The sequence below is a fragment of the Diabrotica undecimpunctata genome, chromosome 2, assembly GCF_040954645.1.
Source record: "Diabrotica undecimpunctata isolate CICGRU chromosome 2, icDiaUnde3, whole genome shotgun sequence".
Classification (NCBI taxonomy): Eukaryota; Metazoa; Arthropoda; class Insecta; order Coleoptera; family Chrysomelidae; genus Diabrotica; species Diabrotica undecimpunctata.
The window spans coordinates 173,512,798-173,584,886 of NC_092804.1; the positions used below are offsets into that span (position 1 = coordinate 173,512,798).

Sequence of the window (72,089 nt, forward strand, 5' to 3'; positions counted from 1 at the left end):
TTAACAACAATTAAACATCATTTTTATTTATAGTAGTATTAAAAGTATAATTAGTTAATGAGGCATTTTCAAAATTAAAACCGTGCAAAAATGATCCCGACTCTTGATACGCATTGGTTGATGATACTGATGGTCAAGAACAACTTTCAGCAATCATTTCCGATGTTGGCGAATCATGAAGGTTTAAAATTTTTTAAGCATTATCTTTCTTATTTCTTATTGAATCCTCTATATATCCTTCGGCAAACCGTGCTTGATTTCCAGCACCCATGTCGTTTGAGGCATTCTAGATTTCCGCCTCCATAAATGACAAGTGTTGCTGAAGTTCGTTGTATGGAGTGGCCCGTGTATGCGCTTGCATCGTTTAAATTTAAATAACTAGCTACTTTTTGGGCTACTGTGCTGATCGAATGTATTCCCATGACGCTTCGGTAACACTTTCCATTTTGGTACTTGATAAAAAATCGGTATTCTGTGAAATTTTCAGGCCGCAGTGATGCATACTTTTTATACAGTTTATTGTAGTTTTGATCAATTATCGTAAAATATCTAATTTGTCGTATTTTACTGTCTGGGATTTTGATAATTATTACATTTTTTTTATCCTCAATGTCCACAGTCTTCATTTTTACCATTTCGTCGCATCGACAGGCGCCGGTAACCCCAATTAACAAAACAATCTGAAATATTTTTATAATTTAGTAGAGTATACTACATAGAGTATATACTGCTTTGCAATATAATTTTTTTTACCTTTAATCCTAAATACAACTCATCTGGCGCTTCAAACAAAAATTTATCAAACTCGTCTTTAGTGAAAACTTTAGACTTCTTTGCAGTACATCCTTCGCTTGTTTTTTTCAGAAAGGCACGTAACTTTAAAAATTTGCTTATATCCACATTTTTTCTAATAACTTACTCGGATTTTATCATAGAGTGACCACATTGTAGAAGATTTCCATTTATTTTCCTTTTCCATTATATTAAAATATGCCAGTAAAACGTCTTCGGTAACTTGCCGTACTCCTTTTGTATCGCACCACTCTTGGAAGTGCTTGTACGCTAACCGATACTTTATTCCGGACTTGGAGGGCTCCAAACGTGCTACTGCATCATTAGCCGCGGACTCAATTTCGTTTAGGTTTTCCATTTTCGCACTAAATTTGCGCTTGGGGTTGCAACAACAATAAGCTGTCCTTAATAATTGCAAACAACTGTCAAACAACTGTAACCAGGGAGACGCAAATCCCACCGACGACTTAATTATTTTAATTTCTAACATCTAGACGACTTTGATAGTTGTCACAGTTAATTTCGAGTAAAAATAGCGTATGAATTGTACTATTTATGGTTGAAAATTGCTACGTTTGAAGAAAAAATAGTATACTTTATTCGGCAAAGAAGCGACTTTTCTTGACTTGCCCTCTATTACGCGCCCCACTTCGTTCGGCGCGTAATATCGGGCGCGTCAAGAAAAGTCATGCTTCTCCGCCTCATAAAGTAATATACTATTACTTTTAGTCCATTCGTCAGATAGTTGAACCCTAAAAATCATACGAACAAGCCGAATTTTGCAGAGAATATTAATTTTGGAACCAAAGAAGATGCAAAAAAGTTCACCACTTTTACGCAGAGGGGTAAATACGCAAACAAATCAATTTACCAGGAATCTGTAAAAAATAGAATAGAAAAAAAATGTTTTAAATAAAAAATGAAGCTGAGATAATTTTAAACAAAAATGTTTATAAGTATTTTTGGTGTAGCATGAATCGTTCCCTTAGAAGCAATGCTTGAAGCGGCCGTCGATTTTGCATGACAGTTACACGCGAAATCAATGTTAAATAATCAATAACATTTGTATCAGCGGGACCGTAAAAATTCGATATCCTGCGATCCAAGTGTCATATCGACAAAAATCAAGATGCGTTTTAAAGGCAAAAAGTGCAGCTTTAGTATGCAGTTTTGTAAAAGGGCAGCACAACTTCTAGCGCAAACAGGTCATTTTCCCATATAAATCTCCATAAGAAATCAAAAGGTTCATTCTGCTCGTTTTTGACGCTTTTTGTGGTAGAGGCGCGATGGCTCATCGGATCGTGACGATCGGAAGGGAACGGAAAACACGTTGAGGTAGAAAAAAACATGGCGACGTATTGCCAAAAGGACACTAAGCTTGTAACGTCTAAATGGCTCAACGTACAACAATATGGAAGGTATCGATGGAAAGGGAAGGTGGTAACGAATATGGTAAGACAAAAAACAAACACATAGACAAAAGTGTTAGATGAATTAACGTGGCACGATTTTTGTCATTTTTTACGATTACGAAATGAAAATTTAATTTTTAGCAAAAAGATTAAAAGCCTAGGGGTTTGGTTTGACGAAGATTTAAGGTTAAGGATAAGTATTTGTTTACAAAGAGCTTACGCCGTTTTTAAAATTACTGTATCAGAGCCGTAATTTATTAAGTAGGGTCACAAAGTCATTATTATGTAATGCTCTGGTATTATCAAAATTAAATTATTGTGACGTGCTTTACAATGCCTGTCTCACTGAATTTGATTCATGGAAAATACAGAAATTGCAAAATTCTTGTTTGCGTTTGATTTTTGGCATCAGGAAATTTCAAAGGATAAGTCATGTTTTTACCGTAGTTAAGTGGCTAAATATAAAAAATCGTCGGAAATTTTATGCTTTATGTTTTTACCATAAAATCATTCAAGAGAGTTCCACCATACCTGTACAATCGAATAACCTATAGGACTGACGTTCATAATCTTAATCTTAGACACAAGAATACCCTCACTTTACCTAAACATACGACATGCTTTTTAGACATTTATTTTCGTATTCAATTGCTTGCAATATTAACAGTCCATCCTTCTGTCCTACAATAATAAAAATCTGTCTAGTGTCAAGTTCAAGAGATTAATTTATGAGCAGTTGTTAGCTGAACAGTAATTTAAAAATTTAAGAATTTAAAAAAAATAAATAGTTTATAATTTATAAATGTAATATGTAATATTTTTATGTTTCACTGTAAAATACAATTTCATTATTTAGATATAGTCTATCTATCCTATCTTCGGGGGGTTAGGTGGAAGAGCAGTTGTATGCCGCTGTAACACAGTGGTATACAAACTAAATCTCACCCTACTGATATAATATTTTTATTGTGAAGGAAAATTAGTTTGTTTGTTAATAAAGACATTTATCCAGATTTAGCCATACGGCTCACACTCCCTCTAAGGGGAAAATTCACTCATGCCATTCATTTGATACCTATGGTATCAAAAGGATTGAGCTCTGGTGGGACTCTTTCCGTGTTATCGAGCCCTAGGTGACTTGGTATGCTGGAGTATCTCCCAAAAATTTTTGTACACCTCTGGACGTTGAGAGAAGTACAGATTTCTGCATGGTCTTGTAGAGATGTTCATTCAGACCTAGCTTTCTTATGTTTTCTAGGAGGTTCTTCGGAATAACTCCAGTAGTAGAGAGAATAATAGGTATTGTCTGGGTACTTTCCATTCTCCACTGTCTTCGTATTCGAATTTCCAGATCATTTATTATTATTATTATTAATAGGAGATGAAATTATGATTGCATAGATAATTAGACTCAGGAACGGAAGAGAATAATCGCTCTTGGGTTGGCAACATACAGAAAACCGAGGAAACTTTTACAAGTGAGCTACTAACATAGCTAAAGAGTAACGTATTTGATCAGTGCGTTCTCCCAGTGTTGACATACGCACCAGAAACACGTACCTTCATAAAACCTTTGGCTATCAAACCGAGAGTCACACTGATATGCATGGAGCGATCTATGTTAGGAATAGCTCTGAGGCACAAAATAAAAAATGAAGAGGTCAGAAGAAGAACCAGGGTGACTAACGTCATCGAAACACATAGCTATACAGGCGATGGATAAAGAGGTTATTGAAAGGAAGATCAAGTGCAGATAAGAGAAACATTGGTCAACCACCTACACGATGAGCTGATGATTTAAGAAGGCTAAATAAAAACTAGATGAGAGCGGCGCAAAGATGAGGGGGTGTTGGAAACTCGAGGAAGACGCCTATGTTCAGCAGAGAAATTTTTTGGCTGGATGATAATGAATGATCATAACAACAATTAATTAACTTTTATTATGAAAAATTACTAAAAAATTTATATTTTTTAAATTGTTAATGCAGCAAAACACAATAAATTAATTATCAACCGTGATTTGCAACAATTAATAATTAATTTGAATAATAACATAAACACTTGAATAATTATCTGATCAACACTGTAAATAATATCAACAAATACGGACAAATACAAATATTAATTTCACTGTTTTTATTTCAGAGGACACTACAATAAGGATTAGCTTGATGAACTATTATGCATATCGTAACAAAATGCTGACAACTATTTGCTGTGATTTCGGCGATTGTTTCAGCAATATTGTGTCGATATTTACGTCAAAATCAAAAGGGAGCGAGTAAATTTCATTGGGTTCAACCAAGCGAAAAAGCGTTCGTGGGAGTATAGCTATTTACGCGAAGCGATTAGTATTGAAGGACATGCAGCTAATATTGGTCGATTGACTATACCACAGGTAACCTACGTCATATGCATGAATATGCGCAAGACGCTGTGATATAATAATATGTTCGTCATTGTGGTCGATCAGATCTATTTGTTACCTTTATTTGTAATCTGAAATGAATAGAAATTGTTTAAATGCTGCTTCCGGGACGAATATCAAGTGATCCATACAAAATCAAAAAGTCTGGTCGCTAATAAACTAACTACACTGTAAGAGACAATCTCGACTGTAAGAGAGAATTAGGTAAGCATCACGTTTTTGGAGATGTTCGATGCTAGATGTATTCACACATTTAGTCGAAAGAGTTTAAGGATACCAAATAGATGATATCATATGTATCGAGATTCCTGATTCCTAAACCGATGCAGACCTACATGACGTTGTAATTAACAATATGATGAAACGTGGGGCGCACTTTCACACCCAATCACCGTGTATCGTCGACGACAAGTGTTCCAAACGTTATCAATGAACATGCATAGCGGAAACTCTCACTGGCAACGATGGTTGTCCGCTATATCGGAGGTAATCACGTAAGGATAACAATCGTAATATCACAACGAAAGATAAAAGAAACAATTTTGTCGACAACAGTCGGATTTTTCATATTCTACACTGCTTTCAAAAACATTCAAGACATATTAAAACGTTGAGTAGTATAATTCCGTTAAGTCAATTTAATACATCTGTAAATATAGGATATATATATATACATATATTTATGTATATATACGTACATTTATGTATATACATATAATTATATTATTTTATATATTATAATATTATATATAAGCAGATAGGCTATGTATGTCTGAGCGTAGCCCCTAATTCGCATCCCTTAAAATCGCAACCACCGGTCGTAAATGCCAAACAGCTTAACGTAGGATGACGTGTGACATATCGTTAGAAAAGGGATAAAAAATTCGGTCCAATGAAGTATGTGCCGTGCGCATCGGAGCATGCCAAAAGGACATTAGGTCATATCTTCGTTTCTATTAACTCGATCGTGGTGTATGAGGGCTCTTCTATCACATAAATGTCATGTCATGCGTCGAATGTCACATAAATGTCACATCATTTCACGTTCTACATCTGCTGTCACATAAATGTCACAGCAGTACGTCGAATGTTACGTTCTGTTAAGCACTATACAGAAAACAAGAAGAATTGACAGTTGGTATTGTTTCTGTGTCACCACCGCTTTCATTTGATATCTCAGACGTCAAAAACGAAGCAATGGTAAGAAAGATGCGATATAGTGCCGTTTTAGCAATGCCACTATCTTTGTTTTTGCTCTCATCATACTCTTTACACCCTCTCCATCCAACGAACCCTCATACAATACGATAGAGCCAATAGAACCAAAGATATGACGTAATGCTCTTTTGGTATACTCCGATGCGCATAGCATGCAGCGATGCATTTAACCCCATTTTTCTTCCCCTTTCCAACGATATGTCACACGTCATCCTATGTTAAGCCGTTTTGCATTTGCGACCGGGGGTTGCGATTTTAAGAGATGCGAATTAGGGGTGGCGCTCAGACATACATAGCCTATCTACTTATATTATAATATATAATTATAATATATAATATATTTATATTATAATTATATATTATTAGTAATATAACTATAATTAAACCTAGAGCTAAGATTAATGCTATTACAGGAATTAGTAATAAACTCACCAATCTTCTGGGTTAAAACACGTCAATTATCAATGCTCTGAACTTTCGACATCCTCTTCGATGTCTTCTTTGAGGCTTCCGAGGTCTCAGTCGGTCTCAGCGGAGGTTGGCGTGGGGGCCAGCGTAGTGATTGGCGCGGGGATTGGAGCAAACAATTCTGACAGTAAGATTTTGATTGACGAGTGGAAGGCAACCGTATGCCGTCATCTCTTTTATTCAGACAATTTGGCCTTTTTTCAATTTGTATGGGTTCTCGGATAATTCTTGGTTTATAGAAGCGGATGGAAGCTTTCTGGAGTTTTTAAAATTATTATTGTGACCTGTGTAAAGATGGTGTTGACCTAGAGCTGAAATTGAGTCGGAATTGCGAACAGAAATTAAATGTTCGTAAATCCTATTTTGGATTCTACGATTTGTTTGACCTATATAGGATCGGAGGATGCACAAGGAATTTCATAAACTCCGTGTTGTTCATTTGACATGTTGTCCTTGATTGATCGGACAAGAGATGAAAGTTTTGATTTTAGAATTTTGTCGATTTTGTCAGTAACACCTTTGATGTAAGGAAGAAACGCTTTCGTATGATGAGGGTCTGAGTCTTTGGGTTACGATTGAGTGGGAGATTGATGTCTGTGGATGCTGCTATTGATGTGATTTTCACGGTAACCGTTTTGGATGAGGGCTTGTTTTAAACTAAAAAGAGCTCACCGGGTTTGCTTGCACCATCGCAAAAGCGTATTGATGATCTGGAGACAAGCTTATTAATAACTGAATTAATAATTTGTAAAGGGGGATGATGAGAATTATGATGAGCATACAAGTAACGATTGGTATGGGTGGGTTTTCGATAAATAGAGTGATGAAGAGTGAAACGATATAGAAATTTACTAGAATGTCTGACGGTGATATAGGGTATTGTTTAAGAAATTAGATAAAATGAAAAGAATTTTTGACGAAGGATGAAGCAATTTGGGCGAGAGGTTGTAGAGTTTTGGACAAGTACTTGGCCAATGGTTGTATAGGTCAGTTGTATGCACTGACAATGGGACGTAGAGGAATATCGGGTATGTGAATTTTGGGTAGGCCATATATTCGAGGTGTTCTGAATGACCTTTTACGAGGAATTAGAAATTGTTTTATGCCAACTAGAAGAGAAGTTTTATTGATAAGGGCTTTTGTTGTTTTGTTCATATAGATTGTTGGAATATTAGGAATTGGTCTGTAGTCTGAAGTATTAATGAGATTTAAGAGTTAATTAATGTAAGAAGAAGTGTTTAGGACAACGGTGGCATTGCCTTTACGGCGGGAAAAATGACTAGTCAATAGTATACATTTTGGTAATCGGTAATTTTTTAAATTATATTTTTGCGTAACAATATTAATCATAAACTTATCTTTGGTGTGGTAAATATTTAAAACAACTGAGAAGTGATAAGCTAGAGGATGTGTGTTTCTAAAAACTTTGCTGTTTTCGTTAAAAAAAGACCAAAAGAAGGTACATTGAAATTGCCACATATATGTAGAAACTTCACAATTAAAAGAAATATCTCTTAATCTCATTTTCTTAATATAAATAAAACTTTAACTAAAATTAACTTGTTAAAATTACAGCACCAACTGCTGGAGATCTACAAAAACAAATTTTTCGCTGGAACACTTAGCAATTACATATAATAATGCGATAGGTTTATTACTCAGTTTTTCTCAGCTTTAGCAAAAACTATATTTTTAACATCAGTGTTCTACTTTACTATTTTAATCCAGAGAAGAATTCGCTTGAAATTCTTTTTGAAGGACATTTCTTTTCATTGCTGCCTTCGAATATTAGGTAAAAGAGTTCCCCCGCCTGCTAAAAGTAATTATCTAAAGTGCCTTTTACTGGTTTTTTAATTCGATCTTCAGCTGGGCTTTAACTGTAGTTAAAGTAATATTTTGAAATGTTTAGTAGTATATCTTTTGAGATGCCCTTATAAATATCCTGAAGGAATTTGACCTACTTATATCTAAAATTGCGTGAGTTGGATATTCTCAATATAATACCTGTTTTTAAACTTTGCAAACTTCATCTTTATAGTATTATTTCGTGATTGAAAAAAGGAATTTTTAATCGGTCGACTCGTTCATGTTTTATGCAAAAAATATTTAAAAACGATGAGAATTAAAAACAAAAAAGCTATGAGATAAAAATTCATTCTAACTTATTTCAAAACTTTAAATTTTATATTTTTGCTCAATTCCTTCGTTTAATCAAGAGCCAATGGCGTACACTATACGAAAGTTTTTGAGTTTTTTAATTCAGATGAACCTGCAGCGAAATATTCTGTCTACCGCAAAAAAGAGTGAGCGAGGAAAACTGCATGAAGAAATCGAAAATTTTCAATATTTTTAGCTAAAAATGTTTTTTTGTGTAAATTTAAAATACAATAGATTGTTGGTTTTTAAAATATAATTTTTTTAAAAAGTTGTGTTTTTTGTACAAAACCTATATAACTCCTTAATAACAACAATAATGAAAAGCTTTCCGATTGTCTCCTCAAGACACATCCCTAATATTTCAATGTGTAAAAAGTTGAAGACCTACAGAAAATGCTATGACTTAAATGAGTATTCTATAGACACCTTTTTAACAACAATCCTTGCACAAGCATTCAAGTACTATTTATATAGGTACTTCTTCAAACCATACATAAGTATGGTCCATACCATACAAATCTGATAGAATCCTTTTAGTTACGAAATTTAATTGTTTCAGCACTTTAACTTAACTTATTTGGAGATTTAAAGATAACCAAAAAATTGTACTGGTCAAAACCTGTCATCCTAAGCTAAATAAACTATATTATAAATCTAAACCAATTATGTATGCAACCACATGCAACTAATTCATTATCTAGTACGATACATATTTTTATTGAAGCGAAGCTTCTATACTATTCTCTTTAGTCAATTGCTAAAGCGAGTGTCACGAAACCAGCGCCACGAGAAGGCGTCACGGACAGCGTCACGAAATAACGGTTCTTTATATCGATTCACTACTCTTATAGTGTATTTTTATGTATGAGAGAGTAATAAAACCATAAATTATGTATGCAAAACCCTAAACTGTTGATACGGGTGACTCAATGAAAAACAGATATTTGTCAACAAGTTTACAGAAGTATATAGGAAAACAATTTTAAATTGAGTATGACCACCAGGTATAAAGGTTGGAGCAGAATAGAATACAATAGATGTGAGGGTTACTAATCCCTAAATAAGGTTGCCAGTATCGGAGTGATGGAGGTTAACAGGTACTAATGAATTTGCAAGAAATGTAAGATGTTTATTTTATTGGTTATATATAACCAATAAAAGTTTAATAAGTACCTACCTATTTGCAAAATAAAGTTTAATTCTTTAGATAAAATAAAACGTTTTATTTTATCTGAAATGAGTGCATTCCACGAAGTAAGGGTTTCAACAATCAAACATTTAATTCTTTAATTCCAGGAATCTACGACAGTAATTGACTAGATAATTACCTTCTAAACTTATTCCACAGAAAATGTGATAGTGGGTTTTTCCATTTTGTAGGAAGGTCCAAGTGGCGTATTCAAAATTCTTAACAGTTCACTAAAAGTAGGTACTTCAGTTGCAAGGTGCAGTTTATTGTGTATACTAGTGTTATGGAAAATTTGGAAGTGCCGTGTAAACGCCGAAAAATTGGTCCTCCAACAGTTAATGAAAAAACATTAATATTTAATTGTTTTAAATCATTTACAGACAAACGTTTATGTGAAAGTGTTGATGAGACCGTTGAGTTAGTTAGCAGTACACTTGGTGTTGGGAAATCTACGATTTACAGAGTTATTAAAGAAGAGAAATGTGGTAGTTTTCAAATGCCACGTAATGCTCCAGGGAAACCAAAATTTCAAATAGAATATCATTTTAAAGAAGGACTTCGACGGAAAGTGCATGAATTCTTCTTTAGACAAGAATTTCCAACATTGGATAAAGTTCTTGTCTCAGTTCGAGATGATAAGGATTACCCAGAAATGAGTCGAAGTACGTTATGGAAACTTTTAAAAGAAATAGACTTCCGCTGGAAAAAGAATCCCAGAAAGTCTATTTTATTAGAAAGAAGCGATATTGTCATATGGAGAAGACATTTTCTAAGAACCATAAAGGAAATGAGAAACCAAAAAAGAAAAATATTTTATCTTGATGAAACATGGATCAACGAGGGTCATACACCAAATAAATTTTGGCAGGATGAAACTGTTACAAGTCAAAGGCACGCTTTTGAAAATAACTTATCTACTGGTTTAAACCCACCATCAGGAAAGGAACGCAGGCTGATAATAGTACACATTGGCAGTTCAGACGGTTTTGTTGAAGGTGGTTTATTAACTTTTGAATCAACTTGTACCGGTGACTACCATGAAGACATGAACGCTGATGTCTTTCAAGAATGGTTCGAACAAATGATAGATCTTCTTCCTAAGAACTGTGTAATAGTAATGGATAATGCAAGTTATCACTCCAGACTTATAGAAGGACTGCCCACAACCAAGTGGTTAAAAAAAGACTTGCAGAATTGGCTGAGTTCAAAAAATATTACGTACCATCCCGGATCTATAAGAAAGGAACTTTATTCGTTGTGTGCCCTTCATAAAGAAAAATTTAAAAAATACGAAATTGATGAAATTGCCAAAAATCGTGGAATGACAGTACTTAGATCCCCACCATATCATTGTGAATTAAACCCGATTGAACTGGTATGGGCACAGATAAAGAGTGAAGTTTCAAGAAAAAATACCACTTTTAAAATTCATAATGTTAAACAGTTGTTTTTGGAGGTCGTAAATAATGTAAAACCTGAAAACTGGGAAAAGGCAGTAAATCACACTATTAAAGAAGAGGAAAAAATGTGGAAGCTGGACAATATTACTGATAAAATGATCGAGCCAGTTATTATAAATCTTGGTTCTGAAAGTTCATCTTCTGAATCTGATTTGGATTTGTAACAAGTAGCTGTAAGTTTTATATTAATATTTTTATTCATCTATTTAACATACCTTAGACGGTTTTAAAAACTCTTTTTCTCTTTTGTAATTTTTAAAAATTAAAAAAAATGTGAATTTTTTAAAACCCTTTTTAATGTAGGCCAGTCAGTTCTAATATAGTGTGTGATAAAAGAGGTCACTTTTGTTTACATACACATAACACTTTATAACACTGAAATAATTCATTTATTTTTCACAATTATTCAATGTAATTTTTCAATTAATCTTGAGCACGCCCATGGAGTGGTCGGAGCTACCAGTTAAAATTATGCTAATTACTCTCTCGTTCATAAAAATAAACTATAATTAATGCGTTTTTAGTCATCATATATTTATTCTAAGCAGATTTAATTTAAAAAATGCATGAAAAATAACTAACAAAATACAGACATTAAATAAGAAGTAAAAAAATCAAAGAATATCTGTTAGTATAAGATTCAATTCATTCAATTAATAACAATTTGAAATGATTGGTTTAAATTTTTATGACACTTATCTTTTTAAAATAATTTCATATAAATGCAATTATTATATAATAAAAATCCATAAAAGGATTATCAGAAAAACTTAAAAGTATAGAAAATAAATTTAACATTTCAACAACATTTAAAACAAACACATTGAGATCGATTTTGTCTAAAACTAAACCTAACAATGAACAAGAAAGGATAAAGAATTGTATTTATAAAATACCGTGTGAATGCGATCAGTTTTATTTGGGTGAAACATCAAGGCCATTAAATGTTAGAATAAGTGAACATCAGTCTTAATATTAAAAATAGAGAATTTGATAGATCTCAAATTTGTAAACACGCATGGGATAATGAACATAGGGTTCAATGAAATGATTCAAGTATAGTCCTAAAAGAAACCGATGGTAAAAAGAGAAATTTCAAAAATGCTTAACATGTTGGAATAGTATTATGAGGTTTTTTTCCTGGTTTTTTCCTCATAATTTATTATGGAATCACCAACAAGAGAATTTTGCGGTTATCATGGTATGTGTTTGTCATTTTAAAGACGAGTTACATGCTATGATTTTTTTCTGACGGATATTCTCAACTTAAAGTTGATTTCATGTAATCCAATGAACTAGCTTACAATAAAGTCGTTCCAGGAACGCAACTCGGCAATATTGGCAATATCATTTTAAAGTCGTCTACTTTAAAATGTATATTATATCTCTAAATTGTCAATATAAATGAGCCAAATAAAATTAAGTTATTAGAAGAATTTTTCACCAAGTAACAAAAAACAAAATTTGTTTAATTGAAGGGGTTAGAATACAAAGGGTATAAGTACTAATTCCAATATATTGAGTAAACTGGCTTTAAACTTAATTTGCTACAGTAAAATCTGCAGTTAAAAAAACTTTACAATTTCGATAAAGAAGGCAAATATAAGACAAATGATATATTCTAGCATTAGTAGGCCAAAAATTTAAAGCTTTTTTTCCATAAAAAGCATTATTTCAGCATTAGTAACAGGTGGAAACAAAATATCTATAGGCTATTATAAATTTATTCACATAATAACACATATTTTACTATACATTCTCATAATCAGAGTCAATTATGGGACTATCATCCATATCGTTGTCAGAATCTGATTCATGCGCTACCCTGGAAGTTGAAGCTGTCACATTATTGGACTTTCGAGTTGTAGACTCTCTTGCTTTTGTCTCTTTCTTTTTTTGTTCTTTATGAGGTAGATCCTTGTAAAACTGATGATAGACAGGTGGTATATAGTCTAGTAATGTTTGGAGATCCTTCCACTTTGCTGTGGTAATCGTTAGATCGTCGGTATTTGTGGACAATATATTCTCTAATTTGAGGGAAAGTCGACCTCTTGGTAAAACGGATACCCATTTAGAAAACGGAAAGTCCTCTTAAAGAATATGTTTAAATTGAAATGAAAATATTGCAGCATCTTTAGAGTATTTAAAGTGGTTTATCTCTCTAAAATATAGAGGCTTTTTTTCCACATCTAGTTTTGGATCGTTTATTAGAGTATTTAATTTTAGGAATGTAAAAAACATTTGTTGAGTCATTTCATGCACAACAAAACTTCTTGCAGATGATTTTATAACGCAAGTCCAATGTTGTGGGATAAATACTTGTGGATTTTTTCTTTTGGCTTGTTCAATAAGAGCAAATGCACGATCACATTCCATATACGTGTGTCCAGGTTCTAAAAATTTATGGTGGATTTCCTCTAAGTGAGTAGCTTGTACAAGAAACATGAACAATTTGCTTATGTATTTATTTTTATTTTGCCCTCCACAGAAATCACTGTAGGCAATAAGTTTTGTTACGGTTGGTGGTAGCGACTTGATGAACTGCAGAAGACACGATCCTATTGCCTGTGACCCTCTCACAACAGCAATAATTTCAGACCACGTAAACATATGAGTCTTGTTGTGCAACAAATCGTAAACACAAAAATTATATGTCCACAACTGCCTCAAATAAAACACTTTAGATGTTGTGATCAGCGGAGTGGGTAAAGTTTGTTGCAGATCAAAACATACAACTAAGGTATCTGCTGAAGATATATAGGTATCTATATCTATTTTTTTTTTGTTTCACAGGCTAGCTCAGCTTTACGTTAGAGGACAGATAGTTGAACCTTAGTTTCAGCGACATTTCTTCGATCTGTTGAGTGTTTAATAATATTTTGGTACTTATCACATCTGGAGAAGGTATCAGAATGTGGTCTATGAAATCGTAAATTGAAATGATTATTGAACACATATCTGTAATAAGATAACTTGACTGGGGTCCTATTATCTTCAAGGCAGATCTCTTTGTATAGATTATACATACACTGTACGTTTAACTCTGAAGACAAATACCTTGAAGCGTTGATTGAATAAACGCTTGAAGCGGCATTGTCTTTCCTAGAATAGTGACTTCTGTATCTCGGAAATTTGTTGATGTGATCAGTAATCAATTTTGTGTCGTTTCCACTGATCTTTTATTGCTCGGTCCTTTACCTCTTTTATCTGGTTCAACTATTCCAAGGTCACTGGTTTTTTTGCATACAAATGTAAATCTTTTGTTTGAAATGTCAAACGTTTTTAAAAAATATGGCTTGCGCACACTCGTTTTTGCAACAAAAAATATTTGTGTACTAAAACCCTTGCTTATGTTTCTGTTCATTTTTCTTTTTGCAACACTTACTTTTTTTATACACGACGACAAGAATGATGTCTGATGGTCGTACGATGGCAGTTCATAAAACGCCTTAAATAATTGCTGTCTTTCATTTTGAGATATATTTTCTGTACATTTATAACGACATTGATGTGGATACGCGACTAAAGATTTGGCCTCGTGTAATTTCATTTTACGGCACACATACTCTTTCCCGTGGGTTTACACGTATACATACACTCATTTGTTATAGAGTTGGCTTTATTCCTATAACCACTTTCACTATCAGTACTGCTCCCAGAAGGGTGGTACGAGTCATCTTCATCGGTTTTGTAAGGATCTGGAAACAAAAATAAATAACCTCACAAAATTTAGGAAAAATAAATGTGAATAGTGTAATACTATTGTTTAAAATTAACAAAAAACTTACCTTCGTCGCTCTCCATTGTTGTGATTCGTCAGTAGTAATATTTTTCTATTAGTTGAAACGTTTTAGTTTAGCTTTAGCTAATTAACAAATGAACACAAAAACAATAATTCAAAGTATTGTACTAAAAGTAAGGTATATTAAAGTCACCCAAGGCTGATTAAGTAAGAATACAAAGGGTACAAGTACACTTACATCCGTTGTATTCTAACGATATCTACAATTATATTCACATACTTTTTCTAGTACCCAAAAGGTGACGTTAGGAGTTACAAAATGCACTTGGATCCTATGTATTCCAATAAATAATTGTATCTAGTTTTCAGGAGTACATATATCTCATTTTATAAGACAAAGGTACTTGTACCCTTTGTATTCTAACCCCTTCAATTATTGATGTTTGTATTTTGAGAATAATTTTCGAAGTGGAAATTGAAACGTCAATAAACTTATTTTAACCTTCAATTGTGGCTTATTCCTGAGCGATATTGAAAAAAGTGCAAATTTTCATTTTCGATGAAGATTTCGGAGCAGCGTTTCCAATTAAATTTAATGAATGATTTGCGCATGGTATGAAATGAACAGAAAAAAAGAGTTTTTACGGTCTGATGTAACAGTACAAAAAGCTGTTGGTTCATATGCCAACCGATCTCTCTTATCTTTTAACGAGCTATTAATTGTTCTGAAGAAAGAAGCAATATTTAATTCTCTTCTAATCTGTTTTGACCCCTGGTTGCATCGAATAGAAGATGATTCCAAAGATCCATTTGTTGGTTTTGGTAGATTTTTTATATAATACTCACGAATGTTTTTTTGAATTTTGAATTTCTATTTTCTCCTTTTGTTTCATCTTCACAATCGGAATTGCTTGGTTTTCTTTCCTGGTATTTTTGCAGTATAGTTTCGTTAAAAAATTGTGCAACGATATTTTCATGTGCTTTACCACTTTATCTTGATCTCCTTTTTTCCATTTCTTTGTTCACTCCCACTAACATGTCTTCTTCTTCTTAACATGCCATACACCAAAGTGCGTAGGCAACTATCTCATTACTAGAATTCTGTTCTTGGCGGCGTGACACAGCTCGTCTGTATTGTGTATTCCTGTCCATTCTTTAATATTCCTTAACCAGGATAATTGTTTGCGGCCGGCTCCTCTCCTACCTTCGATCTTCCCTTGTAGGATTAACTGTGGTATTTCATATTTTGCTCCTCTCAATATGTGCCCAAGGTAACCAATCTTGCGTTTTTTAATTAATTCAAAGAGTTCTCTTTCCACGCCGGCTCTCTTAAGGACGTCATCGTTTCGAACTCTATCCACCCAAGGTATGCGCATCATTCTTCTTAATGACCACATTTCAAATGCTTCAAGTTTGTTGATAGATGTTTTTTTCAAAGTCCACGTTTCCATGCCATAAAGCAAGATGGACCATTTGTAGCACTTGACCATTCTGTAGCGTATTTCGAAATTTAGGTTTTGATTATATAGGAGCGGTCTGAATTTCACAAAAGCTTGTCTTGCCATTTGTATTCTGGTTTTTATCTCTTGTTGTGGATCCGATTGGTCATTGATTTTGGTGCCAAGGTATTTAAAAGTTTTTACACGTTTTATGCGATCGTCACCTATGCATATTATCGGGTTTTCTGGAGGGTTTCTGCTAATGACCATATATTTTGTTATCAAAATGTTGATTTTGAGGCCATATTTTTTACCTATGCTATTCACCCTATCAAGTAATAACTGCTGATCTTCCAAATTATCAGTTATAATCACTGTGTCGTCCGCATAGCGTAGGTTGCTAATTGGTATGCCGTTCACCTTAATGCCTAATTCCGTGTCTTCTAATGCTTCCGCAAATATATTTTCAACATATAAATTAAAAAGCATCGGAGAGAGTATGCAGCCTTGGCGGACACCTTTCCGGATTTCAAATTCATCCGTATATTGGTCTTGCTCAATCCTCACCTTTGCCATTTGGTTCCAGTATAGATTCTGAATAATTCTGATCTCCATCTGGTCAATGTTGGTCCTATGTAGTAGTTCCATCATGATATCATGTTTAACATTGTCAAATGCCTTCTCGTAGTCGATGAAGGTGAGGTAGACATCTTTTCGTTGATCTAAACAGTTTTGTATTAAGGTGTTCAAACATAAAATTGCCTCTCTTGTTCCTAGTCCTCCCTTAAAACCGAATTGTGTTGACCCGCTAAGTTCTTCTAGTATCTTGTACATTCTTGAGTGTAATATCCTAAGGAAGAGTTTCAGCAAGTGACTCATTAAACTGATTAAGCGGTGTTCATTGCATTTTGTGGCATTAGCTGTTTTTGGGATCATCACAAAGGATGACTGCACCCATTCTCGCGGAATGTAACCAGTATCATAAATTCTATTGAACAGCTTTACCAAGATTTCGATATTCTCCTCGTCTAGTAGTTTTATTGCTTCTATATTAATTTCATCTGGACCTGTTGCTTTATGCATCTTTGTGGTTCTAACTGCATATTCTATTTCACTTCGCATTATTGATGGCCCTGATAAATTTTTCGGAAGGAAGTTTGCGCGTTGGTTGTGTTGGTCTTTCCTCATTAAAAAGTCTTTCTGCGTATTCTTTCCACGCCATTGCTATCTCCTCTTCTGACTCTATGTATTCGTTTCTGTCGTTGCGTATTCTTGTTCTGTGGTGGCTTTTGTGTATATTCGATATTTCTTTGATCTTCTTATGTAGTCCAAAACTATCTCCTTTTTCCTGCAATTGTTCTATTTCGTTGCACCTTTCCACCATCCAACGTTCTTTTGCTTTCTTAATTTTCTGGCGAATTTCTTTGTGTATCTTTTTGTATTTGTCTTGATTACGTTGTTGTTTATGTTGCCTTCGCTTTTCCATTAGATCCATAATTTCGTCCGTCATCCATTCGTTCTGCTTTCTCTTTCTGATCTGTGTTTTAACTTCCCTGTTTACTGCCAGAATCGTTCCTTTAATATCATTGACAATCTCTTCGATATCATCATTTTGTTCTATTATTCGCATTCTTTCATTAATTTGATTTGCATAACTCTTCTTCAGATTTTCGTCTCTCATCAGTTCTCTTGTATTTATAGGCGTGCTGGTGTTTGTATTTGTTCTCTTAATTTTTGCTAGTTTTAACCTCACATCTGCTATTAGCGGATTATGATTGGATGCAATATCAGCACCTGGATATGCTGCGATTCTTTTGATAGCGTTACGAAATCTTCTGTTTATTAAAACGTAGTCAATTTGGTTTCTAATTATTCGATTTGGACGGTCTCATGGTGATTTCCAAGTATATAACTTACGAGGTGGGAGCTGAAACCATGTGTTCATGACGACAAAACCGTTCTCCTGGCAGAATTCACACAGCAGGTCGCCTCTTTCATTTCTAACTCCAAGGCCGTACTCTCCAATTATGTCTTCATATCTTCCTTTACCCACCTTGGCGTTAAAGTCGCCCATAATTATGTTTATGATGATCTATTTTAATGACTCCGTACTAAAAAGAAAGACGAAAATGATCTTCTGATTACATTCAATTTAATTTCATAAATTTTATTTTTACTTAATATCAAAATCACAATTTGTAGAAAATAAAAAAACGTTATAGAAAACTCACAAAATACGTATTCTAAAATACATGCAATCCTACCATCTCCACCCAAAAATTACGTGCCTAGGTTGCATAGGCCTAAGTCCGCCCCTGTACACACATTGAAAAAGTCATGAAATATTTTTGTAAGCTATTTTCTTGTGGCATCTAAATGCAATTACCATTTAAAATAAGTTTATTTTTTTATTTCCACTTAGGAAATAGTTCTCATATTAAAAAACATTAAACAAATTTTGTTTTTTTTTGTTACTTGGTGAAAAATTCTTCTACTAATTTAATTTTATCTAACTCATTTATATTGAAAATTCAGAAATATGCCATTATTATGCAAGTAGACGACTTTAAAATGATAATGCCAATATTGCTGAGTTGCGTTCCTGGGACGACTTTATTGCAAGACAATTCAAATCCATTTGTATTCACGTTTTTGTATAATTCGGACCACCCATTTAATAAATAGTTGGGCGATTCCATACTTTTAGTCCAATCTATATAAACAAAATACTAAAGTACCCCCAAAATTATTTTTTAACAGGGATTTATTACTTAAAAAAAATCTTATCATTACTCGATCTCCCCTCTGTGTTGCTGGATTTCGTTTTAAAAAGAATAGATCGCTAATATGTCTTCAAAAAAATGAATATACTATTTTAATAAAAAAAAAACAAAAAGTTTTAAATTAAACATTATATTTTTATTTTTACATCTTTGTTTTAAAAAAATGAAAAATGTCTAAAAAGAACTATCGCTGTTACACAAAAATTTATATCGTATATGTACAGTTTCAGCAACGAAAAATTAAAACTTTGAAACGTATTTTTTTCAAAAGCTTTTACTCATATTTGTGTGCCTACAATTTTGTTTACAAAATAGTCCCAATTTGTGCATTTAAAAATAACTTTCAAAATTTGGTATTTTATTACAATAACATAAAATTTTATCTGACAACTCGCAATATCTTTCCACTAAATAAACCGACATTTTAAATCTAATATTATCTAAAATTTTATAGTTTCTACATTGTATTCACTTTTATGGTTAAAATCGAAGTACGATAAAGATAAAGAACGTAAAATATTTAAGACTAATCGTTTATCGGCTGTATGCAGCTTAGAAAAATACTTCAAAACCACGAGTAAGACAGTGATTTAGTAGACAAATGATTCCAGAACAAAAATTCTCCAATATTAGGGGTAACATATCCTCACCTTTCTTATTTATCATTTAAAAATTTCGTAGAATACTACAGTTTTCTAATCTAGTTTCGATATCTATTATTCCAAAATCAGCGTTTGCTTTTCTCTATCCAAACGACGAGGGATTTTTATGGATGTTTTAAATATTCCAGTCAAAAGTCATGTTTTAATCATCATCATCATCATCATTCTGCCTTTACACAATGCGTGGGTCCTAGCCTCCTCAAGAATTTCTCTCCAGTCGTCCCTATCCATCGCCTTCCTCCGCCAATCACGTATTCTCATATTTCTCATATCTTCATCGATGTTATCAAGGAATCTTGTTTTGGGTCTTTTTCTTCTTCTATGACTAATGAGTATATCAAGGAGCGTTTTTCTAGCTGGGTAATTTTGTTCTATCCGCATTATATGCCCTATCCACCTCAGACGTCCTATCTTAATATGTTTTACAATATCTGGTTTCTGGTATATTCTATAAAGTTCGAAGTTTTATCGTCTTCTTCACACTTCATTATCATTCACTACCCCATAGATTCGTCTTAGTATTCGAAACATCCTCACATATTTTCATTACTTTTTGTTAAGTCCAGTTCGCTGAACCATATGTTAGGACTGGGCGTATTATTGTTTTGTAAAGTTTTATTTTTGTATTTCTCGATATAATTGTGGATTTAAGGAGGAGATTGAGCCCAAAATAGCATCCGTCGGCCGGTAAAATTCTGTGGTTTATCTCTTCTTCTTTTTCTACGGCACTACAGCCCAAATTGAGCCTTGGCCTCCTTTATTTTTTGCCTTTACCCTTGCTTGCCTGTAGCTGATCTTCTCCATACACGGACTCCTAAAATGGCTTGTCCATCGCTGTTTACTGTGTCTTCCCAGCGCTTTCTTGGCTTTCCTACCGGTCTCTTTTCCTGCATTCTAGCATTCAGTGCTCTTTTTGGTAGCCTATCCTCTCCCATTCTTATCACATGTCTGGTCCATTGCAATCTTTATATTCTAATGAACTCTGACAGTTGTGCTTTATTATAAAGTTGATAAAGCTCGTTGTTGTATTGACTTCTGAAGATTCCGTTTTCCCTTACAGGTCCTAGTATTCTCCTCAGTACTTTCCTTTCGAATGTATTGAGTTTGCTGTTGGATGTTTCTTTCAGGATCCATGCTTCACTGTCACAGCATGCTATTAAGGTCGAATTAAGGTTTTTTAGATTATCATCTTTGTATTTCGGTGGACATTTTTAGATTGAAATATATGGGAGAGGGCAAAATAAGCTTTGTTTGCCTGCGTTATTCTCTTCCGTATTTCTCCATCTTCTGATCCGTTGGCATATATTGCTATTGATGTTCTAATCACAATATCCAGTTGACCTGTTCGGTTGGTCAGTAGATTTCCTCGTCAAGTTTGCATTTGCCTAACCGCATACTCCAGTGCCAGGTTAAACAAAGTTGGGTCCAGCCCATCTCCCTGCTTTAATCCCTGCGAAATTTTGAAAAAGTCTGTCCGGTGGTTTTGTTTTCGCACACATGCCTGAGTTTTATCCATCGCGACTTTAATGAGTCTAATTAGCTTGTGTGGTATTGCCAATTCAGCCAATGAGTTTGTTCCTTTTGACTAAGTCGTATGGCATGGTTTATCTCTGGTTTAGTATTATTTTCAGTATTAAGGAGCGCTTTTAGGTATACTGCATATGCCTCTATACATAGAGGCATATGCTAAACAGTACGATAGCTTTAACATGCATATGAAAATAAAGGAAATGACAAATACACTGAGAAAAAAGAAAGATGCCCTTCTGAAAGACGCAAATGGAAAAATCATTATAGAAATTAAAGAGAAATTAAAAAAAATGGAAGACATACATAACAGATCTGTTTGAGGATAATCGGCAAGAACCGGAAGAAATCGACAGCGAAACGGGGCCAGAGATCATAATAGAGGAAATCGAACAAGCAATACGAAACGCAAAAAACGGAATAACTGTAGGTCCAGACGAAATCCCTGCGGAACTACTGAAATGTCTAGACGATGAAACTCTACCTGTACTTCTGGACCTATTTAATGAAGTATATATAACTGGAAAAATCCCACAGGAATGGTTGGTGTCCACCTTTGTAGCAATACCAAAAACAGTATATGCCAAAGATTGTTCAGACTGTAGGACAATATCACTAATAAGCCATACCCACAAAATATTTCTAAAGGTGATTCATGGAAGATTATATAGAAAACTAGAAGATGATATGGATGATACTCAGTTTGGGTTCCGCAAGGGATTGGGAACGAGAGAGGCATTGTTTGCTTTTAATGTCCTCTCTCAAAGATGCTTAGATATGAACCTGGATATTTATTCCTGTTTCATCGACTTCGAGAAGGCATTCGACAGGGTCCAACATGAAAAACTAATAGAAATACTGAGAAACAAAGATATAGACAGACGAGACTTACGAATCATTATCAATCTGTATTGGAATCAAAAGGCCAATATAAAGATAGAAGAACAAAAGTCCGAAAATATAGATATAAAGAGAGGAGTAAGACAGGGCTGTGTTCTGTCACCATTACTGTTTAACGTGTACAGTGAAGCCATATTCCAGAAAGCGATAGCGGATCTGGGTGATGGAATCTCTGTAAACGGAAGAATAGTAAATAACATAAGATTCGCTGATGACACCGTTATAATGGCAGACACCCTGGAATCGCTACAAGAATTGGTAAATAGAATTAACGATTATTGCATTAGATACGGACTAAAAATAAATAAGAGAAAAACTAAATTCATGATTGTCTCAAAAACGCAACATGGAAATGAAAGATTAATGATAGAGCAAACCCAAATAGAAAAAGTAGAGACATATAAATATCTGGGAACCTGGGTTGATGACAAAAATGACCAAAGCAGAGAAATCAAAGTCCGAATTGAAACTGCAAGGCAAGCATTTGTGAAAATGAAGACAATGCTTACCAACAGAGACCTTCAGTTGCATCTCAGATTGAGGGCTCTAAGATGTTATATATTTTCTATCTTACTATACGGAATGGAAGCTTGGACATTGAAGAAACAACACATAAGGAAAATAGAAGCGTTCGAAATGTGGTGTTACAGAAGAATATTAAAAATTCAGTGGGTTCAAAGGATTACCAATGCTGAGGTACTACGACGTCTAAATAAGGAGTTAGAAATTATGAACAGCATAAAAAGAAGAAAACTAGAATATTTGGGTCACATAACCAGAGGAGAAAAATATGAGCTGCTGAGAATTATTATGCAAGGAAGGATCCAAGGAAGAAAAAGCATAGGAGGAAGACGCATCTCCTGGCTGAAAAACCTTAGAGAATGGTTTAACTGTAGTTCACTACAACTTTTCAGAGCAGCAGCTAACAAAGTGACCATAGCCGTTATGATATCCAACCTCCGATAGGAGATGGAACTTTAAGAAGAAAGAAGCTTATTTTCATATACTTTTTTTGTTGATGTTATTATTAGTGTATTATTTAACCTATTTTTGTAGCTGATTGTTATTGCTACATACGCCTCTTGTACGGCGTTTTCCGTTCTCCCAACAATATTGATATCAGCATAGCAAGGATTTGCACTGATTAATTATATAATAAACCAATGGTTGTGATATATGACATACGCATTAAGTTGTCCAGAGCCAGAATAAACAGTATACAAAAGAGAGGGTCTCAATGGTGCAGCCCGTTATTTGTTTTTAAAGGTCCAGATAGTTTCCTCTGAATTCATACTCTACATTCAACTTTTTTAAGAGTTAGTTTTTTAAATTTTCCAACTAATTTGGTATTCCTAGCTCTTTCATTGCTTTGAACATTTCTCTTCTATTTACAGAGTCGTATGCTGCTTTGTAGTCTACAAATATGTAATGAGTCTCAATGTCATATTCCAGTGTTTTTTCTAAAAATTTTGTCAAAGTTGCAGTCTGATGAATTGTCGATTTACCACCTCTGAAACCAGCCTGGTATTTTCCTACTATCCGTTATGCATATGGTGCCATACGGTGACATAGTACTGTGGAAAATATTTTTATATGCTGCATTTAAAAGCGTCTTTGTGGTTAGAGTATTCAAAGATATTTCCTTTTTTGTGTATGGAGCAAAGTATTCCAATATTCCAATCATTTTGGAGGGATTTTAGTGTCCAAATTGCTTTTCATGTCATGTTTTCTGTATTTTTAAAATTGAAATAAAATTTCAATTTTATTATTTATTTGTTATTTATATTTTAAACAAAAATAAAAAAATATTTGAATAATTTAGTATATTTGCTTCTATCGACGCCTGCTAACGTATTAACAAAACATTTACGTTGTTTACTTCTGTCAGACCTGTTAAATTCTGACAAAATATTAAATTAATAATAATAATATATAAATAAATATCATTTGATATATTGTTATATTGTTATATATAATACTTTATCAATACTTTATATAAAAATAGTTATTAAATAACTTTATTAATTATGACAAACTAATTGACGAATTTGCAGAATTAAAAGTAAAAAATAGTTATTTAACCAACAAGTGTATTAATAAGGGCGATTAACAATTGAGATATTTTAACGCGTGTGCGAAGCGAGCGCGTTAATGTTCGAGATTGTTAATCTCCATTTTAATTCACGAGTTCGTTACAAAACTTTTCCGTGGACCGTACTTTTCAGTAATAAAGATATCTTAGTTTAAATATTTATTTACTTAACAATAAACAACAATTTTTCAGCTTTCATTGACTTTATTCAAAGTTTCCTAGGTGGTAGTTTTATTATAGTAAACATTAATATTCGAAATGGTGCAATTACTGAAATTAAACGAAGATATTGATAAATGATTATCTGCTGTATAGAATTTTGACAAATTTATATTTAAGTCTTCTTGGATATCTGTAAATTCTGTGATAGAAGAAGTTAAATTCTGGTGAAGTTAAATTAAACTCTTCGTCAATATCCATCCTTTGATTTTTCAAATACACAGAATTTTAAACAATAAAGTAAATAATGACATACAATGACAGATAGTACTAACAGCGGCTACTTCATTTTAAATTATTTTTTTAGTGGGAATATAAATAGGTATATGTTAGGTTGCCTACACCACAGGTCACTGCCAATCACAGAGCGTTTAATTAATTTATACAAGCAATGTATGTTGTGTTGCCTATAATAAAATCGTTCATTAATAGAAAATCATTCATTAATAGGGGTCATTAATCAATGATTTTGAGGGGTTTAAAATTGATCATAAATGGACGGTCGACGGAAAAGGTAATTTAATTGATTAAGTTTAAATATTATTATTTGTTTTAATAGACTATGTTTATTAAATTTTTGTATATGTATATTACTTTTTTCCTTTTTTTATGCAATCCGATAATTAAATAAAACTTCATACTATATGCTTTGAAATCGAACTAAACACAAAGTATGTGTCATGACTGAAAGATAGGCCTGGAATTACAATGTTGCCTTGGGGCCGCTTTAGCCTTAATCCGCCACTGTGTGTGTATCATGTTATTCTTTATGATTGGTAAAAAACAATTTTAAAATTGTTATTTCTATAGTTAATGCTGTATTTCTAATATAACTTGTATGTGTTGTTATCACTGGCTGTAAATGTGTCAAGGATTCGAGTTATTACTGCACCTAATACGGCATAAAAAATGCAGGATGTTGCTACACTTTGTTGCCAATACTCGACAGCAAAGAGTCCTTTATTGGTAAATATTTATGTAGAAACATGGACGCATAAAGGGCTTAATTAAAAGTTTGGCACTGATAAAAAGCGCTTTCAAACAAATTTTTGAAATTTTGTGACCACTCTCCCGTTTATAAAAAGGATATCGACAGACTGTCCAATGATTTAACCAGCAGCATATCAATTACACATCAGCAGCATACATTTTTAGTTAAAAATTAGTTTTATATTACTCAAAGCGACTTCTGTATGTAATGTAAAAAAAGAGATAGACTCAATTATTTGTCCCCAAAACATATAACTCTAACTCTAACTCTACTAAAAATTATGAACTTTGGGGTTTAACAATTAATTCATCAAAAAAGAGTATACAGTAGTGGAAGGTGAACGTAGCCACTTGTATTGAGCAAGGTAATTTAGCACAGTTAAATTTTGTGAAGCAAGTGTTAGGGGTAAAATGACAAGATTAAAATTTAATACAAGGTCTGATGCTAAAAGATTATTAGAAATAATTCATACAGATGTGATAGGACGAATTACTCCACTAAGTCATGATGGAGGAAAATATTTTGTAACTTTTATTGATGATTTTTCAAGTTTTTGTATTGTTTATATTATTAAAGGTACAAATGAGGTTGTAAAATGGTTTAGAGAGTATATGAAGATGGTACAATCAAAATTAAATAAAAGAATTGTGACTGTAAGATGTGATAATGTGGGAGAATATATTCCAAAAGAAATTAGACAGTTATGCAGAGAGAATGGAACATGGATAGATTATACCACACCATATACTCCAGAACATAATTGGAAAAGCAGAACGATTCAATAGGAGCTTAATTGACAAAGCAAGAGTAATGATAGAAAAAGCTAAAATGTCAAAAACATTCTGGAATGAATCAATAAGGGTTGCAGCGTATATTTTAAACCGAAATCCAAACAATTATTTATATAATGTGACACCTGCTGAAGTATCGAATGATAAGAAACCTGATATTAAAAATATGAAAATGTTTGGATGCACTGCATATGTACATGTACCTAAACAATTCAGAGAAAAGTTTGATGCTATATCAGAAAAAATGATTATGATAGGATAAACAAAAACAGGGTAAAGATTGTGGAATGTAAATGAACAAAAAGTAGTAACTGCAAGAGATGTGCTTTTTAATGAAAACGATTTTTGTCATAAGAAAAACAAGGCTCAAATACGAATTACTGAAGAGCGAAATTATGAAGTTGAAGAAGACTGTAGAAGTATAAAAGAAGATAATCTTCTTCTTCTACTTCTTCTAATGGCGCTACAACCCTTTGTGAGTCTTGGCCTGCTTAACAATGTTCTTCCATTCAGCCCTGTCGGATACTTTCCTGCGCCACTGCCTGATGTTCATGGTTTTAAGATCCCTCTCTACGTCGTCTATCCATCTTTTACGGGGCCTTCCTCTTGTTCTGTTTCCTTGGAGCTTCTCCAAAAGAAGATAATAGTGATGATGAAATAGAAGAATATGAGAGTACAAGTAAACAAAACAGAGGAAACGTTATTTTAACTGAAGGGCACAAAAGACAGGTAAAAATACCTGAGAAATACAGTGACTATGAGTTACTATGGTTTTTGATGCCATGTCTTTTATAGAAAGGGTTCCAGAGACAGTAGAAGAGTTAGAAGGTAGAGAAGAAAAGAATTTATGGATAAGAGCAATGGAGAGGAAAATAGAATCAATTAACAAAAATAATACATGGACAGAAGTGGAGAAAATACCAGAAAAGATAGAGATTTTGAATACAAAGTGGGTATTTGCAAGTAAACCATTGGAAGCCAAGGAAGAAGACAGGTATATGGCAAAACTAGTTGTCAGAGGTTTTGCACAAAGGGGAAGTTTTGATTATGAAGATTTGTACTCACCAGTGGCAAAAATAATTTCAATTAAAACACTTTTGACAGTTGGAAATCAATGTAAATGCTACTTAAAGAGTTAGATGTAAAAACAGCGTTCCTTAATGGAGAGCTAAAAGAAAATGTATATATTTATCCACCAGACAGAACAAATTGTAAACCAAATAAAGTATTCTTGTTCTTATAGTATTGGGTTTTGTATTACTATACAGAGTATTTACCAAGTTATGACCATTTTTATTTCGAAATCCCTATGAAATTAACACCATGTATATAAAGAAATAATGCATAAACAATTATTTATTTTATATAATAAAGTAAATAATATATTGCAGTTTTTAAATTAAGTTTAATTGCAAGCATTGACAAAAATTTGTATACAGGGTGAACTATAAAACAAAATTACGTTTTTCTCATTTTTTTTCTTTAATATTTCATTTATGATACTCTTGCATTTTTATATAGCATTTTTTATAACTGAACTCATTACTTTCCGAGATATTTTTAGTATTCTTTAAATTTCGGAAATACATACATTCAATTTTTGTAAGTAAAAATAAGTATTGAGTATTGAGTAATAATTTAACAAAATTATTTTTATTCAATAAGTAACTAACAAAAAATATAAACCATAGCATCTAAGCCTCCATCAACGCCAGATGATATAGAATAAGAGAAGCGTTTAATAAAAACGACGTACAAATGTTAAGAAATGTGGCTCGGTCTTTTGAATATCGGTTACAAACTTGTATAGACGTTGAACATTTACTTTAGACTTATTTCCTTAATATCACATTAATTGATACATTCATTACATATTATTATGGTTTACATTTTTTTGTTAGTTACTTACTGAATAAATTTTTTTTAAATAAATATAAGGTTGAATGCTCGAATAAATGAACTTTGATCAAATAAAAGGCATATATCGAGCACAGTTTAATTTAATCTTGCCCAAGTACTTTCTATCCCTAGATCATCTTCAGGGGCATTTCGTCAATTGCGGCCTATCCGACAAGAACAAAATGTCATACACATATAATTGTACATCACACTACACTACAAAAGGACAAACAAACACTTTAAAATTATTGAAGGAAAGCTACAGTGCGTGCAGAAGCCGGAGACAGAATGAACTCTCAGACATCAGGCTCATAGTTTAGATTCTTCTGCCTGCTATAACAGAGTTTTATTACTAATAACTCCTCTCATGTGCAGTATTGCTCGGCTGTACGTCGATGAAGTTATTTGACATTGCTTAAAAATGTCAGCAATTTATTGCTCAACACGTATCCGTATATCGGACCTTAAATAGGTTAAACATGTCTGGAAGATTTAAGGGAGGAAATTTATTGTCTGGTGTGTTTGATAAAGAACTTAATTACGGGTAAAATGGATTTCTTAAGTTGATATTTATTTATTTAGAAGAACCAATTTGGAGAAAATATACTAAACTGATGATCGCACGCATTCCAAATACGTTTAAGGTATCTTAATGTTGCTTAACGGCTATTTATACAGAAAATGTTAGCGTCTTCTAGAAAGAATAATTCGTTAACATTAAAAAAAAACCTACAAAATATTCTAGACCTCATAAATTTTTAACCGGTTAATTAAAGAAACCATGTGTCTAGACACTTTTTTCATTTTATGATATTTTATATGTTTTTATAAAATATTATAAAATAACTTTTAACAAACAAATCAAATGAACTAAAACTGTAGAGGTAAAGTCGTATAAAACATTTTGAATTTACAAAAAAAAAAAAGGGTCAATCATCGAGATAAAAAATATCCTATCTCCTAAGTTGGACCAACAAATACACTGTCACAAAGTTTTATTTGCAATCAGTTTAGTGGTTTTTAAATATTAGCTTGGACAAACATCGTGACACGAGAAACTTATTTGATACAAACCTTTATTTTAGGGTGAAGCTAACAATTAACTATTGTGTCTTACATACATATCTAATCGTTCTGGAATTTCATCGAAACCGGCACTGCTTCTAGACCTAACCAGAAGTTTCGTGGGTGCTGTTACTTCTGACACATACCTGTTCTTCTATTATGTTATGTGGCAGTCTTGAACATTCAGTCATCTCGGCTAGACTTTGTGGCGTCATGCAGGACCGGCGGCATGATAGCATACTTATATTTTTCTTTTTCGCTTAAGTTCTACGTACTTCAATTGGTCAGATATTGGTCTAAATGATACATTCTCCTTAAGACTAATTTGCAGCAGGAATCTTGTTCCTAGCATCCTGTATGATCGTCCAATAATAAAGAATGGTTTAGTTTGTACTCTGTACGTTTGGACTCCAAATGCTTATATTATCCATAAAATTAATTATAATTTATTATTACTACACCTGTTTCTGCAGAGTGCCTTTCTCAGGTGATCTATCTTTGGTATGAGTTTACACTTTAGAGTCTTCAACTGAATAAGTTGAGAAAGGGAGCACTGTTTGTCTTAAGTTGGTTATTCAGAATTATGTCTGTATTTTTTAATTTGTTATTTTACATAGATTCTAATAAAAATAACCTAAGGCCTTCATTGTGAATGTGAAGAACTAGAAATTGGTCATTAAAAGAATGATTATGGTCTAAAAGGTGAAGATCGTACTTAGGATCGGTTTTTCTATATTTGTAAATAATTTTATGCTCTGTTATCTATTTGTTAAGAGTTCTACCAGTTTGACTGATGTAAGTTTTTGGGCAGTTGCCACATTTAAGTTTATATACACGACTGTGCAAGTGCTTTTTCTTTTGACCCTCGTTGTTCTTAATATATTTGTTATAAGTTGTTGTTTGTTTTCGAGGGTGGTGGTATTACTTTCTTTTTTATGTGTTTGGCTATTTTTGTTGTTATCAGAATAGATGGACGACGTAACTAATAACTAAAGGCAATGAAATAAAGTAGGGGGATTTCTATATAATCTAATCGTGGACAAAGTCATAAAGAGCATCCACAAAAGAAGAGGATACAGAATTGGGAACAATGAAATTAAAATTCTCTGTTACATAGATGCAATATTGATAGCCCAAAATTAAGATAGCCTTTAAAATCAAGTTTATTACAAGAGCAAAAGAATTTAACCTAAAGATTTTAAATCAGAAAGTTAGAACAAGCAAGTTTTCTTGCTCGTCTTGATCCTTGTATTAATTTCTCTTTCACTTTCACCAAATACGCGCTATTTCCTAATATTCTTAAATATTTACATACTACAATATAAACACATTTTGATTACGTGTTGAAAATCTATAGTACTTTGTTTACAAATATAATCAGATCGAAAAAAGTCAATGACTTCATATTGTTAGTGGGATCTGTATTAGTAAGATAAAGTCGAACATACTGAAATTTTTCCGGTTGAATTAAACATCTTGAAAAAGACAACTGACAGATTTACCGAACGGCTTCGAGCAAAATTAATGGCAACAGCAAGTGACGCTGATAGATTACAACGCGGTAGAGCGTTTGAGATATACTACACCTAACTTCACATTGAAATTCTTTAAGGAAAACTGTTGGTAGAAAATATCCAACTTAAAATAATGATAGGAGTGCTTTGTTATCCTACACTCGCAGTTTGTGAAATACGGAACACAAAAGTAATGAATGGAATGAAGACATACATAAAACTATTTTCGTGTTGTATTAAATTTGCGTTAGGATATTAAATACTGATTATAATTATATCATTATCATGAACTTTTCATGCCTAACGTATTGATCTTTTTAAATTTTATGGCTGGCAATGTGGCTTGTTTTTTTCTTGTTCTTTCTTATCCTTTCATTGTTTTGTCATGTTTTGATTTCTGGTTTACTAATACCATTCTTCATCTGTTTTTCCTATCTTCATGTCGTGCAATGGAATAAAACTATCTGTGACAAGGCTAATGAATAGTGTTATTAAGGCAACGATCATCAAGGAAAAGTACAAAGAAGATGTCGCGTGTACCGAGGATTTCAACTTTCCATGATTTTAATCATCTGCAATTTGTCGTATGTTTGGATTTTGCAATGATGATAAACAAATCACATTGAAAGTTTGCGGAAGCAATAAATTGATATAACTTCCATATGATGAAAAGGGTGCCAAGGTCAGTTCGTCATACTGATATGTAGGAGATAAGTCAATACTCAGAATCTTAAGCAGTTTTTATTGGTGTTAAATAGCCACCGGTTTCTATATGCCCTATCATCAAGCTCCAGTATATAACTATTTTTTATTTACCAAATTTGTATTATTTGTATTTACCACAACTACAAGCTGAAAACAACATAAAAACCCCAATGAACAACTCAATCAAAAACGAGAATAAAATTAAAAATTAAAATATGCTCACAACTATAACAATAATTAAGTTAGAGAATAGACAAAATACATGATGTTAATTAAGTGAGAACTGTAGCATTAATTAAATGAGAGAATTGACAAAATCTTCTGAGAACTCAGTGGCATTGATTTTAACCACTCTACTGGGAACTACACAAGCGATCCAGTCATTAATTAATTAATTAATATAGGTTTTTAAATTTAAAATAAAATTATTATATAACATAGTTACCACTTACATATCAGTTAAAAGAAAGGTTCTTCTTACATATCTAATTCTGTAGATCACCATCACCAACAAGGGACCCATTTACTTAAATATGGGAAACCTACTTGTCTTTCTTTTTTTAATCCTGCTACCCCTTCCCCCCCTCACACAGAGGGAGTGTAGTGATCATCTTGATGTCGTGTATTGTCTCCGTCTCCAAATATCTCTGTCTCTGGTCATTTCTTTTAACGCATGCATGGATCCATCTTGTTGGAGATCTTCCTCGTGATATACGGCCTTCTACCTTTCCTAGGGAATACTTTTTTGCACTTCTTAGAGAAGATCGTCCTTCTTTCTTAGTTTTATCCTCGTTGTCTCTTTCTGTTTGTTATGCTCTTTAAGTTTGAGCTTTACTTTAGCCCTGAGAAGAGTTTGATCTGATGCACATATCGTCCCTGAGTATGATCTTACTGTTTGGATTGATGATCACCAACGAGACGATGTAGTCAATTTGATTTATAGACCTATCTCCAGGACTTAACCAAGTATAAAGAAAGTCGGCGTACATGGCGTTTAAATCGAGTTTCCTCTTTTGTTTCTTTGACCTATGTCAAACTTTTCCAGTACATTCCTTAGGTAGTCATTATGTGTCATGTAGCCGAAATTTGCGTTAAAGTCACAGAATATTAAGGTTAACTATTTATATGGAACGTTGGTAATTGTTGTTTTCGATCTTTCATAGAATTCTTTGACTGTTATATCGTCTACTGTACTGGTTGGCGCATAAAATTGTATGATATTGAGTTTATGTGGTTTGCCTTCCAGTTTAAGGAAACTTTTCTTATTGCTCACAGCTTTAAAATCGACGACGGACTTTTTTAATCTTGGTGAGACCAAAATGGCAACACCTGTATAGTTGTGGAATTCACTGCCAGAGAAGTAAACATAATTGCCAATATTTTTTCTAAAATCATCCTCTTCTAACCAATGCTTTTCAGCTAATCTACAGATTTCAATGTTATACCTTGTCATCTCTCTTTCAATAAGTTTTAACTTTTGTGGGATAGTAGTTGAATTTCCACACGATGCCTGATTACTAAAATTCGCGTGGCCAGTAGCCAATTTCGCACTCCTTGACCCTGACTCAAGGTAGCGCCAATCGTCACCCGGACTGCGCGACAACATCCGACGCATTCTCTTAGACATCACATAACTTTCTTGAGAATGATAATGCAATAAATAGCCCTGCCCTACTGCATCGCAGTATCACAACCATTCTGCTGATATAGCTTTGCTTGTGAAAATCCAATGATAAGCCGTTTCAGGAATATTTCTTATGTGTATTATCTTGGTACTGCCGGTCGCTGCTGCCCTCCGTCAGAAATATTTAACGGCCTTCCGGTCGAGGTGTGAAAAGGCAAGAATATATGGGGGTAAATGGATACAGAATTGGGATCTGTTTTCTCCTAGGAGGAGCTTGGAAGAGAAACGGTAGCTGACGTAGAGACAGGGTTGCCAAGCCCTAAAGTAGTTTGTCCTTTACTGAGAACTGTTAAACAGTTATGTGTATGTAGCTATAAGTTTTTCTCCACTTTTATTTAGATATGGTTGTAATACATATATCCTCATTTTTTTTCTTTCTCTATTTTCTTTTATAGTGTATCTATTTGCATTTTCATTGGTTGTATGATCATATTAGATTTTCCCTTTCTTCTTTTTAATGTACGCAGGCATTATATACCATCTGCTCATTTCGGCTTCTAGCTTGATTCTCAATAAAGAGCACTGATTTTCTTGGGTAAGTTATACCTTACTTCGTGCGGTCGGTTGGGAAAACAAATTGTTTTTTTTTTCTATATTTCCGCACAGCTGGACTGGAACTGCTCTGAGAGTGGCTGGACTGTTTAAAAATTAAACTGTTTAACTATCCATTTGTGAATAAAAAATTTTTATAGCTCATCATAATAGAATTGAGATTTTACAAATAAAAACTTCCAAACTGTTATCAAAATGGGTTTATCACCGTAGTTATGGTTTTATTTATTTGTTATCGACACGATATTTACTCATCGAAAGTCAAATGAATACTTTGAGGAGTGAAATTATAGGTAAATACTTTTATTCCTTTACTAAACCACGTATTTATCAAATAATTCTCATTTGTATAAACAAGATCGCACCTGTTATATGACCACTAATGGAAACAACTACCTGGGGAGTGTATTTTTCATAAATTACACAAATATAGAGCTTTATTTCACACGCCGAGTGTTCTAACAAATTATCTTGGCTTTATAAAGTTTCAACGGTAATATGTGCTCGTGATAAATCCTCCGTTTTATTTTCCGCATTAACATATTTCACGGATTACCTTTGTCTCAACTAGGATTTTGCGAAATTAACTGGTTTTTAAGCTTCCTCGTTTCATGCTAATGAAGAAGCAACAGTTGGTCTACAGTCCAGTAGAAGTTTTATTCAGATTTATTTAGAGTAGAAGAAGTAGTTGAATTACAGTTTGATATTTTGTAAAATATTTAAATAAGAGAATTTTAATAATGTAGTTATTAGCAAGATTCTCTTAACACTGTTCAAATTTTTAGAGAGGAAACGAGAAAATCTTTGAAAATAGAAAAGTCACTTTGAGTTTTGAGTTTTGGATTTTCAATGGTAATACCACTAGTGATTCAATTTTCGCGATAAGTCTGTCGATTTACTTCTAAACGAAACTGAGTTGCTTGAAAACACCACGAGTCCGTAGGACGAGTGGTGTTTTCTTTAAGAAACTCAGTTGAGTTTAGAAATAAAAGACAGACTTATAAGCTAAATTAAATCACGAGTGGTATTTTATTAGACTATTTCATGAACAAAGTGATAGGTCAAAAATTCAATAGAATGAGAGGAAGGAATTTAGTTAGTCTTTCGTTGTTATTTTCGGCATCTAATTTGTAGTTGCGATCCACACAGAACATCATAAATTGTCTCCATATATAAGATTTAGATTTTCTTGTGTTACTCGGTATATTTTCTTCAATGTTTTGGTTTATAACTTCGTTTGAAGTACCACCGAAACGACTCATTTTGACGTATACAGCTACAATATTTTTTTGGCAAACGTCAAACTTTACTTTGCGATCGGTATCCATGGTTACGTCGTTGAAAACACGAAGCTGATAGACCAATCTGAATTGAAAGACAGTTGGTGTTTTCGCGATAACACAAGCTGTCTTTGGTTTGTGATTGGTCAGATTATGTGAAAATTTTAAGATGAGTGAAATAGTCACAATTATCTGGCGATATTTACTTACTTTTTAAATTGGAAAAAGAAGATAATTTTTTAATATTAAAAAAATCTATTACATTCATGGGGATAATTTTTTTACACATTTTTAGGAAGGTTTAAAGATATACAAAAAATTGTTTCGGTACTTTTAATTGTTTGTCACCACTGCAGAGGGTGTTTTCAAAAAGATTTATTTTAATTTTGGAGTCACTCTTCTTCCTTCCTGTAACAATGTTTTTTTTTAATTTCAACAAGATTCGATTAGTGAAACATAAAACCAATAAATTAGCCTTTAATAACATAATTTTTTATATTTGTATTTGGTCTTTATACGCGATTTTATAAAAAGTTCGAAGAAACGCCTGTTTTAGGGGTGAATTTACAATTTACAATCATTACATATGTAATGCTATAGGTAAGAGAGAGCAGAAAGAGAAAAAGAATTAGTTATATAGGTATATGGTGCATCGTTTGCTGTATATAAACATTTGACCTGTAATAGGAGTATAGTAAATGAAGGATTGTATCAATATTTTAATGAAAATATATATTTTTATTTTTATATATGTATAAAAGGGATTGAATGCAAAAAAAAATTACACATACTCTGCAGTAAAATTCATTGTTTATTTTGTTAATAATATAAAAACTACAATACAATAAATACACTGCAACACAATTCAATATAATAATACAAGATAAATTAAAATGTAATATTCATAAGTATTTAAAACTGCCAATATACATAACTTACTTTACGAAGATAAAAATAAAAAACCAACAACTCGGATTTTGTCGTTAATTTTCATTTTATTTTAAAATTTATGTTTTTTGCGTATATTACATATATTTAATAAGATTAATGTGAGGTTTTTAAATTTTTCAAAAATAAAAAATTCTTAATTGGGATTCGAACTGACAACCACCAGCGTATGAACCAAACACGTATAGGATTTGCCAATTAGACATGAAACTAACGGATTTCAAAATTAACAGTTCTCGGTAAAACAGTGATTATTTTGAAATACAAAAGCCTAAAATAATTATAAACGTTTAATTTTAAATAATACAAAACATATCACATAAATAATAATATTAATACATATTATATTATATATAATATTACATATATTTATATATATACAATATTATATATAATATATAAAATATTAAATATATATAAAAAAAGGAACATTTTTATTCTCGAGAGAGGAAGAGAGAGAAAATATATCTTCTGTCTCTCTCTTACTCATTATCTTACATACGTAATGGTTTCACAGATTCACTCTCATGCAAATTTCCAACGCCGACCGTGCGTATAGAAGTATAACTTCAAAAATTATTTTTAATACGGATAAGTTCTGCAACTTTTGGGATGAACACTGTATATTTTGTGTAAATATTATTTATCTCAGCACCCTTGAATATTCAGAATATCCTTTTGTGTTTATTGCAAGCTATTTTGAATAAAGCTGTAACCGTTTAGTGGCTCTAACAACCAAACAATATCATTATCCTGAAATTAAACCGTCAGCGCTAGACTTTGATGAATATTTACCTAAAATAAATCAGAACAGCCCTAAAAAGCAAATGCTTTCTGGAAATTGATTATATATTATGTGTATGTAATTAATTTAACTTTAATTGATTGGCTTTGGTTAATTGCGTAAAAGTTATAAATATTTGAAAAATTAAATCGTCTTTGATACATTGTATAGTTCTTTCATTCAAATCTAGTGATGAGCAATTCCACCAAAAATTTTATCGCGTAGAATAGCGTTTCCCCTAGGGGGCAGCATAACTCTACGTGGGGGACAGGAGCATATCAAAATAAAAAAAAACGAAAATTAGTAATAAAAAATTTACTTCACAAAAAAAAGCAAAATGAAATTCACTCTAACATTCCAAAAAACTAAATAACTTAACCACTGCATTATCAAACATCCTTTCACTGTTTTTATCTGTAATTTGTGCAGGATCATATTCTTTAAAATAGGTGAGAATTACAAAATTACCTATTTTTGAAGATAAGCTTCTGTAATGAAGTTGTATTACTTTTTTTGTTGTAAAAATAACTAACAAAATGTAAAATTCACTAGAAAACTAAGTTCCTGCAGCTGGCTGTATAACATGTATCACAAAAAAAATTTTATTTCAAAATTTTTAGTAAAAGGTATAAATAAAACACCCAAACGGCTATAAAACAAATACAGAACGTTTTCGGAATGTAAATTCCATCATCAGTGTAACCTAAAAGTAATCACCATTAATTACTTTTAGGTTACACTGATGATGGAATTTACATTCCGAAAACGTTCTGTATTTGTGTTATAGCCTGTTTGGGTGTTTTATTTATACCTTTTACTAAAAATTTTGAAATAAATTTTTTTTTTTGGCAAAATATAGACATTAAATGAGAAGTATAAAACTTAAAGATGAATGCAATTATACAACAAAAAAAATGAAGCCTACAGAGATGAAGATGCTTATCCGACGAACTAGAACAACTGTACAGAATTACCAGACAAAGAGAAGAGAAGAAAAGAGGATACACAAAAGAAAAAACGAAACCACGTAAATATATAGGAAAAAAAGAAAACTTGGAAGACGAAAGAGATGAGGTAAGGAAAATGGACGAGAGGCAAAAGAAACCACCAACGATTCTTGAAATTTAAGACGCAGTTAAAAAACTAGCCAGAAACAAATCACCCGAAATAGATAATCTCCCAGCTGAACTATATAAAGATGGTGGCCATAATACCATAATGGCATTACAGCAGCTTATAAAAGAAATATGGACACAGAAATCCCTCCCCAATGATTGGAATATTGACATACTTTGCACCATACACAAAAAGGAGATATCTTTGACTGCTCTAACCACAGAGGAATTACGCTTCTAAATACACTGTATAAAATATTTTTAACAGTACCATGTCATCGTATGGCACCATATGCAGAACGGATAGTAGGAAAATACCAGGCTGGTTTCAGAGGTGGTAAATCGACAATTCATTAGATTGCAACCCTGCAACAAATTTTGGAAAAAACATTGGAATATGGCGTTGATACTCATCACATATTTCTAGACTATAAAGCAGCCTACGACTCTGTGAATAGAAGAGAAATGTTTAAAGCAATGAAAGAGCTAGGAATGCCAAATCAGTTGGTAAATTTAACAAAACTAACTCTTGAAAAAGTTGAATGTAGAGTACGAATTTAGGGGGAACTGTCTGAACCTTTTAAAACAAATAACGGGCTGCGCCAGGGAGATCCTCTCTCCTGTATACTGTTCAATTTGGCTCTGGAAAAAGTAATACGTATGTCACAAATCACAACCACCGGTTCAATATATAATAAATCAGTGCAATTTTTTTTATTTTGTACATATTTTTGTTGCCTATGTTGTTCGTATTTCGCATCAAATCTTTTAAACTTTTATTTTCTTGAATTATTTTAGTTATTTCTTTTGTATTGTTTTCTCTTACGTCTTTTCGGATTGACCGGGCGATATCTTTATTTAATATTTTCATTGTTGTATAGTTAGAAATCCCGAGATAAAAGTTAAGCTTACAAATAGCATTAATAGTAATGTTGCTTTAACAACCAATACTGATGATATTGAAAGAGACTGGATCAACTTAAGGGACGCTATATGCAACGGTGCGAAAGAAGTCATTAATGACTACGAGCGGAAGAAGAAGAACGAATGGATGACAGATGGAATATTACACCTTATGGACAGAAGGAGGGAAAATAAGAATGATTCCGAACAATATAAAGAACTGGATAGAACTGTCAGCAGAAAGATAAAAGAATCCAAAGGGAAATGGTTACAAGAAAAATGTCAAGAGATAGAAGAGCTAGAACGAAGACAGGATAGTTTTAATATGCATAAACAAATCAAGGAGTTTACTTATACTTACAAGAAAAAACAGTTTGGTAGGTTAATAGACGAGAACAACAAACTTATTGTAGATAAAGAAGAACAGTTACAGACTTGGGCAAATTACATAAAAGATTTGTTTATGGATTATCGTCATATTCCTACGAACACTCTTGATCTGAATGGACCAAAAATATTGAAAAGTGAGGTGATAAAAGCTATAGATCAAACGAAAGATGGGAAAGTAACAGGATGCGATGAAATACCAGTCGAATTTTTAACGAGAACAACCTGAATGTAGTATTAGAACTGTTTAATAAGATATACGATACTGGTCAAATTCCATCGGACTGGTTGAAATCTACATTTGTGCCCCTTCCCAAGAAATCGAATTCTAAGAGGTGTAGTGAATATCGCCTTATAAGTTTAATGAGTCACACCCTTAAAGTATTCTTGCGTATTATCCATTCCAGAATACGAGCAAAATTAGAACACAGCATAAGTAAAACACAGTTCGGTTTTAGATGCGGTTTTGGAACCCGAGAGCCGCTCTTTGCAATACAAGTCTTGATTCAAAAATGTCTGGATCAACAGAAAGATGTTTACGCCTGTTTTATCGACTATGAGAAAGCATTCGATACTATAAAACATGACAAACTCATAGAACTATTACATCTTACAGGACTTGACACTAAAGAAATCCAGATTATAAAAAATCTATATTGGAATCAAACAGCCCACATGAAGAATGGACATATGGTGAGTGAAAACGTAACCATTTCGAGAGGGGTTAGACAGGGCTGTATTCTTTCGCCACTGCTTTTCAACCTGTACACGGAACAAATATTTCTAGAGGCACTGGAAGAGTACAACGAGGGCATCAAGATTAATGGCGTACCAATAAGTAATTTTCGATATGCAGATGATACTGTTCGACATATCGACCTGAATATTGAATCCGAACGTATTAAAAGAGTACACCGATTTAAATATCTGGGATATACAGTAAATGATAAGTGGGACCCAGATGTAGAGATTAAGATCCGAATTGAAATAGCAAGATCCAAATTCATCAAAATGAGAAAGCTCTTAAGCAACCGCCACCTAAGCGTTAACCTCCGATGGTGCGCCACAAAATGCTACGTACTTTCTACGCTACTTTACGGAGTTGAAGGGTGGACGTTAACGGCAGCAACTATAAAGAAGTTAGCGGCTCTAGAAATGTGGCTGTATCGACGCATGCTGAGAATACCTTGGACAGACAGAGTGACCAACACAGAGGTATCAAGACGAATGGGTAAAGAGATGGAATTGTTAACAACTGTTAAAAGGAGGAAAGCGTCATACCTGAGCAATGTGTTCCGTAATAATAAGTACAGTCTGCTACAGCTTATCGTGGAAGGCAAGATTGAAGGTAGAAGAGGTTTGGGTAGAAAGAAGAAAACCTGGCTGAGAAATTTGAGAGAATGGTTTTAAATACCAGAAGCCGCGAACATAATACATGCGGCACAAAACAGAGAAACCTATCGTTTGATGGTCGCCAACCTTCGGTAGAAGACGGCACATAAAGAAAGAAAGTTGTATAGTTGGAGCCAAAAAAGAACCAGTCATAATATTGGGTGATTGGAACGCAAAAAATAGGCAAAGCAACAACAGAAGATCTGCTGAAAGGAACAGTTGGTGGGTTTGGAATAGGTGAACGAAATGAGAGAGGAGAAAGGCTATTACAATTTGTCATCGACACTGAACTTAGTGTCATGAACACCATGTTTAAGCATCATCCGCGAAGACTATCAACTTAGACTTCACCGGGGGAAGATATAAAAACCAAATAGATTATATTCTTGTCAGCAAACGATGAAAAAGTTCAGCAGTCAACTTAAAGACAAAACCATCGACTGATTACGGAACACACCACAAACTGTTACAATCCGAATTCCGTATCAAATTTCGTAAGAAACCGAAACAAATAAAACAATTAAATACATACCTAAAGAGCCTGGAAAATACAAAGAAACGCTAAAACATAGTAACACACCAAACATTACTGGCCATCCCAATCAAACATGGGAATATACGAAGACGTATCCCATCAATCAAATCAAAGTGGATTATAGACTCAATAAATATTACAAACCCCAAATAAACCCCAAGGAAAGAAAAATACTAGATGACTGATGAGACACTGAACCTAGTAAAAGAACGAAGAAAAATTAGAAACAATGCTTTGCTTCAAATTCAACAGCAACTGAAAACAAGATAGCAAATGTAAACCGACGCATAAAATCATCAAGTAGAAGAGACAAAAATTATTATATTAAAAAAATATGCAAACAACTACAAGAACACGCCGACCGTTAAGAATCTAGAAAACTGTTTGCCAAAGTAAAATACTTAACTAAAGAGTTCAAACCACAAACGCAGATAATTAAAGATAATTTGGGAATGATCATCACCAATCCAGAGGGCATAGCAGCGACATGGAAACAATATTGTGAAATGTTGTTTTATAGTGACCATGAAGACGCGAATCCAGAAGAAATAAATAACGAAAAGGAACCACATATTTTAAAATCGGAAGTAGAAACCGCAATAAAAAAATTAAAAACTGTAAAATCTCAAGGAGAAGACGGAATCACGGCGGAAGCACTTAAAGAAATGGGAGACATAGGAATTGAAATAATGTGTGTAAGCTCACTTTCATACCCATTTTTAAGGAAGGCTCACCAACTGACTGTAATAACTACCGCACTATAGCCCTGATCTCTCACGCAAGTAAAGTTCTGCTAACTATAATTATTAACGAGAGATTAAAATCAATAATTCTACCACAAGAACAATGTGTATTTGTCCCTAGAAGAGCCACACGAGAACAAATTCTCAATATCGGATAAATTATAGAAAAATCTAGAAACATATTTGTGCTTCGTCGACTACTCGAAAGCGTTCGATAATGTAAAGTGGCATAAAATGTGGGGAATAGTAAGAGAAATGGGTACCCTCGAACATCTACTATACCTACCGAAACAACTATATATCAACAACACAGCAAACGTAAGAGTCAACAACATACAGTATGACCCATTTAGATTGGAAACACCTCTATAAAATTTGAAGTTGTTAACCGATTTTAACCAAATTTTTTTTTTAATGACATGTAATAAAAGGTCTATTGCGGGACAAAATATAAAATATTTAGTTAAATTTTCAGGGCATTCTACGATACTTTTTCTTCGTCGAAAATGTAGAATTTGTATTAGCGATTTTTTTATTAAAAAAATTTCTACGCCACTGGATTTAGAGTGGCTTCAAATAGCTATGACAAAAATGTCATTAAAATATATTTATTAATAGCAAACTTATGACAACTTAAAATTTTAAAACTCACTAAGAAAAAAACACTCTGTATTAACGTTAAAAAAACACTCCGTATTAACAGAAACATAATTTTAGTTTAAATCCTAGTTGCCTTTACCAATCCACCATCTAATTGGATACATTTATCGTAGCGTTTATGAATATTTCTAATTACATTTCTTAGTTGTTGGGGAGTAATTTCTGCACATGCTTGTCGAATTCTTGCACGAAGTTCGTTTACGTCTCTTGCACCGGTTTGGTAAACTTTTTGTTTGATAACTCCCCAGAGAAAGAAGTATAAAGTTGTGAGATCTGGAGACCTGGGTGGCCAATCTATCAACGGACTACCCCGGCCTCTCCAACGGTTCGGAAAATTTTCATTTAGCCATTGCTTTACGGTTCTGGCGTAATGAACAGAACACCCATCTAACTGGATATACAAATTTAATCGTTCATTAATTGGGAGCTGATGAATAGCATCCCACAAGTCGTTATTTAAAAATTCTAAAAAGTTCTGTGAGTTCAAGTTTTCTTCAAAAAATCGGTTGCCTGTAAAGTCAGTTTTACGGGCGAAGATTTTACGTAACAACGTCTTTTTCTCGGTAGAATATTTATTGATATGAATATTATTAAATTGCTAAATAGTTGTTTGCAGTTGAAACGCGCTGTTTCTTCTCAATCGACTGAATTACGATTGATTGCAGAGTGATTTAAACTAATAATTTACTTAACACTATCAACATTTGTCAATAGTATGACATAACCTATAAACTCAGTTTCTCAACTTTTGTGTCAATCTAACAATTGATCAATCAATCATAGTTTACGATAATGAAATATTAGTGTACAATTATTTACCTTTATTGTTGTAGTTGTTGTAAATGACGAATCTAAGCACTCCACATTTTCACTACAGACACAGCTGACGATACTTACTCATACCACACGTGTGAACTTGTATTATGACGCTTTCTCGGTTTTCCAACGCCAAGAACGCTCGAGAAAGACAGAGACACAAGCACGCACCGATTCAACGCGCCTAATTCTCTAGTGCTGCGCGCGCAGCGGACCGATCATGTTTGAGTGGGAGAGAGACGCAAGGCATTCGCCGGTCCGGCGGGCCTCTCTCTCGTTCGGTGACTCATCGTAACATACGTGAGCGGGCGTTACACTTTTTCATGAGTGACTCCGAGCCACAACCTAATTTAAGACGTTGTCACGTCAAAAAAGAAAGGACCAATAACTCGCTCGTTCAGTATACCACACCAAACATTGATTTTTTGAGAATACTGGCTTTTACAGTTTATTACCCAATGGGGATTATCTGCTGTCCAATAGCGACAAGTCTGTGATGATACTACTCCATTTGTAGTGAAAGTGAAAGTGTACTCCATTACACATGCTGACGACACTTTGGTACTAGCACCATCAACAAATGACCTTAAATACACCATAAACAGACTAGATACTATTAGTCGTGAATATGGACTTAATATGAAATTAACGTACAGAAGATCAAGGTAATGACAATCGATCAAATTAGAAATAACCAGCCGGAAATACGAAACGTAGCGGGGTTTGAAGTGGTAAGCCGTTTCAATTATTATCACAAATAATGGGGAGATGCGAAGAAGAGATACATCGACGCCTGACAATGGCTCGATCAGCAACGGTCAAACTTACTAAAATCTGGAAAGATACGGACACAACCAGGAACACGAGACTGCTATCTTTGGAAGCTATCTTTCCTATCGCTACCTATGCGTTAGAAATTTGGACCAATAAAAAGACTCACGACGTATAGTGGCCTTTGAAATGTGGGTATATCGTAGAATGATGCGCATACCCTGGACAGCACATCGCACAGATGTCTCAATATTGACAATATTGACAGAACTCGACATCAATACTAGGCTTACCACAATCATCAACCAAAATATATTGAGGTACTTTGGACACAGTACCAGACGAATGGAAGGCATGGAGAGGCTGGTGGTTGAAGGTAAGGTAGATGGTAAAAGAACCCGACGAAGATCGCCGGATATCAACCATTCGTCAAATACCATAAGGTCACCACATCCTTACGAATGATAAAGGATAGAGGAGGAGGAGCCGTATTTTAACCGCTCCAACCGTAACTGAAATGAAAAGTAGTCGACTTAAACATAGTTTGTGAAAGCTTTTCTGTTGCGGACGGTTTAAGTTATACATTTTTTGTTATATATAGTTTTAGCTATATTTTACTTTTCCGTTTTTCCTTCTTTAATCTTTTAATAGTATGTAAAGCCTATTCTCTAAATTCTAATTTGTATTTGATAAAATACCTTTATATTATGAACTCCAAACTATTCGACTTAACTGTTGCCTGCAGAGTTTGCCACTAATTTTGTTTCATACCGCTATCGAGTTATTTATTTTAAGCCAGCAGAGCCATCTTAAACCTCAGACGGAAACAACTAGTTTTGAATTAATACTAACACTAATATACAATTAAACACAATAAGCAAGTAAACTTTCAAACTTAGTTAGAATTTTAATGAAATTTTAGTTTGGATCGACAGGTTTAAACCGTTCCTACATTTAAAGTTTAATGAAGTTTATTATCTGAGTTGTGTCAGCGACAACAATTAGTGCTGTAGTAGGATAAGCCTTGCGGATTTATTTTAAGCCGTTTTATAAACAAAACCAAGTAGTACATAATAAGTAACAATTCAAGAATATATTATATTAGTATATGTTCATACTATACTAAATTTTAATAAGCGATGCAGTGGACGTAAACGTTAGCACGTATAGACCTCTAACAGGACCGTTTTTACGACTATCTTTTCGATTGGCCAGGAGTAATATCTTGTAAACTACGAAATTTATATTTTAATTTTACAAAAATGCGAGACAAAGAACCTGATAACCATTTATACAGGACGAAAATAACAAGAAATTATATTTGTCAAAAACAAACAAAAGTTTTAGATACAGGGTGTTCTCAAAAAATGTAAGGTTTACTTGTTCAGCTGTGTGTTCGGGTTATTAGGCCGTTATCTTCTGAGATTAGTTCTGGACGTTTCGCCTCGCAACACTAGAGGTTGACATCTTCTGGAGATGTTATTGCTTCACATGTAAGATGAAACTGACTCCGCGTTGTGACTCATTGTTCGGATTGTCGTGTTGTTGGGTGCCTTCGTCTTTTGGGTGTTTTTGATGTCCTGCTTTAGGCTTTTGCCTCTTCGGGACGTGAATTGTTTTTGTTTGGTTTTGGCACTGGTTTTGGTGTTCGGGGATCCCTGGTTTTTGTTTGTGGTGACCTGGTCGTCGGAGGAGCGCCTGGATAATCAGAAGTGAAAGGCAATGTTGAAACGGTTCTTTTCAGAATTTTTTTTTATCTAAAAGATCAATTAGTATATAATGTGAATTTGAATTTATGTATTTGTTAATTGTTAAATTAGTAACTATGTGAACACGGCGCGAGAGGGCAGCTGTGAATAGTACGTCAACAAATAGACAGGTATCGTTGTGCAATGGGATCGGGAAACCACAGAAAACCGATCCCCCCTGTCTAGAGCAAGCTCGAAGTGAGTATGTAATGTTAGTAGCGACGTCGATAGTAGAGAGGAGTTGCCTCCTGTATATCAATGTATTCATCAGGGAGTTCGTTGCAGTAAAATTTTGGCCCTGGATGGTGCTGATCGTGTAACTCCTGCTCAGAGAGGGGAGCCTCTTATTGATGGGGTGGATATTCAACAGGTGATGTATTAGGGAGGATGGGTAATCGTGTCGCTTTTAGTTTGCTCTACGCAGGATTCTTCTCTCCAAAGCAAGCAATCTTTTTGTGTTGTGGTCGGGCAACATAGTATAGATATTGGATCTATATTCGATGACCGGCCTGATAAATGTTTTGTATGTGTGTATGAGTGAGCGTGTGTGTGTTCTTCCGAATTTACCACAAAGAACATTGAGTAGTCGGAGTCGGCTTCTGGCCTTGTTACAGGCATTGTCCAGATCGGCTGTCCAGTTCAGTGTTTGGGTAAACACCACACCGAGGTATTCGATCTGGTTACGGAGCTGTAGTCGGTCCCCCCAAAGTCTTAAGTTTTGCCTTTCGGAAATTATGGGTGTGATAGATTGGCTTTGCTTCGGATGTCTGAAGAGAATCATTTGTGTTTTGTCTGGGTTGGGTGTTACTCTCCATCTCCGACACCACCTGTCGACCAGGATAAGGTGATTTCGGGCAAAACCCAAATGTTGCATCAACGCTCTGTGCCGTTGTTATGAGAGCTGTGTCATCTGCGTAGAGCAAAATGGTTGTTCTTGTGTATCGGGAGTTAGGGAAGTCGCTGCTGTATATTATGTACAGTATTGGAGCCAACACGGAACCCTGAGGTACTTCCGCTGTGGGAGTAAAAGATTCAGAGAAATGACCTCGCTCCTTAACCGTAACTTGACGATGAGAAACATATGAATGGATAAGTATGACGAATGAGAGTGGTAGACTGATTTTCAATAGTTTCTTGACCAGTCCCACATGCCAAACTTGTTCAAAGGCTTTTTGAACATCGAGGAAAATGCCTAGTGAAACTTTTCCATCATTCAGACTCTGCGTGATGTGTGTGACGATTTCTGTCAATGCCGTTTTGGTAGAGTACCCTTCCCTAAAGCCGAATTGGAATGGTGGGATGACGTTATGTTCTGTGGTAAAGTCTACGAGTATTTCCTTGAGGCCATATTGAGTCCATATTGAGGCCGCGTTGTACTACGGAGGCCATATTTATATTTTCTACTCGCCTCCCCTCTACTGGTTTTGGCGTGAGGGGGCGTGTCGTCGTTCGTAGCTTTTCTTTTTTCGTGTTTTGCGGGAAGGGTGTTTGTGGATTTTAATGTTTTGTTAATTTTATCCTTCTTCTATCTGATTAAAATTATTTGGATGCTTATATATTTTTACTTTAACGATCTTAAACAGTCCTTGATTTTCTTTGTAGGCTTGAAAATGTTCTTTACATTGGCTTGTTTAAGTATTCGCCCAATTATGTCTGTTACCCCCGATATATAGGGCAAGAACGCTTTGCCTATACATGCTGTTTCCTCGTCCTTTCTTCTAGAAACGTTGTTAATCGCTTTTTGTATTTCTCTTCTGGTATAATCATTAGAGGTGAGCGCTTTTTCAATATGAAGAAGTTCACTTTGGAGATGCTGTGGTTCACAAATTTTCTTCGCCATCTCCGCCAGAGTTTTGATGATACCTTGTTTTTGGCCTGGATGATTATTTAAGTTCCTGTTTAGGTATCTGTCCGTATGTGTAGGTTTTCGATACACTTTATATCCTAAGTACTTTCGATTTACTGATACATCTAGGAGCGCTAGTTGTTGATCTTTCTCTGTTTCCAGCGTAAATTAAATATTTGGAGTTTTTGTACTCCATGACCCCAAATCACAAAAGTGTCATCGACGTATCTAAACCATACCCTTGGCTTGTATGCTGCCTCGGCGAATTATACAATATACAATGCCAAGCAGAATGAATAAGATAACGCCAACTACCAGGACTATGAATCTGATTACAAAAATTTCCAAGATGTTCACGACAATCAACAACCAGAATACGAAGGAAATGTAAATTTTCCAGAGGATCCAGGCGAAGCAGCCGAAACCTAATAGAACTCCATTCATTTTCCAAGACAACCAGATGAAATTTTATCTGTTTAAATTCCACAAAACTTTTGATGGCTTTATTGGCCTCGACAATTTAAAACTCTTTGAAGCCCAATTAAATTGTCCTAAATCATTTCTAGTTACAAAAAATTCTACAATCCCTATTAAATTTTATTCCATCCACTTGAAACCAAATTCCATTAGCCAAGTCAAAGTTCCAGTAAAAGAAAAAATGGGAAGTATCATTATTCTCAGAAAAATTTTGCAAGGCGTCGTAGTACGACGCCTTAGCAACGCCGAAAACCATCTCGCTTGGGCCAACTTCACGTCAGAACCTATTCATCTTTCCCACTTGATACTAAGGAAATATACATCAAAGATTTTCATATATATTCCATGTAAATAACCCACGGACCAGAAAACAGGCAAGATATCGACGATTTGATTAAAACCCAACATCTTAACTAAGAAGAAGAGAAACAAGTTCACCGCCTATGCGGAAAATTCTCTGATATATTTTACCAACCAGACACTTCTCTAAGCTTTGCCAATGAAGTTAAACACCATATCAAAACCAAAGATGAACAGCCAGTATAAACGAAATCACACCGGTACCCATATGTACCTAAGGAAGAAGTAAAGAAATAAGGTTAGATGAAGTCATCATTAGACCGAGCCAATCACCATGGTCATCAACCATATGGATCGTGCCAAAAAAACCAGATTCCTCCTATAAAATAAAGTGGAGATAGTAGTAGATTATAGGAAGGTCAAGGAGAAAACAATTCTTCTTCTTTAAGTTCCATCTTCTGTCGAAGGTTGGAAATGATCATTGCTATGCGGACTCTGTTGACTGCCGCTCTAAAAAGTTCTGCAATACTGCATTCAAACCATTCCCCAGTATTTTACCACCCTCGACTTAGCGAGCGGATTTCATCAAATTGAGATGGCTGAAGAAGACATTCCCAAAACAGCATTTAATGTGGAAAATTAACACTACGAATATGTAAGAATGCCATTTGGACTTAAGAATGCTCCGTCTACGTTCCAACGCATGAAGGCTCCCCCAAACCAACGCGGAAAATTCGCATTACCTGCGGAATTCCGTACCGCATACGATTCGCATTGAATTGTTTCCACTGTGGTAAGTATACAAGTTCAGAAAAGTACGATTTTCGTCGTTCGGGCATGCGTTTTGTCTGCGTATTTATTCGTCCGGAATCTTAGTTCGCACTCGACAGCGTTTTTATCAGTTTCGCAGTGGTTTCGCATGTGAAAAAATTGAAAATGGAGAGAATTATTGAGTTGGTTCGAAAGTATCCTATTCTCTATGACCTTTCTCATGAAGATTATAAAAATGTAAGGAAAAAGGACAAGATTTGGACTAGAATAGGAGAAGAAATAGGTGAAAATGGTGAGTAGTTTAACGATTTGTATTGGTTTATTTTTCTACATCTAAGACTAAAGAAAAGCAGAGTCCATTATTTTCATCGTGAACAATCTATTCATAGTCCTGAATTAAAATACGTGGCAAATTTTTCTCGAACAGTAAATGCCAGTCTTGCAGCTCTCCTTGGGTCATTGTCCAAATTTTGAAATGCTCCAAGTTCAGGCTCTGGTGGATCTAAAAGTTCTATGAATCTATCATCACATTTTTTTGTCCTTAGAAAATTATGCAAAATACATGCAGTTTTCACAATGAGAATACTAGTATCAATTTTTGTTTCCATTGGTCTGTAGAATATACGCCATTTTTGTGCCAATATTCCGAAAGCGTTTTCTACTACTCTTCTCGCTTTACAGAGCCTTACATTATAATTTTCCTTGAAAATATCTGTTCTGCTTTGACTGTATGGAAAGGGCCTCAACAAGTATGGTTTTAGTGCAAAGGCTTCGTCTCCAATTAAGACATGGGGGAAAAGTTCATTCTGGCCTGGGAGATTTTTCGGCTCAGGTACACCCATCTGATTTGTTTCAAATCTTCTTCCCATGTTGGAAGCTTCGAATATTCCACCGTCGCTGTTTTTACCAGAACCGCCAATATCAACTGAAATATATCTATAATCTGGGCCAACAATAGCCATTAATACTGTAGAAAACTTATTCAAATAACACCAATAATTAGATCCTGTTTTGTCTGGACACTTGATAGTAACATGCTTGCCATCGATGCTACCAATACAATTTGGGAATCGCCAGGTATTTCTAAAACCTTCTTCAGATTTTTTCCATATTTCTGTAGTTGGTTCGGGCAAGTAAATATGTTGCAAATTTCTACATAAAGCTTCACAAACTTCTACAACTATGGCACTTACAGTCGAAAACCCGACTCTAAAACTATGGCCTATTGTATAAAATGTATCTCCGGTAGCCAGATACCTAAAAAAGAGTATTTTGTTTCAGGGGATGAGATTAAAAAAAATGGAGGAATCTGCGCGATACGTACGCTAAGTACATAAGAACTAATAAAACTAGAACTGGACAAGCGGCAAGCGATAAAAAAAATGGATATGGGCAGATCATATGGAATCGTTTAAACCGTTCCTAAATTTTGCTAAGACTGCATCCAATGTCACAGATGTTGATACACAAGAATCTGAAGCATTCCCAAATATAGAATCACCCGAAAATATATTAACGGATGAAAATTCCGCAGTACAGAAACCAACGTGTAGTAAAAATCTACTAACAACTCAGACAGATGATTCCCAGAATAAGATTCAACCCTTCTCATCGAAACCTACTCGAAATGAAGCTCCTAGGGTTACTCTTTCAAATGAAACTCCTTCTACAGGCAGAACAAACAGAAAACGTAATTCTGAGCCATCCACATCTGTGAAAGATATGATCAGTTATTTTGAGAGCAAAAAGAGAGTAGTGCATGATGCTACCGATCAACTGTTTTTGGCTCATGCTTCTACGGTAAAATCTTTCTCTCCTAGAAGGCAAATTGAAACAAAAATGAAGATTGCGCAAGTTATCATGGAGCAGGAGTTGCTTCAATTGGAGGAAAGTTCTTTGAATAGCCATCAATCTAGAGCTGAAAGTACAGACACCTATCAAAACCCCTCTTCCGTCGGAAGTATTTCGGTTGTATCCCTACTTTCACCAAATGACACTGCATTACCTAAACAATCGAATACTTCTGGGTTCTATGAAGTGAATTGTGAAAATAATTATGTTACACTACACAACTTGGCGCAGAGTTGCAACCAAGCAGCTTCTCATAATCCATCAGTTTCCAACTATGTCAATTCCTTTGACCCTTACAATACATAAAGTATATTTTAGAGTTATTTTGATCCTTATTCTCTTTTACTGTAGTAAATTAATGATATAAATAATGCCTGCAGTTTTTTTTTCATTTTCTTACCTTAATGTTATGGCCAACCGTTCTTCGGGAGAAATAGCTTCTCGGTAATTCGTGTCTGATTTTCTAATATCATTTTCTACAAGGTGCAACAGTTCATCGAAACAATCTATTGTCATTCTAAAATAAATGTAGCATCTTTTATCGTCTTTTCGTAATTGAGGCATCAGCGTGTGATATTTCCCACATTTCAGTCTTTCTAGATTGATATCATGAACCCATTTTCTTCTTTTCCTAAGATTAAATTCATAATATAGTCCATATTGTTCTTTTAGGATAACTATAGATAATAATTTTACCTTGAATTGTCGTCCTCCATTGCTAACATTACAAGAGCTTCTTCTTCATCTGATGATGTATACATTTTTGTGAAGAATTGAGATCACTGAGTAGTATTCTTTGTTTTTCGTTGTCACCAACTCTTCTCAATACTAGACACATACGAGTATGACGCGAATATATTCGCTTCAATATGAAGTTCTTTACGAATTCCGTCAGGAATTCGACTGCGAACTTTCCGTCACGAATCCGCTGCGAATAATTCGCGTTGGTTTGGGGGAGCCTTGATGGACAACGTATTAAAAGGACTCAGAGGAGAGATCTGTATCGTCTACATGGACCACGTTATCGTGTATTCAACATCACTACAAAAACACATTTTTAATCTCACAAAGGCATTCTAACTACTAATAGAAGCTCGATTAAAAATCCAAGTCGATAAATGTAAAGTCTTGAAAAAGAAGAATTTTCTAAAAAGATATATCTATTAACTTTTATTTTCAAAGCATGAGTTTAAATACACGTTATAATATTATAAATATTTGTGCAAATGTTTTTTTTTCTATTTTAATTATATATTTAAAGAATCGACAAGTTCCCAGACCGTTTTTCCGAAAATATTTGTTTTTTGGACCTTTTCTAGATTTTCGGACAGCTAGTCCAACGTTACATTTTGTGTACCATCAGGTCACGTTATCCTTGAACGGTTAAAATAAAATCTATGATTCAATACCCTTATAAAATTTCAATTATTTGCTTTATAGAAAGGTATTGAGATGTGCATATAAACACGTTTCACAGTATATGATACACTAAGTTTAAAAATACTTCTATAAATCTTGTCTTCTACAGTTAAACCTGTATAAATTCCAGACAAGATATTTCACTCGCGAGAGATTCTGTTGAATAAAAACAGTTATTATATTTCCTCATGAAGATTAGTATGAAAAGTGCACTCAAGCAGAATAATGGAGAAAGAGGAAGCGTACACAATTTGTGTTTCATCTAATATAATCACAAAACATGCTGCTCTTGAACCAGGAAAATAATAGGTTAGGAAAAAGATGAGCAAGAGTGGCTTATCAGTAGAGGATAAATTTAATATTTAATAAAGGAATCGTGAAACGGAATTTTGTTTTTCGTTGAGAAAACGTATCAGATAAATTTTTAAATTTAGAGTGACATCTTTTATCTGCTTTATTTTTAAATAAGGGTTGTTTTCCTCCTTATTAAGCTAAGGTATTGAATCACAAAGAACGGAAAATGGGATAATAAGGTCAAATGTAAAACACAGAAATTGATATTAGACGTGGTTCGCAAATATAACTGTATTTTTGAATAAATAGGTATTATTATGATTCATGATTTATAAATTTAGAAAAATGTTTTAGAAATTAAATATGCAGGTATTTACAATAAAATAAGGATATAAATAAGAATATATATTACATATGTACAGGTATGGAAAAAAATGATTTGACTATAGAGCATTAAGACAACGCAACGCAACGAACTGAAAAAAAAAACGGGTGTGGCAGTCCAGTGGGACTGCCGGTAGAAGTTATACTTCTATACACGCGTTCGCCGTTAAAAATGTATATAGGAGTCAATCTGCACAATCATTACATATGTAATGCTATAGGTAAGAGAGAGCAGAAAGAGAAAAAGAATTAGTTATATAGGTATATGGTGCATCGTTTGCTGTATATAAACATTTGACCTGTAATAGGAGTATAGTAAATGAAGGATTGTATCAATATTTTAATGAAAATATATATTTTTATTTTTATATATGTATAAAAGGAGTTGAATGCAAAAAAAAATTTTACACATACTCTGCAGTAAAATTCATTGTTTATTTTGTTATTAATATAAAAATTACAATACAATACATACACTGCAACACAATTCAATATAATAATACAATATAAATTAAAATGTAATATTCATAAGTATTTAAAACTGCCTATATAGGTACATAACTTACTTCATCCGACATTCCCCGTCGGATTGAAGCTTGTATTAGAGCTAGAGGTGGCAACACTGACTATTAAAATGAACAACAAGACTGTATCTTTCTTTAGTCAACCATTGCAATGCTTTCATCTGTTTGTGTTTTTTTGCGTTTTTGTTAATTTCAAGCATTTGTAACATTTTTTGTTTTTCTTTTTGATGGTAATTAAACTGGTTTAGTATAAAATGTAGTTCATGTATTATTAAAAAAAATTTAGTAATATTTTACAAAATCGGAAATACTGGGTGATTCCATATAAGTTTGGTTGTGTGTATGTGATAGACCCGTAAGCACTATGGGCAGTCTTGTCTATACATTGTTGAAGAAAGAAAGTTTATTTTTTAGATGGTCTGTGGAAATATTTCAACGAATGTGATTACAAGATATAAAAGCAAGTTTATATCTTAGATTAAACAACAGTTTTTTATTCTCAATCCATAAAAATAACATAATAAATTCTTAACTGCAAAAATTAAAACAAATAACAATTTTTTTACGTTTAGTTTTAAGAGGTGTAACACTTTCCATAACCTGATACTTTTTCGCAAGACTAGTGAGTTAATCGAAAAAAAAATGGATGTTTAAATTCAGAGAAATACCTATCTAACAATGTGCCACACATGTCAAACATGCTTCTCCAGAGAAAGAACTAATATTCAAAAACAACTAATTGCTAACAGCCAGACATAATTATAAGTAACGAATTGGACATTACGGTCACGCTGTCGTTAAAACATCAACACTACCATTATATAAAAGAAAAGCAAAACCTAATTAAAATTTGATATATCGTGCCGTTTTTTGCTTAAATCTCAACTAACGAGGATACTTTAAAGGTTTTCAGCTCGTAGATTTAGAATGTAGTATGTTAATTTGATCTTTAATTAAACTAAAATATACCTGAACATGGGTAACACAAGACTGTAATTAAAAAGTGGTGTTCTGAACAGCTACACCACTAGCAGGGTCTGATATTTTAGGAATAGAATCTTTTGGTATAAAATTATATTACATATTTAAATTCATGTGGGATTTACTATTAAATAAAAGTATTTTTTTATTTAGACAGCATAGTTTTTAGGTTATGTATACCGCGAAATAGAGGGAGTTACTAAACAAATTTAATAAACTACGATATTGGCAATAATTCTATCATGGTACAGAGTATCTGAAAAAATTATTTAGAAAAAAATGATATGGTCCAGGCCTGGATAATATGTCTAATCCTACAGGGTAAGTAATCTTCTTCATAGGGTGCCTATCTGTTCCGAACGTCGGCCATCATTCTGGCTATGATGACATTGTTGGTTGCTATACGGAATAGCTGTGTTAAGGTCTTCTATACCATACTCTTAGGTTAGCAATCGAGGATATTCTTCTTCGTCCTGGAACCTTTTTTCCTTCAATTTTACCTTGCAAAATGAATTGGAGTATGCATTGGAAGAACTCTTCACAAAAAAGAGACATGATTAACATTAGTTTGACACTTTGACAATTAGACTGACAATTTTCAAAATAAGTTAACAATACATACATAAAACACACATAAAACAACAAAAAGTGTATAATGGATTAGACGATTTTTTTGAAATTTTTATATATAAAAAAAAATAAGGAGCAGGTATATCGTAAATTAATATTGATTTAAATAAATTACAGAATATTGCTGTAGATGCTGCTTAGCTGACTCGTATCTGTTTTGTAATTTATTACATTTTGTGTTTTAGTAAAATATATAACACATTTCCAGAAACAGCCTGTTTTTATACTTAGTTGATGTTTGTAGGATTTTAACATTAGTAAAATCCTAATAATTAAAATCCTACAAACATCAACTAATTATAAAAACAGGCTGTTTCTGGAAATGTGTTATATATATTACTAAAACACAAAATCTAATAAATTACAAAACAGATACGAATCAGCTAAGCAGCATCTACAGCAATATTCTGCAATTTATTTAAATCAATATTAATTTACGATATACTTGCTACCTTATTTTTTTATATATATATATATATATATATATATATATATATATATATATATATAAAAATTTCGAAAAAATCGTCTAATCAACTATACACTTTTTGTTGTTTTATTTGTATATTAAATTATTTTGAAAATTGTCAGTCTAATTGTCAAAGTGTCAAACTAATGTTAATCATATCTCTTTTTTTGTGAACAGTTCTACCTCTGTAAGTATATTTATGTAATTTTATCGTAATGTTGCTTATCTCTTTGTTTTAATAAATTTGTAGAGCACTTCTGATGAAGCCAATAATCAATTGGCGAAATATTAAGTGACTAAAAAACAGAATTGTTTTATTTCCAAACCTATAGAACCTGACATACCCAACAAAATATGTTAAAAAACATACGGTCGATACTAAACAAAACATTGTATATATATATATATATATATATATATATATATATATATATATATATATATATATACAGTGTGTAAAAGCCAAATGGAATAAATTCATTATTTAGGTTACTGTACATATTTATAAAAAATCCCGAAACACGTCAAATTTAAATTATAACTTGACATTCTTTAACGTGAAAATGCAACCCGTACCTTCAATCCCCTTAGAATGACAGGTACAACCCCCAATTTTTAAAATAGGAAGTATAGGCTTGTGATATATCGTTTGAAAGGTCTTTTCATTCTCCATTCAAAAATGTTGTCGCTTTCAAGTTTATTAAGATTAATTAAGATAAAATAAATTAAAATCATGTGGTTACCGAAATTTGCTAAAATATACTCAAAACTTATTTCCCGTTTAGGTCTTGATAATGAGAAAGTGAACAAAAACCATAGCAATGTGGTTTTTAGATGGTAACCATTAAAAAACTTTAAAGAAATTCCGTGGCAACGTTATTTTAACACGCATTAGTAAATTGTTTTATTTAAGTTGTCAGTATTTTAATTTAAGTAAAAAGTTCGTTCAATTCAATTCTGAAAAAGGTTAGATTAACGGAAATGCATAAAATAACAGTTTTACAAATGATTGGTTACGGAGATAACACCCGAACACAACAGGAAGTAACGCGCCTATTTCATGAGAAATTTCCTAATTTACCGCCTATATCCCAAGGAACAATAAGTAAAATAGACAAGCAGTTTCGCGAGTTTGGTCATGTAAGGCAGATAAAAAAAGCAGCTGCCAATGCACTGAGTGATGAACTCAAATTAGATGTGTTGCTTGAGTTTCAGGAAAATCCACATACATCGAGTAGACAGGCATCCACTACATTCAATGCTAGCCATACATCGATAGTTAACATATTAAAAGAAAATAAATTGCATCCTTATAAGATGATACCTACTCAGGAGCTCATGGAAGACGATTTTGATAGGAGAACTTTTTTTTGTGAGCAAATAATGGACATGTTGGATAACAATATTTTCCAATTAAAAGACGTTATGTTTTCCGATGAATGTACTTTTTCACTTAACGGTCATGCTAATCGGCAAAATTGCCGTTACTGGGCCACGGAAAATCCTCACTGGATGAGAGAAGAACACACTCAATACCCTCAAAAGGTTAATGTTTGGGCAGGGATTGTAGGAAACAATATCATTGGTCCCTTTTTCATTGAGGGCAACTTGAATGGTAACAATTATTTGGCACTACTTCAAAATGATGTCATTCCAACGTTGGCAAATTTATATCCTGATCCAGGAAACCCTCAAGTTCCAGCGAATACAATATGGTTTCAGCAGGATGGAGCACCACCAACTTAATGTCCGGCAGTACCCCGATACAATATTTCCCAATCGGTGGATAGGGAGGCGAGGATCGATTGAATGGCCAGCGCTATTTTCTGATCTTAAATTATTAGATTTCTTTTTATGGAGATATGTGAAGAGCCATGTGTACAAAACTAAACCTTCTGATTTAAATGACTTAAAAGAACGAATAACGCTTGCGATTAGGTCGATCACGCCTGTTATGTTAAAAAATGTTAGAAGACAGTTTTGTTTGAGATTAGGATGTTGCCAAGACGTTCGCGGTGAACATTTTGAACATCTACTTCATTAACATTCATAGTTCTTTTTCGTGTTCTACATTTTATTACGTTTTGCATTATATTTTAGTTTTTGATTGTATTGTAGCGAATTTCGGTAACCACATGATTTTAATTTATTTTATCTTAATTAATCTTAATAAACTTGAAAGTGACAACATTTTTGAATGGAAAATGAAAAGACCTTTCAGACGATATATCACAAACTTATATTTCCTATTTTAAAAATTGGGGGTTGTACCTGTCATTCTAAGGGGGTTGAAGGTACGGGTTGCATTTTCACGTTAAAGAATGTCAAGTTATAATTTAAATTTGACGTGTTTCGGGATTTTTTATAAATATGTACAGTAACCTAAATAATTAATTTATTCCATTTGGCTTTTACACACTGTATATATATGTATATATATATATATATATATATATATATATATATATATATATATATATATATATATAAAATGCAGTTAATGCAATTATAAAAATAAAAATCTTTTCTTTTATTTAACTATGAAATTATTTTTGATAATGCCACCATAGGCAAATGCTGGTCAAAAGTTGTATTTAATAATAGGGTTTTAATAAAGATTTAAAAATTATTTTATCAGTTATTGTCTTACCATAATCAAAACACTTACCTTATAAATTCAATCTGCTGATATCTGTATATCGCTCCAACCAAATTGTTCCGATGGTCATCTGAAAAGGAAGCACCAGTTATTAACCACTCCTCTCACTTATAATCGATGTTTCATATTGATAAAGTTAAAAGTAAATTATGAACTGACTTCAAACATAAGAAGGGAGTAAAGGAAACAAAGAATCGATAAATTTTGATTAAATCCACTCCCTTAATCCTACATTTAGCCTCTGGTAACAATAGAAACTTTCTTGTGCTGTCTAATGGGATTAAAAAAGCATGCAGGAGTAGATATTATAAATGATTAAGTGAATTCATTGGTACAGCAAATGTGGGTAGGGTGTTTTGAATGTTTAGTTTAGGAATGACTTAAATAAACTCATTATTAATGGATAACTCCTTCTAATAAAATAAAGATGCTACATTTTTATCTGCAATGCCAATATCTCACTTACAAACATGGCATTGATATAACTTATAACTGCACACTAGCCAATTTACACTCAACCTATATTTAACACTCGATTTGAACATTACATAAATAAAAAATCGCTTAAATCTAAACAATCTTACAAAAAAATATATTATTCCAATAATTTTACAGTAGTTAGAAATGCTTGGCATGGACCAAAGATGGTAATTTTTTTCTTGTGATCAGACTTTTTCAATAGGACGAATATAATCAATACAAATCAATTTTTTTACAACTAAAATATACATTTAGAATTTTCAAAAAACTTTTACATAGCTATTGTATCCAAATTATCAATAAAATATTTAGATTTACCCTCTAGATTCATTAAAATTAGATAGAATACTTTTCAAATATATCAACTTTTGAGCTTAGTCAGCACAGGTACGTACTCAGCTTCTCAATTTAAAAGAGCAACACAGTTTAAGAGATAACCGTGAAAATGGATTACCGCAATAAAATACAATCATCATCATCAATGGCGCTACAACTCTTCGTGAGTCTTTGCCGCGTTTACTATTGCCTTCCATGATTGTCGGTCCTGTGCCAGTAATTCCCATTGTCGCACTCCCATTTTCTCTAGATCTTCTTTGACTGCATCTTTCCACCTTTTTCTAGGCCGCCCTACAGACCTTCTTCCCTCTGGCCTTTCCCAGAACACATTGTTAATAAGGTGATTGTCGTTACTGCGTATCACATGCCCTGCCCATCTGAGTCTATTGGCCTTTATATATCTGACTAGATTTTCATTTCCGAATAGAGACTCTAGCTCGTTATTGTATCTGCCCCTCCATTCGTTTGTCACGCTGCAAGGGCCATATATCATTCGAAGAATTTTACGTTCCCACACCAGCAATTTATTTATTTCTCTTTTTGTTAGCGTCCATGTTTCGCTTCCATACGCAACTGCTGGTCGTATTATGGTCTTATATATCCGGATTTTTGTGTCTCGTGAAAGAAGTTTTGACTTTATTAGATGTTGCATTGCAAAGAAAGATCTGTTTCCTGCCATTATTCTCGTTTCAACTTCTCGCTCTAATTTGTTGTCATTTGTGATTGTTGCTCCTAGATATTTAAATTATTTAACCACTTCGAAGTTGTGATCATTTATAGTAATGTTTTGCCTTATTCGCCGTCGTTCTTGTTTTGAGAACCATGTATTTTGTTCTGTCTTCATTTATTTTTAGACCGATGTTTATTGCAGCTTTTCCAAAGCTCGATAAAATACAGTACAACTTGTTATATTTTTTGTGTTAATTTTATTTGATGCGGAATCTAAATCGGAATAAAAAATGAGTTCTACGTTGCAGCAAATAAAAAATGAAATGAGTCATGCTCGTGATTACTTACTTTTATCGTATGGTTTAGCAGACGCTGTGACTTAAAAAGGATACGTATATAGTCAGTATTTATTTAGTTTACTTACAGTTCTAAGTACATTGTGTGTTAGAACTATACAGGGCCTTTGTGTTTAACAATATATTGCTGTTGTTAAATTTTGATTCATTTAATAAAAATGGAAAAAGTACTAGCAGTAAGAGTATACATTTGAAAAGTTCTGGTAAATAGTTAAGACTAGAAGCTAAAAAAATTGTGTATATCAGGGTTTGCATCCCGCAAGCTTTTCCTCAAAATGGTCTGTCCATCTTCCTAGTTTTTCTTGCTGTTTAGTAAATATTCTTTGTTTTTTATTTGTTTTATAATCTGACATTCTTCGTCAAACCAGTTATTCGTTCTTGTTTTTCTTTATTTACCTTCCATGCCTAGTACATATTTAGCTACTTACTTCATAACATTTATGTAGTTGATGTTTATATTTTGTTCATATTCTTTATTTTTGTTCATATCTTTGAGTCATTCTACATTGTATGGTTTATGTTTACAACCTATTTCTTTTTTATGTTTAAAATTCTGGGCCTTACCCTATTTTACCAGAGCATCAAAAATATTTACAATTCGTTATTTTTCAAGCATCAATTTTTTTTATTTGATTGGGCTCTATTATCATTTGTGTTCCTTACCAAGCAAGTTAAACGTTTATACTTTGTATTCCAAATATCGAAATTGTAATTTTTTATTGACGCTTCGCCTAGCTTCTAATTCAGCTGTTGATTCATCTGTTGCATCTTTATTTTATTGTGTATAAACATTTCGACAAAGATTGTATTTGTAATAATTTGAATTATAAAAACTTATTAATAAACTAATCTCATGTATTATTTTATTATTATAAGCGGAAATATAATATTCTATTGTTAAAATGTAAACTGATGATCAAAAAAACATATTTTCTTACGTGATGCCTACGACTTAATTCAAAGTTTTCGAGAATTCATGATTGACTCGTGATTACAGCTACTTTTGACCAGTTACGTTTTTGGCCGTGATTTTGAATGACTAATTTTATTTTTTGTTTGCAATATGTATGAATATATGTATGTATGTGTGTATATGTATATTATAACTCTATTAAAAATATGATTCCTGCATATTGATGATTTTATACTTGATATAATGCTCTATTTAATTACCTCTGTTTAGTCTTAGTCCTTATGGAGGACGAATGTATATTTCTGAATCAAGTTTTCCATTTAAGAAAGCTGTGGGCACATCAAATTGATTTTTACAATCTCTTTGAAGTGCATGAGTCAGCATCATTCTCACTTTACTCATTTTTGCCACAGGTGCCTAGGTTGATTTTAGTGGATTCTCCTCATCTACTTGAAAACCCTTTGCAACCAACTTTTCTTTATGGGTTCCGTAATTTTAAAAACGCATATTGTATCTATAAGGTTTTTGGTACTAAGTAATAAAAACCTTAAACCTAAAAGGTTTAGATTTTTTAACGACCCCAGTCCATTAAATACTTTATTCAACTCTTATTTTTTTACACTTCTTCAAACATACCTAAGTGCCATTTAATGAGAATAAGAAATAAGCTAAATACAATTCATATTCATTAAACGTTCTGGTAATTTTACTTCCCGTCCTCCTCTAGTACATAATCAGAGTATGGGCTTCTTGAGACAGACAGATAGACATGGCACAAAGGGCTCTGACGTCACAAACTCCGCTCACTAAGGTCACAAGTCCCGCCCACTGACACCCAAAGCGTTGTCGCTAACTTGTCGCTGACTAAACGCTGACTTGATGCTGAAAATGCCAACTTGTCGTTATCTTGTCACTGACTAGATGCTGAGTACATTGCGATTGCTTTGTGCCCTCCAAATAAAAACTTGGCAGGACCCTGGGCTACCTGGCCTTTCAGCATACGACCGTTAGCGCCTCAACTGCCCCTACGAGTTCGACACCAAAATGAAGGTGGCACGATACGTATGCGTACGCGCACGTATCGTGGGGCTCCACCTTCTCCGTAGTACCTGTGTTGCGATTACCTCACCCATCCGTGATCCCCTCCCACGGGTGGACAGGTGACGCAGGCAGAGGAATTTCCACCTCGCACGTAGACAGGTCGCCGCCGAGAATCTCTCCTCTACCACTTTTAAATCTCCAGGCGGGTACGTACCGGGACACCGACACCACGATTGGTGGTGTAAGGCCAAAAGAGGTGTGTACGGGCCCAGCTCGTTCAACCTCGCCTGGTTCTCTTGGAATGAGAGTAGAGTGGTCCCCGAGAGTCTCGTTTCGGATACTAGGAATGTAGACCGGTGACCGTGACGCCTAAACGTCTCGAGTGCGTTTCTACAAACCCGATAACTCAAGCGACGACTCTCCACCTCTCGATTCCTACCCATTAGTCGTCTCTTACGACAGGCAGGGCCTTCTTGTCTCGGCCGTATTCTTATCTCCGCGAGCCGAACGGAGAGATGATGAGTACAGGCTGAAAACGCTAACTTGTCGCTGATTAAACGCTGACTTCATGCTGACAACGCTAACTTGTCAGCATGTAATTAAACCTACTTCTACTACACAATCTGTATGATCAGAGTTACTTTTGTATATATTAGCATTTCTGTAAGCTCCACCTCTTCTGCAACTACTATTTCCTCCACTCTTGCTATTTACATATGATTTATCAAGTTTCTTCAGCTTTTCATCCACTAATCTAGATTTAGTAAAATCTAGAATTACCACAGTGTTATGTTACTATTGCAGTAATTACGAATTCGTACTATTCACTAAAAGTTAAGAGAAAATTACATACTTTATCTGATTCATCTATCTTACTAACTACACCTGTCAATTCTGTTATGATTTTGATCTCTTTAACATTTTAATATCAAAAAGCTTCTTTTATAATATAAGATTGGTAAGTGAACTAATTTCCTTAAAATTTTATCATCTATAAAATTGCCTCTGTTTGTTGGGTCTGAAATTTTAATCACTCATAATAATTTCTTTTCATTTAATAATGTCTGAACTCGAAATTTCCGAACTGTTGAAATTCTTTCCTGTGAGAACGGGAAATTGTTGACTTGCAAACATCCGCGTTTTTAATTACTTTTACTCCTGAGTTTTACTCTAGCTACTTATCAAAATGTCTTCTGCGCCGATAACCTTTTAACGATTTAGTTTAGAAATGATTTCTTTTCCTCTAACTTCTTTTAATAGAATCAATAATCTACATTTTTTCTGCATTTTCATTACCTACACTAACTACCAACCTGTATTTAACAGTCTGTTTATCGATTTGATTCGGAGTTTAACGTTTTCGACCATAACATCCTATATAAAAACATTTTCCAAAGAATATAACATCTATATCTAGGATATACTGTTTGACTGTTTCTATTAAAGGCCGTCCCGTAAGAATTGAACAGTAAACTTTAAGAGTTTTCTTTTAAACTTACTATTTTTGCCTTGTGCTCGAACCTTGTATTATGTACGTTTTATGTATTATGCCGTAATGGAATATATAATTCAATCTTCCATCTGACACTACGTATACGTAATAGCGTTATTCAACTTCTATTTTCTTTCCAGATACCTGTACTTTGAAAACAAAACATTTGCATACAAATGAGTGATTAAAATTCTTTTGAAATACACCAACATTAATAATCACTTTTATTTAAAAAAATACTAGTACGAAAAAGCATTTTATGCATTCATATTATGAAAATATATGAAAGTATTCTGATAAAAAAATTTATGCTTGGCCGTGTTTCTTTATTAAATATAGGGTGTACTTCTTCTTTACGTGCCATCTCCGCGACGAAGGTTAGCATTCATCACTGGTATTCTAACTTTTGAGACTACAGCCTAGAATAACACAGACACATGTGTTGGGTTGTTCTCTGACTACAGCTCGAAAGAGTTTAGTTGAGCTGCATCCAAACCATTCTCTGAGGTTTTTCAGCCAGGACATTCTTCTTCTACCTATGCTGCGCTTTCCTTGAATCTTTCCCCGCATTATTAGTTTTAGGAATTCATATCTGTTAGTACGTGGTATATGACCCAGATATTGTAGCTTTCTTATTTTAATGAAATCCAGTATCTCAGTGCTGTTGTCTATTCTTCTTAGTACTTCTTCATTGGTTATTCTGTCTGTCTAGGAGATTCTCAGCAGTCTTCGCTATGTCCATATTTCAAATGCTTCCAATTTATTGAGACATTGTTTATTTAAAGTGCATGTCTCCACACCATACAAAAGAACAGAAAATACATAACACTTTACTACTCGTTTTCTAAGATTTAAGTTGAGGTCTCTACAACATATTTGTTTCATATTATTCAATGCACTTCTAGCCTTTTCTATTTTAACTCTAATTTCTTTGGTACAATCGTTTGTTTCATTAATGTTTGCCCCTAAATAGTTATAATTCTGAACTCGCTCTATCGTCTTATTATTTACGTATAGATTGATGTATCTAATATTTTTTTTGATATAACCGTAAATTTTGTTTTCTTTATATTTAGTGAAAAACCAAATTCTTCACTCGCTGCAACAATCTTATCAAAAATTCTTTGTAGATCTGTAATATTTGTAATAATTTTACGTATGGGTAGGTCATTTTTTTTATGTCTGCTACTTCATCTTCTAATGTTTTTTTAAATATTTCCTCTAAGTATGCATTCAACAGTGATGGCGACAAGACACAGCCCTGTCTAACACCTCTTTTATTTTATTAGTAAATAAAATAAATATTATTTTTATTTTATTAGTTTTTAAATTGGTTATTCTTATGACAGCTTCTTGTTCATAATACAGATTATTTATTATTCTTATATCCCGTGTGTCGATGTTCTTTGTTCTTAGTAGTTTTATTAACGGATTATGTTTCACTGTATCGAATGGCTTTTTATAATCTAGGAAGCAGACATAGACGTCCTGGTGTAAATCTAAACATTATTAGCATGTTTACTGCATATAATGCTTCTTTGGTTCCTTGAGCATTTCTAAATCCGAACTGAGTTTGTCCAATGTCTTATTCTAACTTTTTATATCTTTCTATTTTTATATTATTCTACGATAAATAATCTTTAGGAATACTTTTAGTATGTGGCACATTAGACTGACGGTACGGTGGTCGCAACATTGTCTTGCGTTTTTCTTTTTCGGTATAGTCACGAATGTTGATTTAGGTTAATTACCTGTACCATTCTTTAGGTTATTTACCTGTTCTGTATATGGTATTAAATAATTCGACAATAACATGTATATTGCAGTCGGCGATAAGTTGCAATACATTTTTGTCGGTATTTCGTCTGGTCCCACTACTTTTCCAGTTTTCATTTCTTTAGTTGTATGTTTTACTTCCCTTTCTGTTATTTCTGGTCCAGTATATTTAACGAAATATTCGTCATCTATTTTGTCTCGTTTCTTTTATTAATTATTATTTAATTCTTTTATTTTCCTGTGTAAATAAAAGCTCTCATGTTTATTTTGTAGCATTTCTACATGTAGCATTTCACAGGGCGTACTGTTCTAGTGTAAATAATATTCTAGAGTAAATTGTGGGTAAGGAGGACGATGGATGAAGAATCTATTATATGGTATAGACACGTGGACTTTTATTGATTTTGTTAATCATAGCTTTCTTTGTTAGTCATAGTATGGCGATCTATTAGTTATATTGCGATTTAAAATGACACAAAAACTGTTCTTATTTCCGTACGATTGGATGCAGCCGTTCTGAATTGACGTTACAAACATTTCGGCGATTCTTTTTTAGTAATATAGATCGTATGTATTTTTAAAGTGCGTTGAAGTGGTCATATTATGTTTACAAAATCTTGTATAAAACTGAGACAAAGTGGTATCGATATTTATCAGTTGTTTTCTTTGAATAATGCTGTAAAACGATCTTCGTAATCGTCTACTATAAAAACTGAGCCACCATCAATTTCCAGATCGAGTAGGTATTTATTTGTAGTAAATACCTACACTTGTTTTTTAATATATTATTCAAACGATATATTTATAAATATTGGTGACCTGAAATATTTCTGTTATAAATATATATTCAAACGATATCTTTACATGATTTTAAAAAAACTCACATTCATATAGTCGTAAAGTGCACCAGTCTTCGAACATTGATTTCTTTGTTTCAGATATATAATTTGAACAGCTCTACATTTTCTAGCGAAATAAATGTTTTTAAAAATTCTGTATCATATTTATACTTTCCGTCATATCAAAACAAATTCCCGTCATCGTATTTCGTCCCTATCTCCTAGCATTCGAAGCCTTTCACATTTTTACGAAAAATACATTGTCAGTAAACGTTTCTGTCAGCAAGTGAAGGGATATCGTGGGATTTAAAAATTTCCCGAGTTTCAAGTAGAATTTGTTAGAGAATTTTATTCAACACCAATATTGTATTTTTTGATACCAGTACCGGATGTACCTACTCCACGTATATATATATATATATATATATATATAAACTGGTTATCTTCATAGTTCACAGCTTGCATAAATTGTGAGGTATGTATAAATATTTTTGCGAGGTATTTGTAATGGTAGATTCTCATACAGTCTCTGTCACTTCATTCCAAAATTTGCTAGTGTTACATTTTTCGTACACATAAAACAAAATCCTTTATTATAAATGGTATTATTCTTAGGGAGGCACACTTGATTTATGCAGTTCACCTCGTTGCTTCTATCTAATTAGCCTTTTTCGGTCCATCTTTGGACATAGGCCTCCCCAATCCTTTTCCATTCTTCTCTGTCTGTCGCTATAGTCATCCACCTAGAACCCACGTGCTTCTTGATATCATCTGTCCATCTCATTTGAGGCCTTCCTCTGCTTCGTTTATATTCCCACGGTCTTCAACTTATAAGAATTTTGTTCCATCGGTCTTCATTTTGTCTTATATTGTGTCTGTCAAATCTCCATTTCAATTTTGCAACTTCTTGTCTAACATCCCTCACTTTTGTTTTCTCTCTTATCCACTCGTTTCTCTTTTTATCCATTAGTCTTATGTACAACATTTGTCTTTCCATTGCTCTTTAAGTTTTTATGATTTTGTCCATGTTTGCTTTTGTAAATGTCCTCGTTTGGGAACCATAAGTGAGAACAGGGAGTAAGCATTGATTGTATACTTTGGTTTTAAGATGCTGTTGATAACTTTTGTTTTTAAGAATGTAGCTTAGTTTGCCAAATGCCGCCCCTGCCAGTCTAACTCGTTTTTTTATCTCTGCTGTTTGGTTTTCTTTGTTAAGTTTTATAGTTTGACCCAGATATATATAATCCTGAACTTGTTCTATTTCATCTTGTCCGATCCTCATTGTGATGCCTTCATTTGTTGCTTACATTACTTAAATTTGGATAACTCCACTGGGATAATGTAATGGATTTATTGACCATCGAACCTTCGTTTTCTGTTGAAAATGTTGTTAAATTGCTGATGTTGTTCATTTCATGCTTTCTCGTATTTTCTTCTTTTTTTCTTTCTTCATCTCTTTTTGTAGCTTAGCTTCTTCCTTAGAATCACAATTGTTTGGCATGTTACATTGAATAAGGTACTCAAATGAGGTTTCTTTCTTGACTTTCTTTGCCTCCTTCTACGTACGGTAGTTCTAGATCAATCGGTTGTTGATTTTCGGGAATATGTTGCAGCTTGTTTTAAAATTACAGCTTTTTGTAATCGTCGCAAGTTCGTTATTCTTCACCATCAAACAGCACAATAATAAGAGAATCATATACACTAGCACTGCATGATTCAGCAGACTTTCCCTTTGTAAATCTTAAAAATATTTTTACAAGCAACAGGAGATCTTTACTTTCATCATCACCTTCCCTCAGTTTTCTTTGTACTATGTAAGTTGATTTAATTTTTCTTGTCAACAAAAGAAACAAAGTCATCACATGTTAGTTCGCAACTTTCTTTTTCATTCCCATGTTTAAGAGCTATTTGTGCTATTGTTTTTTTTTAATACATTTTAAAAAGTCAATTGATTCGACATTCCAGGAATACAATCCGCAAGCTTTTAAAACAGTTAGAAATTAAAGAAATCTTTACTAATCTCAAGTAATCTTCTAATATTGATGCAGAATGAATTTTGGTCAAACCAATGAAACGATTATTTCTTCGCCTTCTCCAGGTATTCTTACAAATACCTTTACAAATTTGGAAAGGCATAAAATGACAAATGTCTGCGCTGTGAAATATCGGATACTGTCTCACACACTCTATTGGTATGCGATAGTTGAATAGACGAGAGGACCCTGCTTAAGAGAGATAAGAGAGAGCTAGGAAGTAGAGTGTAATCAGTTATAGAACTGGTGGAGGAGATCGGTGGAAAACAGTTCAGAAATATGTGAAGAGAACGTTGGAGAGAAAGAAATAAGAAGAACGGCAACTCGAAGGAAGGCAGGGTGCCCAGGAGCAAGCAAGAAGATAAGGCAGAATGAGAAGGGGCGAGATTGAACATAAACAGGGAGGAACAGCGGTCCGGCCGGTAATTCACGGATGGGGAGGGTGTTTTTTCAGGAGGTAGGTCTCTGGCGTTGACGGCGATGGTGTCCGAACAACCCCTGCGTGCGGTCCCGGATATCATCGTGGCCAAGCTGGAAAAATCCTGCATAACCGAGGCTGAAAGGCGGTTCTGCTCACCTTCTAGGACCGAGGTATGTTTCGAACATTTGGACCAACCCCATCATAAAAGACGAAAAAAATTGTTAATTGAAGTTACTTAGTTCATAGCCCATTACACATTACACATTAGTTAGTTCATAACCTATGTGAATTTTTAGATCATCCACAAAAATAATGACGGAAAACTGTATTTCGTTTTTACAAAGATGGATATAAAGTATATTTGAAATATAGTCGACAAATATTTCAGATTTTATACAGCCATTGTTATTTGTTCCTATTTCCTGCGCATAAGGAACACTTTTACTAACAGCAGCAGGAATCCTCTTATAGCGGTAAATGATCAACGGCGGAGTTACTGAGCTGGCAGCTGAGAAGGTAAACATCACAGTAATATTGGCCTTTGCGGTTCCCTGGTCCACCTGGTAAACAATTTTAGCACCGAGAGGAGCGACAACTTTATTCTTTTTAGGACAAAAGAGGAAACAAGTTGTGTCCCTTTTAAACACTCTTTTTGGATCTTGCAATATACCAAAATATTTTTTCTCCTTTAAACAATTTTCAATGTTGGAAAATGTTTTTACGTCCTTCTCAGAAACGCAGATGCTTGCTTTAGTTTACTTCTAAAGTTATCAGGGTCAAGTTTGGATGACGCTTAAAGAAAGCTTCATAAGGCTTAATTATTTAAATATAAATTAATAAAGATGTGACGTTTATGACGGTACAGGTTATTTTCTAGGATGGTTGTTCTTGAATGGAGTCTTTCGTGGATTGGCATCCAAGAAGGTTTTCACTGAAGACTTGTAGCATTTACATTTTCCTTGAAGGAAATTTGTATTCTGAATTGAATTTTGATTTGTACTTTGATTTGTATTTTAAGATCCCCTCGTATATGTATTATATTGAAATCCCCTCGTATATATTTAAAGTATTAAAGAATAATCTTAGTGTATTTCTCTTTACTTTCGTACGTATTAAAATACCGAATTCTTCCAATTCATCGTAGCGTCGACGAGTAAAATAAACCATTTTTAGAGTTGTTTATATTCCCTTGGTATTTTCTTTGATCGAAACCGCTTTTAAGATATTCTGCATTTTAAATAAATGTTCCAGTTTATATGTTTTGTTTATGCTAAGTTAAGCAAATTAATTTAAAAGATTATTAGAACACTCTAATGGGTTCATGGGCTTCGGCGTTATGTCCAAATTCACGTCGAATTTGTAAAGTTTTTTGTTTTTGTCCCTTTTCAGGGAAATCTTCGTCTTACGTTATGGAAACCAATTTTAGTAGCAGTTAATCGTAGCAAATTAATGTGTATGCCGTCTAATTCTACCTGTTCCTATTTTTTACGAGGCAGGGTCATAAGTTTGGTGTTCAGTGCCGACTTCAACCACGAATAGTCAGTCCTATCGCAGTGTGAGATGTAGTTTTTTGTTCCCGTAATAGTTCCAGAAAATTTTATTATTTTTGATGTTCATTTGTTTTGTTGTTAAAAAAAGTTAACCTCCATGTAATAACAATTTTGAAAGTTTTTGTAGCAATTCCCCATTGTAAACAGATAGGACACATGTAAGTTTTTCTTTATATTTTTGTACTTGGTACCTATTCATATAGTATTTTTGTATTGTCTTAATTTTATAACTGTTTGTGGTAAGACACAATAAATGCTAAATTTTTTTTTATTAACATTTTGTTTATTTTTTTAACTAACCCTCTTTTGAGTTTTATTTGAAAAAGATATGTTTTTCATTTTTAATAATTATTTCGATAGTTACAACTAGCTGTTGTAATAGTTATAATTAGGCACCTCGAAGTGGCGTCCTTTTTAAATTACTAGAGGTGTTTCCTGTTTCTTTTTGTTTTGTTTGTCCCAAGAGATTCATGACCCTTTGTTTCATTTTTATGTAGTTGCCCCAATCCAACCCCCTTGTCATTTACTTATCCACGACCCCAGCTCTCCTAACAAACCCTCAGTGCTGTTCGCACAAGTAGCGTTTATTTTGCTTGCCCTATCTTCGCCCCCAGTAATTTCTATCCCCAATCTTCTACCCCTTATAATAATACCCCATTTGGTAGGCAAAATATTTCGTTATAGACTAAATATCGTCCCTCCTTCTAGGAAAACCTTTCCTGTGGCAGTCAGTAATCACTTCTCCAACACAACTTCCTCATGTTTTGTTGAGTATGTTGCAAGCCTGTGGCCAATTATTTGAAATTGTTACTCAGTATATGTTGAAGGGTTTGTCTGGGAATTCCATATTTTCCTGCGTCTAGGTTTTTGGGCATTCCATTTCCAATGTTTATTAAATCTCTCTGAAGGGTTTCCTTAGTATATATTTTCCTATATTGTGTATCCCCTTTGATTTTGGCATTGTAAACAATTTGAAAAAACAGTGAAATGTTCAGATGATCCAATAAACTAATCATTGTTCTTCATACCTATAGGAAATCGTCTCATAGGTTTAGTGATTAATAGAGGAAAATTTAATTATTAGTGCTGATGACGATAACTACATATTACCACTAATTCTCCAGCTTCAGTTATTGGCACCAGTGCAACACATTAATGAGTCCTAGTTTCTACTACCAAACTTACGTAGAAGTTTCTAGTGCGATCTAACCACGGTGTGTAATGTAGATTTATAAACTTAACAAACTTGTTATGTACCTTGAGGCACACCATAGTTAAAACTTTTTTGGCACTTACTTTGTTATCAATTTTAAAAATTTCCTATAATTTTTTAAGTAACTTTAAATTCCTTTTATTAAAGAATAACAAGTACCCAATATGCTTTTGACTCACTATCAAACTGTATTGTAAATAAATATTTTACTTCTACAAATACTAAATACAGCTAAAAATATTCGTGTTTCTGGGTGATTGTAGCAATTTCGGTTACGTTTGTTCAAGCATACGTATTTCTAAAAAATATAAATATAAAACAACGTTCAGTAAATATAACCGCAGGTTATTTTGATGATGGATCCAGCGGAAGCACTAATTTGCATTAATGGGATGGGTAGTTTCACGGTAAAGCCCGGAGGATTGTTATTTACGATTTTTGAATATTTTTGCATTAGGAGTAGACGGTTTTGGCTTTTTTGGATGTTTAAATGGATGCTTGAAAGTTCGTGAAGTAGGGTACTAAACAACTTAACGAATATTTATTAATGTCCATTAAGATACAAAAATTATTGTCACGAAAGTCACGAATTAT

At 33.5% G+C, this 72,089-nt stretch overlaps 1 protein-coding gene across 1 annotated transcript; it reads left to right on the plus strand.

Moving 5' to 3' along the window:
- Positions 1-27,037: 27,037 nt before the first annotated feature.
- Positions 27,038-27,409, plus strand: LOC140433994 (uncharacterized). The gene has a single exon (XM_072521963.1). The coding sequence runs from the start codon at positions 27,038-27,040 to the stop codon at positions 27,407-27,409; it is 372 nt and encodes a 123-aa protein (XP_072378064.1).
- Positions 27,410-72,089: the final 44,680 nt, after the last annotated feature.

Bases quoted from the DNA above. Each gene is read 5' to 3' on its own strand.
- LOC140433994 (XM_072521963.1), top strand. From the start codon at position 27,038: ATGGTTTTTGATGCCATGTCTTTTATAGAAAGGGTTCCAGAGACAGTA.